Source organism: Fringilla coelebs, assembly GCF_963513975.1.
Source record: "Fringilla coelebs genome assembly, chromosome: 8".
Lineage (NCBI taxonomy): Eukaryota > Metazoa > Chordata > Aves > Passeriformes > Fringillidae > Fringilla > Fringilla coelebs.
The window spans coordinates 31,112,540-31,184,628 of NC_140066.1; the positions used below are offsets into that span (position 1 = coordinate 31,112,540).

The 72,089-nt window shown below is 38.9% G+C and overlaps 1 protein-coding gene across 2 annotated transcripts; it reads right to left on the reverse strand.

The window, feature by feature from the left end:
* Positions 1–28,436: 28,436 nt before the first annotated feature.
* On the reverse strand, positions 28,437–44,826 carry FAM204A (family with sequence similarity 204 member A). Of its 2 annotated transcripts, none has more exons than XM_084209931.1 (8): positions 44,423–44,826; positions 43,994–44,306; positions 42,999–43,089; positions 42,437–42,470; positions 41,760–41,859; positions 39,959–40,048; positions 29,129–29,235; positions 28,437–28,786 (listed from the first exon to the last, which is right to left on the reverse strand). In XM_084209931.1, exons 2-8 carry the CDS (start codon positions 44,225–44,227, stop codon positions 28,735–28,737), a joined length of 708 nt encoding a protein of 235 aa, XP_084066057.1. In that variant the 5' UTR covers positions 44,228–44,306; positions 44,423–44,826; the 3' UTR covers positions 28,437–28,734. The 2 variants fall into 2 exon arrangements, with proteins under 2 accessions (XP_084066057.1, XP_084066056.1); XM_084209930.1 differs by having other exon boundaries at positions 41,760–41,862.
* Between the last annotated feature and the right edge of the window lie 27,263 nt (positions 44,827–72,089).

Here is a 72,089-nt window from a genome sequence, read left to right on the forward strand (position 1 = left end):
GAAAAGGGAAATATTTCTGGTGTCACAGACTTGCAACTGCTGCCAGCACGTCTGTAAGAAATGAGGATATTTTTGCCATGTCAAGATTCAGGGGAAATATATCTCATACATAACATATTTCTGTAATACGTGTAACTTTTGTTATTGTTGCCTCTCATTGTGAAGCCCTAAGATCATCCTCCAAACATCTTCATTATGATTTTGAGGTCTCTTTTTTCCTTCTACAGATGAAAATGTGAAAAAATTTGGACAAACACCTGACTTTTGCTCCCACTACAGATGTAATATCTTCACTGAGGACCATATTGTCATACTGTGTTCCCAAAAATATCCACCCTGATAGCCAAGCCCACACAGCCTGGCACAACTCCACTGACTTCTGTGAGCTGACAACAATTTGCAAATGGCAAAAACAGAAATGAAAGCTTTTTTTGAAGAGTTCAGGCATGATTGCACCAAGGAGTCAGGCAACTAGCTACTGTTTAAAATCTGATCACTAAAAACACTCAATATCTTCTATTAGAAAACCTAACTTCAGATAAGACTCTAAATCACAGTTATTCCCATACTGGTAAAATTGTACATCATCCTTTATCCAACTGACAGCTATTGTTTTAAAATTATGAACAACACAGCTGCAGGGATCTTAGTCAGGGATCAGCTTGGATTCTGGACAAATGAGGGAGTGGAGATGACAAAGTGGCTTAACTTTTCAAAGGCTCTCACCAGTTCAGAGTTGAAGGAAAACTCAACAAGTGAAGGTGCACTCTTTAATGTGGACGACACTCATTCTTTTATATGACCCAGATAAAAATCACACTCAATTCTCACTGTATCTGCTTTCTTAATGCTCATAAACAGAGCTTTTATGGTGCTTTGAATTAGATCTGTGATTTGTGAGCGACATGTATAATAATTAGACTGTGAAGATGTACAGTTAATCCATTTAAAGGTGTGAAGAAGTCCATTTAATGAACATTATAGTCACATTAGACTTGGAAACATCTAACTCTTTTGTTGAATAAAAAGAAGTTCAATGAGATTAACTTCTCTTAGTTGGTTTTAAAGAATACTCAAACATGTCCTACTCTGATAGTGTACTATTCCTTGGTGCATGGTTTCTGCATACCAATGTCTTCAGTGCAGAAGAGTAAGAATAAGACTGGGAGACATTCTATTTCAGTTAAATAATTACAAATTAAAGAGGATCACTTCTACTTTCTATACTTACTGTAGTATGATAAGAAGCTGAACTCCTTGAACTTGTAATTATATAACAGAAATGTTAATCTCCTGGTTCGGTATTCAGTTCTACTGCATTAAATGTATTCTTACAATTATCAAGTTTACTACATAGCACATAGACATTTCTATTGGGAAACCTATTATTTGATCATATCAGATTTTGACCATAAATACCATAATGGAATTCTGTTTTCAAATCTCTCACTGCCACAAAATGACTAATGAGGGTTAATACACCTATGTAGCTTGAGAACCTGAAAAAACATCTCGGTAATTTCTGATTTTCAATTTGTAAGGCTAACTGAGTTCCCGATTATTTTCCACAGCTTTGTGCAATTAAAAAGAAAAAAAAAAAAGAGAGAGAACATATAAGTCCAAAATACGCTAAGTAACTTGTAATAAAGAAATTTAATTTTAAATATATGTACTTTAAGCAGCTGTTCTCCTCTTAGGAGAAACTCATTTAGGCTTAAGAGTTACTGGCCGAAGCTATCTTCTTTTCACAGCATAATTTAATGTGTGCCATTGGCTTTAATAGTTTGGAAGTACAATTTACATCCTCGTCCATTTAAATATATAAAACTATTTCAAGGGGTAGGGTAGCCAGTTAGAAAGCAGGATCACTCACTGACTTCCACATACATTTTTTAATGAAGAAAATTGTATCTTCCCAGCAAAATTCCTGTTCCCAAGGCTTTAATGAAGCTGCATCCCTGTTAAAAAATGAAGACAAGCTCTGTAGAGAGTCACTTCAGAGAGATTTTAGCTAGTGAAATTCCTGCTTCCAGTGGAGGTTCCTGGCTTGCTGCTTGCATCAGGCTACATTCCTTTGCAGTTTGCAGAGCAAAACCCGATAAGATCAAGAGACAACATAATCCTGGCTAATGAAGGGTGACTTTTATGTACTGTATGGATGCAGCTGAACATTAGAAAGACAATCCTTCCACCTGGGGAGGCTGGGGCCAGGGAAGTACCCTCTTGAGGGCTGACCCTGAACCTAAATTGATACACAGGTTTCACCTGCTGGGCATGTTGAGCCTAAAGAAGTGTTTTACCTGAACTAGGAGCTGTGCACTGGCACCTCACAGAAACCCCACAGCACCATTTGCCAGTCACTGTCACAAACACATCAAAACCCCCCAACATTTTACTTCCCAAATGTGCACCTCAGAGTTTTATCAGTGAGACACTTAGGCAGAGGCTTCTACCAGCAAAAAGGACAGGAAGAAACAAAATCAGGAAAGAAGAGCAGCCCATTCAAGATTTGCTGAGGTTCTCAGGAGCTTTTGACATTTTGTGGGTCTTGTGCAGTCCAGGGATTTTGCAGACACCTGGGATTGAGGTAACTGGGCTCTCACACCCAGCTCCTTTGGCGTAGCAAGGAGCAAGCCCCAGGGACAGGCTGTGCCTGGCAGCACAGGGCTGGTTCCTGCTCACCTTGGCACCAGCCCTGTGCACCTCAGATTCCTCAGCTGCCATCCCCAGGCACTCGATGCTCACTGGAGCAAACAACTGAGATAAGGGTGAAAGAGACTTTGATTGCACTGCGTAGAAAATACACTTCCCTTGAAATTTCCTGCCTGCCTCAGTTCCTGGGTTCACACACAAGAGTCTGGCTAAGGACTCAGTCATGCAAGCCGAGCTACCCTGGGTGACCCCCAGAGCCCCCACCCAGCCCAGCCTGCCCTCTCACAGCCTGGGGGTGTCAGTGGTGGAGCTAAAGGGGAAAATGATGCCTCAGGTTTTGGATTTTATATTTTTCACATTCTGTGCTGCTTTAGAGTGTACTTCTGAGTTTTATATTTGGTGATAGTGAGCTCTCTGCACAGAGCAGGGAGACAAAACAATTCCTGCTCCAGCTGGGCACCAAGGACAAATGACCCAAATCTCAGGCCAGGAGCACAAACCCCGTGGGCTGGAGAGAGAAAAACAAGCAGGGTGGGACTGCAGGGGCTGAAGCTGGGATGGGACAATGAACTGCAAGGTGCAAATGGAGCAGAGCTGATCCCAGGGAGAGACCCCGTGCCCGGCCGGGCATTTTGGGGCCATTTTGGGTCATCTTGGGTGCAGCCCTGGCTGGGCTCTGGTGCTGCCCAGGGTGGATCCACTGAGGCCTCCTAATAAATCCCTGCTTTATTCTTCAGCTCTGTCTAGTTCTAGGTCAGCCTTGACAAAGCATCACCTCTGTGTGTGCAGAGAGAATAGCCATCATTTAACACCACTAATTCTAAGCCACTGTGAGTTCAAAATTCTCTTATTTTTTGTCTTTCAATCCTAGCTAGGCAGCATTTAATTTTCCTTTTATTAGTAGTGTGTTTTGGCTACTCTCTAAAATAAACCTTCCATGTTTCAGCTGCAACATCCTTCTCATGTGTACTGTGGTCCTGGAGGATAACTTTCTCCCTAGGGAGATAGGCAGAAAGTTATTCTCTAGGACCTCTTTAGGTACTCCTTACACACATCTCTGCATTTCACACACACACTCACATCTGCCTTCTATCACAGAACCTCTCCCTTGTCTTCAACATTACTTCTTTACCCATTTTTTTTCTAGACTTCTGGGCAGACCTGTAGGATTATTTGGTATGTCCTACAGCCTCTATTTTTGAATAGTCAACCAACAGCTGTGGTTGGCATTTCCCCAAGGCACTTCTACTTCCTTTCAATGTGTGTGCTGAGAAGCACCAGATCTTTTGTGAAAGATGCTAATTAATTTTAGTTTTTGGTTAAGGTCAGCATCCAGTGCCATGAGTTGTAGGTGTCAGACTGTCTTCTCAGAAAATAAACTTTTATGATTTACTCCTATTTGTGGCATCTTCTAGCACCCTCCTTTGTTCTGAATACACCTGAAAAACTCATTGGCTTTTATTCTCAGATCCCTGCCTGTCTGAGTCACAGCATTGAGCCATCTTGGGAATCTTGTCCCTTTCCTGCTGGGTTTTCTTGTTTTGCAAGCAGCACACTTCATTCCTGGAGGCCAGGTGAATTCACAGGTCTGAGCAGAGCACAGGACAGGACATGCTGGGCTGGCTGAGACACCGTGGTGGCCATGAGTAAGAACGACAAGAGGGTGGAAGGGGATGATGCAGCACCGCTGTGAAAGGGCACAAGTTCACCCCAACCTTCCAAGGTGAAGCCAGAGCCTGTCCCCTGCTGGAGGGAGAGATGGCAGGGAGCAAATCCTGCCCTCCACCAGGACAAACCCCTCCCTGCTTGGTCAACAGGGACACATCTTCAGGAACAGAAAATGTCACCTCTCCAGTTTAGCAGAGTCACACCTGGCTACAGCCCTGTGAAATTGAGTTTCCTCAGCGACAGCACAGCCCCACACACTGAACAAAGAGCAGCCAGCAGGCAGCAGATATTTGTTTGTAAAGTACAGTCAGCAAATACTTGGAGGAAGTATTTCAGTCTCATTATCTTGCAATAAAATTCACATTTCCTCACACACAGTCTTACTGTAACATAAATATATCTAAATTAGGTTACAAAACTGTTGAGATAATTAAATAGTGCACATAAATGTGAGCTGGCACATTGGGAAATATACTGCACTGCTGTTTAAATATAGCAGATAAAGCCATGGGAATGAGACAAGAGAATAAACTCCTGTAAGATTATAGATATAAATGCAAGTCCTCTGCCGTGGTGCTGCTAGAATGTAGAGAGAAAGTTATTAGAAACAAAATGAATTCAGTAGCGCCTTGAACTCACTATCATAGTCTGGGGCAAGTTAATCACTTCATCCTCATCCACTAACACATTTATCCACCTACTAATTCTCCACCTAATTAGAGAGAAATTCAGAGCTCCACTGGTCAGGGAGGCAGGGATTAGGGTTAAGAAAACACTTGTATTTGAAACCCCCTACCTCTGCTGGTTAGTGTGAAAGATCCTATAAGAAACTCCCACCCTAGCTAATCCATGACCCTCAGCAGGGAGGAGTGTTAACAATTTGGTTTAAAACTCACACTCTCAGACAAATGCATCAAAAACGGCTTTTCTTCTTTGATTTATAGGTATTACTTGTTTTTCCAAGCTCCATTAAGGACTCTTCATCATGTACTGCAAGGGGCATTAAGCAGTGAAAGTTGTTCCCAGCTCTGTATTATTCAAAGGCAATTTACACTAATTATTGGAGTCCATGGTGTTACCCATACTCATAGAATGATCCATCTCAGCAGGCTAAAGTACTTTTGAAATGTTAATTTATTACTGAGGTATAAAAACGTCCTTACATTAAAGCTCAATTCTTTCTTAAATGCCAAAAGTTTTTCTAGTACTGATATATTACATACTTACTGTTTATCTTAGATACAAGCATAAAGATAGAATTTAATTTACTGTGTATTAGGGGCTATAAAAGCCACTATTAATACAAATTGTGCTGCATTTAAACTCAGTTACTACACAGATATTTTTCTTGTTTTTCTTGTTTAGTGATTTTTTTTCTATGCACATGCAAACACAGCTACTTCATGGAGACGAGCTTTCCAGGCAAACAGCTGCACAGCAAAATGAAAAAAGGTGTTTAACTGGAGAAATATTTCACCAATCCCAAAATAATCTCATTCATGTTAAAGCACAGATATTGCTATGATATCACTGCTCTGAGGAAAATGCATGATTTGCCATGAGAGTGCACCTGTGCATCAAATGCCAACAAAAACCTGCTACAAACACCCTGTGTTCAGTTAAACCCTGGCACAGAAGCTGCTGATTTTAGCAAGAATTGTTTTGCCAGTGCTGAGCCACCACTTGCAGGTTTTGTTTTTCTTGGTCGCAATGTGTGAAAATAGAGCCACGCCAACAAAAATTTATTTGACCTTGTGTTGACAAAAGCTCTTGAACAATCAAGGGGATTATTTCTTAGCTAGCTCAATCAACAACTTTTACTTCACTTGAGAAGCCACTGGATTGCAGTCAGTGGTTGGAAGAATCCCTGCCTTGGAAGTGTCAGCGCCTTGGGATGCACAAAGAGTTTGTTGCAAATTTAAAAAAAAAAGCTCCTTTTGCCTTCCTGAGTCCTCTCCAGATCCCAAAGATAACCCTCACCCATCAAATGTGCACTATTGTGAATTAGGGCCATCTGCTTTATATCTGAAAAATCTAAATAATGTCAGATAAACAAAGCTTCTCATGATAGGCTAAAATCTGTTTTTATCCAAAATTTTTTGGCAACTTAAAATTTGCTTGTGTAGCTGAAATACAAAGCACAGCTTTGGAATAGCAATTCTCTTGTTCCCAAAATTCTGTCAAGATTTCATACAACCTTGCCCCAAATTTCATTTACTTCTCCAGGTCTCTCTGTGTGACCATGGAAAATACTCCTTCCTCGTGCACAGCAGTTCCTGAAATGAAAGGAATTATGAAATAAAGTTTTATGCCAGCCTAAATCTTGATTGCCACTAGCACAATCTGTTTACCCAAATAAATCTAAATTCCAGAGCGATGACTTGGCTCTGTGAGCTGGTCCATGCACTGTAGGTGCTCAGGAGTGAGAGGATTTGCAAAGCAGGAGCAATTCCATGTGGGAAGCATTGTGCTCCTTTGCATGCCTAAATTCCACACACAGGGCTAGAATTTGCATGCACAACAGTTTGCATACATTAAGGATTTTTTTCTTTTTTGCATAAAAGGCCCGGTAGATGCCAAAGCAATGACTTGTGTACAAAACCACAGTAATCCTACCTGCAAGTCAGAACTCTAGATAAACAAGCTTTACTTATTTAAAGCAGCTCTTAAACTATGAAAATCTGCTTTAAATGAACACATGTTCTCACAAAGCATGTAACTGGTCATGAAAAGGATTCCCATCAGAAAAGGCAACATTCCAAAAATTTCTCCTATGAAATTTGTGTCATGAATTAGAAGTGAGGCATATTATTATTCTGCAGCATAAGCAGGGGGAAAAATCTATACTTTTCAGTCATATTTAATTTTCATTTAGTCACAGAGTATGCATTACCTGTGGTATATCTTTTATTTTGGGAATAGGTGGGCACAGCTAATCCCAGGCTGCTGAGGCATGGATCACCACAAATGTTTTGGAAAGAAATCATCCTGATATAAACACCCATTTTACAGAATAATCTCATTTTTCCATAACATACTGACTTTTTGCTATGCAGATAAGCCTGTAGGTTATTCAAATTTCTATTTTATTCCTCACTGAAAGTTTGCCAGCCCTTGACAATTAGAACCACAAGTTGTCTCCATATAGAAGTCACTCCCAAATGTGAAAACTGTTTTGTTTCTGCACTCTAGTCCAAGCAATTTGTAGAAACCCCATGTCACAGAAATCAAATCAATTCTCTTCAACAGAGGAACAGTTTGGGAGATAAATACAGCTCAGGTGTCCTTTTAGGCAATGAAGGGAATTTCATGCTGCTCCAGATTCACTTTTATCCAGATAAAAGTCTAGCAAAAGAAGTTTTGTGAATTTTCAGTTGTCACTGGCATTGGCTCAGCAGCACACAAGGGCAATTTAAGCAATTTGTGATGAGTTAGACAAATTTAGGACCTATGGAAAACATTCTGCTGATCTCTCTGAGGGAAATAATTTCTGCTTTTGAATTAGTGGAAATTCCCTCAGAAAATGACAAAAACAGCACGGGAACAATGTCTAACCAAATCCTCATCTTTTCTTCTAAAAGTCGAATTTTAAAGACAATGTACCTTGTTTACTGGGAATACATCCAGGATGTGACACACATCTTGGGCTGGCTAAACATTCAGCAAATTGTGACCTCTGGGACTTAGGGAATTTTAAGCAGCAAACTGGAAATCAATGCCCTGTTTCCCCTTATAATTATTGTCCATGGTTCAATCCCCATTTCCCTCCCTGGCCATGCTTTTTGTTTAATATCAGCAACGGCTTAAATTCTTCTTAGAAACACCTTAAAGAAAACAAGATTTGGACTAAACAAAATGGAAAATTCCCCTTACTCCTCAAGAAAAACAAGGAGCTTCTCCCAGACCTCAGGTTTATGCACTCACTGCAAACAGTGGCCCACCAGTTTTCAATGGCCTTGGCTTTGTACAAAGTAAAGAGTTCATTGCAGGGCCACATGGAACATTTCAGAAGAGAAGAGGCACAGATGGCAATTTAACCTAGATTTCGGTCAGTCAAATGGCTCTCAGATCAGGTACCTAAGGAATATGTTTCATCTTATCAGACAGAACAAATCTTTTATAAATGCAGTCAGTCGAAAAAAAACCCCAACCCTGTTAGCAATCTTACCTGTATTCATTTAATTTTCAGCCACAGTAGCACATTTCATTAAAAGAGTACATTTGCCTCAGACTGTATCAACAGGTTTGCCAACAGCATCAAGTCAGATATTGAGTATTTTGTAAATTCATCAGAATTTTGCCATGATGCCTCATAGCACCTATGCATTATATATGCAAGGCTGGTGGCACCAGGCAGCTCTTTTTCCAATTAATACATGTCAGAGCAAATTGTTTGGAGGAGGGAAATAAACCAAAAATGAAAGAAAAGGAGATTTCTGCACAATTGCCCACTGCAACATGAAAACTCACCTCATCTGCATAATATTAATGATATGAAATATGCAAACAGATGTTTCTCTCATTAAATGCTGTATGCAAATAACACTAGGAGGAGTGCTAATGTTGTTTCAGGGTTGAGAGATCATGGGGGGTAATTAAAGGTTAATCCAGTTTTCAGTTCACAGACTGTAAGACTTGAGTGGTTGTAAAGAAAAATTGTCACTTAACCTTCATTATCCAGAGCATATGGATTTTTCCTCTAGAATAGAAAAAACATATATGTATTTATCTATACTCTAGTGCCAAGTATGCTGCATATCATTAGAGAAGAAGAGAAATTATTTGTTGAAATGAATGTCATTAAGGAGGTGCCGGAATGGATTAATTAGGGAAAGCAGAATTCGGTCAGAAGTTCTCAGATAGCAATCTAAACCCTGCAATCTCACTAACTATATTTCAATTGCTGAGATCTTGTCAAATGTTAATAGAAAAGCATCTGAGGTACTTGTGGAACAAGTCCCCTCAAATAATTAAAAGCCTGATGTCTGAGATCCAGCACGGTTTCCCCGTAAGCCCTGTCAGGTGGATGGCTCCTTCAGCAGCAGGCTCACAAGCCTCTCTTTCTCTCAGAGCATCCTGCTGGGCAGAACTGGAAGCAGTAAACATTTTAGCACTTAGATCTGAGTTCAACACACCAGATGAGACATCCCCACTCGGTGCTCCTAGGAGAAAATAAAGTGATAAGTGCCCGCGCCGCAGTGGAGCCCGGCTCTTCAGAGCGAGGATTTGTGCCGAGGGAAAGGCAGGGCCAGTGTCAACCACAGCAGCCACAGGTGGGAAGAAGTAGGAGGAAGAAAAGAAATATCTTGATTTGTGCAGCCCTCTCAATATAATATTTGGGTGAAAATCGATGTGGGCTTGGGATGGTGAGAGTGAGAAATCAAAGAGGAGGTGAGAGTTGGTTCTGTCCAGCCTTGGGTCCAGGGACTGCAGCATTCTCTGTTTCCAAGACTATAAGGCATGCTTGGATATTTTGGTGTTTTACTTAAAAAAGTAGTCTTTGCAGTCTCTGAGTCTTGCAAATGATTTCCTTTAAGTATGGGACAGGAGCAAGGGTTTCTGTCTCTCTCTTCAGTGAGTCTTTCACCACCTGGCTGTCCCCACTGTCTCTGACACTCCTCTCCCAGTAACACCAGTAGACCTTCCATCTGTGCCTCACTGGTTCTTCGGGCTCTAAAACCATTTTCCCTCCCTCCTGACCTTGCAATTTCCTTTTAGTGCACCACACAACATCAAAGAACCACAACCACACCAACCCAGCCTCAATATTTACCTTGGTTTCCTAGGCTGAATAGCTCACATTTGGCCCAAAAATTTCAAACAGCACTGAGTAGAATAAAGCCTTAATTTGAACTGGCATGACTCTTCTAGCTCAAGAATTTCACAACAGAATTCAGTTTTAGAACTCCTCATTAAGTGAGGGTACGAAAAAAACCAGCCATTAAATTGTATTATATGAGATAAGAATCAACAAACTTATACATCCGTGTCTGCATTCATGTGACATCCTGTGAAATAAACTGTGCTTTGTCCTTCTCAATGATTTTTCACAGCTATTTAGAGCCTGCTCCCATTTGAAAAAAGTCAAGAAGGAAAGGCCTGTGAAAATATCATTTTTTTCTGAAGTTGAGCACTGCAGAAAGATTTTATTTTATGTTATTTTGCCATAAATGGCTGCAGTGAAACATATGCGTTATCTTCCTCCCTTTGAGTGTGGAAGGGCCACACTTTCCCTTTTAAGAAAACTTTGTAAGGATATTAGATTTAACCAATTTAAGGGCAACACAGGGCTCATCAACAGCACCACAGAAAAGACTTTCAACCAGCAAAAGGAAACAAGGCACGGGGGGAAAATCCACCATCCACCCTTGTGGTGTTCACATGCCCTCTGAACAGAGAGAAGCTGTGAGACAAGCAGAGAAGAAGGAAAACACAGTTCTTTTCTCGCTTGCTGTGCCTGTTTTGTGCTAAAGCAGAATGCAATGTGGAGATGGTTTACCCACAGTGAGGATGTTTTGTTCACTACCAGGGCCAAGAAGTGTGAGTGTGAGTGGGACTGTCACGGGGCAGTCAGAGGGAACCAGAGGTGAGTGCAGCTCTGTGCAGCTGTGAGCAAGAGTGAGCGCAGGGCAGATACAGTGCAGATGAAATGCACATAGTGGAGTATAATAAAGTAATTCATCAGCCTTCTGATGGTGGAGTCAGAGGCATCATTCTCTCTCCCCTTCCTCAGAGTCGCCTTTGATTCACAACCCACCCTCCCTCAGCGTGAGCCACCTCCAGCTGCACATCCGTGGCCACCAGCGGCAGCTGCTGCCCCTTTGCAGCCTCCTGAATAAACACCATGCATGGAGGATTACCCTGTGCTGGGGGCACCCTCTGGCACCGTGGGCTCTGTCACCCCGGGGTGTCGGGCAGGACGTGGCACAAAGGAGCAGGGCCAGCAGGTGCAGGAGCCCCGCGGGTCTGCTGCAGGCTGATAGCATTGAATGAGCCCCTGCCCTGAGCCCTCCAGCACAAAGGTGCTCCCAGCCTTCCCCACCACCCTGGAGAAACAATTCCAGCTGGAAATGTCCCGGTCCCTTATCTCCAGCCCCCATCAGCACAAGGAGCTGTCAGTCTCATCTCCGGCTTATCACGCCCAAGGGCTGTCCCAGCTCCCTGACTCTGGGAGATTTAAAAGTTGCACCCGTGAAGTCTGAGCGAGTTCTGGTAAACCTGATCCTTATTAAAGCAGATTACAAGTATCCCCTTGAAATGTCACTGTGCATTTACAGAGACAGCCGTACAAAAACACCCGGCCATCAAATTCCTCCCTGCAAAATGCGCGTTCGGGGAAAGTGAGTGCAGGTAAATGTGTGAGCAAACGGGGCCTGGAAAACATGGAGGAGCAAATTTAGGATTTGGTCCAATGCTCACAAGAGCCTAAGGGAAAGCCTAACGAAATTTGCATTTAAATGGCTCCATGGATCCCTGACAGCAGTGTCTTACACACTGTGTGCACACAGGTCCTGACAAATGGAAACACACTCCAACATCTCCAGTTACCTGCAAGGACCTGTGGCTGAAGGATGCAAGGCCCAGGATTTGGGCCTACAATAAAAGAATAAATAGTTATTAAAATCTGAGCAGAGTTATGGACATCTAATTGCTGCAGTTTGTTGGAGGAACAAAAAGATCTTCCCTGACTTCAGCCATATCCAAGGGGATTAATTTGTCACTCTTCAAAAACAACTCATTGGAGGAATGCCCTCTTTGATTCTTTATTCTCACATTAATTAGGAGCAATAAGTACTCTAGATACACTCTGTACTTAAAAACATTCGTAGAAATAAATCTGCCACACATCTCAAGAGGGCAACAAAGATCTGGCTGTTTGGGGTGGGAGCCTCCAAAGCAAATCCTATTATTGGGATAACCCTTCCAGCTCCCATCCCCTCCAGCACAGCCAGTGCTGCCCCATCCCACCTGTGGTGGCCACAAGCTGGACATGACTGTCCAGAAGGGCCCATGGTGGAGGCAGCAAGGCCATGAGTGGGGCCCAGTTGGTCTCTTTACCACTTTTGAGGAACGTGCTTTTTTCTGCACAGAACCCACAAAGCACCACGTGCTCCCTGCCAAAGTTCCCAGCCCGTGTCTCGTGCCCAGGTCCTTTGTGGTGGCTTTGCTTCTGTCAGTGAGTTCCTGTGTCCAGCAAGACAGGGAAAAAAGAAAGAAGAATATTTTGTGCTGAAATATAAAATTAAAGTCAATTTGATCCTTACTCAAGGAAGGAAAAAAAACTCATGAAAAATGAGGCGACTGAAAATTTCTACAGAGAATTATTCTGAGAGGATTGAACCAAACTCTACCTTCTCCACAACGGATTTCCAAGATGCTTTGTCACTTCTCCCTCTCAAGGACCATCAAGTGGGATTGCTCACCTGAACAAAGCCATCCACTGTTTCTGGGGACCCTGTCCTGCCGCATCCCAGGCAGGACTCCTGCCCGATGGAGAAGGCTGGAGAAGCACAGGGATGCCAGATTTCCAGCCAGCTGCTGTGGGCTGGGAGTGCTGACATTTCCTCCTACCCTTGGAGCGCTGGGCTGGAGAGGCAGCTGCCTTTATGTCCTCCTTGTTTAAGGTAATTACTGCTTGTATTTCCTCCCTGCTGGTTCTGCTGGAGCGGAAAAGGCTTTGGCCTTCACTTGGCCATACAAAATAAAGAATAAAAATCTGGTTTATAAACAGCACTTTTTCTATACTTTCAAAGGCAGGTTGTAGGGTGAGAGGCAGGAGAATGGTCCCTATTTGGGAAGCAGGCTAATAATAATGATGAAGTTGCTGCAGGGAAATCTCTTGTCGAGCCTCCCTGAGCACTCTTTGTTCCCTTGGTAGTAAACAATTATCTTTTAAAGATGCTCTGCTGTCTCCACCACTCACCCTGCTATTAGATATTAAACAACACCAAAAAGCAGCCCAATTGTGTGCAAAGAGTGGATTTCCTTTCAGAAAGGGTGGGAATTTGTAACTCTTAAAGACACTTAGTGTTAATTAAAACCTATGCAGCCCAAAGAGAAATATAGCACCGTTTTTCAAGGAGGGATGAAGTCAGTCTGATTAGCAAGTGTTTTGTTACTATGCTAAAATATGCTTTTTGATTCTTAAAATCCACTACTGATGGAAAACAATTGTTTGTGCTCCATGGCAATGAAAGTTCAAGTGACTTAAAAATACCCCACAATACACTAAAAAAATAAAAATGCACCGTCGTGTTTTACAAGGGAATCTTAAAAATAAGACTTCTTTTAAAGTACACTTTGGAGAAAAACATATCAGCAATAAGGAATATGGAAATTGTTCATTTAAAATCTACCTCACAGTCAGCTCTGTGTTGATTTGAAATGCTTTGCCTTTCTAACTGTTCCCCTCCTCCTAATAAGCGCTGCATCCAATTTGTATGTTGTTCTGATGAAATGGTTTAAGCGAGAGAAAATGAGTAGTTTGAAAAATAAAGGAAAGTTCTACAGAAGAAATGAAGTGCTATCATTGAAATCTTTATTTATGTGAAAAGAAAGGGCTAAAACATTACCTCAGAATTCAAGATTACAACATCAGTAGGATATAAAGTAAATCCATTCTCGTAGTGAAACATCAGAAACCATAATCCTTTTTCAAAGACCTTTTGTTATTTTAATGTCTGACAAATTATGCTTTTTTAAAAGAAGAAAAACACTTAGATTTAAGAGGTTTCTTTTACTCCAGTAAAAGTAGTTTCACTATTTAAAAGTTTTAATTTTCTGTAACCAATAGCATTTACTATGCTGGCTAAGTATTAACACAAGAGTAAGGTTATTTTAGCCACAGTAGGACTAAATACTAAGTTGCCACCAAAGATTTTTGCATCAAGTTGTTATGGCAACTTAGTGCTCTAAAAAGTATTAAGTTTGAGCAAAAGGTTTTGTTTTTTTTTTAATTTGGTTCCTTTTCCTTCAGGTTTTGAACTTGTTAAGTGTTATGAAAACGTTACATCATTATCATTCAAATGATGGGAGCTCTCAGAACATATTTGAAACCTGTTTATGTCACAGGAGATTCTGGGATGATGTCCAAGGACCCCCAGCCCTGCCTTTGGAGGGAAACCCTTGACCTCAGTATGAGCAAGGAGTCATTCCACAGCAATCCTGGCACCAAAAAACGAGGGTAAGAAAAAATAACTGCATTATTTGCCTCCAGTGTGCTAAAGGAGAGACAGGATGGAAGAAGGCACCCTTCCCTTGTGCATCCAGCACCTCTCTTTCACATGTTCACGTTCAAAAGCATAAACAATAAAGTTCCTTGTGGTATTCTGGCCTCTTGACACCACGTGAGGAACTGGGAGAGTGAAATGAGCTCCGAGAGCTCTGCAAGCAGAGAGCAGGTTCTGACTGGCACAGACGTGGCAGGAAACTGCTGTGAGAAGCCTGGTTCAGATCCTGTGCTACAGGTGGGGAAGAGAGGCAGAATTTTGGGCTCAAAACCCCATAACAACCAAGGGTCAGAGGTTTCCTGTCACAGCCATTCCTCTTGGAACGCTCCCAGTGCTGCCAGCCCCAGCTCAGAGCCTCAGCTCCCAAAATCTCACCCCACCCCAGGCGTGCAGCACGAGCTCTCACACACCCAGCTCTGAGCCCAGTTTGGGCTCCTGACCCCAGCACTGGTCCCAGTTTGGGCAGGGGAGCACTGGGGCTCTCCCAGAGGAGCAGGAGCAGTCATGGCAAGGTGCAGTGGCCTGGGCTGATGAGCCTGGGCAGCCTCAAGGGTGTCTGCCCAAAAGGTTCTGCTGGCTTCCTCTCATACTGGGCTCAGATGCTTTCCTGGATGTGGGAAAAGAAGGGGAAATAAGAGAGAAAATTAATTCTGCCCCTCACGAAATTAATGGGTTTTTTCACATTCACCCATTTTCTGAGTTTTTTAAATGGAGCTGGAAACTAGCTGGGGAGGTTGTGTTGTTCTAATTAGGATTTTGATTTATTGTCTTTCCTCACCAGGCCTCTCAACTCTTTCCTAGCTTTCCTACTCATCTCTTTTTAAAGGGAAAGGTGGGTGGAAATAAACTGGAGAAATTGGAAAGAAAACCAAAATTTTCAAAAATAAAAACCTGACATTCATGTGAACATAACAGATTTAGAGGACCACAAGATTAATTTATTTATTAAATCTGAAATTATTTTGACACTTAAAACATTCATGTGAACATAACAGATTTAGAGGACAACAAAATTAATTTATTTCCTAAATCTGAAATTGCTTTGACACTTAAAACCCTGTTTTCCTCCTTTTGCAGGAGGAGATCAATCAGCTAAATACCTACCTGGCAAAAAAGCCAAGAAGCTTTCCCTGCCAAATTCTGCCAGATCTTGCATGAACTTGGGCAAATTATTTAATATGCCATTTTCTCAGTGCACTCTTTGTGCAGTGAGAACAATACCAACTCCTTTTTCTCATCCCTTTGTCTTGTTTATTGAGATAGTCCCTACTCCAGGGAGTACACAATCTCTAATTATGAGCAACCAGCACAATAGTACCCTGATCTCCAGGACCTACCACAACACAAAGGACTCATAATCATCACAAGTCTTCTGTTCTGATGCATGGTCTGCAAGAGTTATGAATGCTAACATATGCTGGAAAGTTCTGTTTAATTTTATGTCTTTGAAAGAAAATAAAAGCCTATTTTTCCCGTTGGTGCCATTTAGACAGGCTTCTACTTTCCAGGAAGCTTCTGCCATTCCATGTCTTCCTTCTCCCTTTCAAAACAGAAATAAAAGTCTCACTAAAATAAAATAAAGATTATGAATGGCCAGTCTTTTCCTTCCTACCAGTTATTGTCACCCAGGAACATGCAGCAAAGGATGTCTAGGTTCTCATTCAGTTTCACTGGGATCTGCCAGCTGCTGGCCATATGCTAAATCCTAAAAGGAATTATCCATGTTCTGTGCTGTCTGTACATGTCTGATTCCCTGTTTATGTATTTTACTTGATTATGGCATATTATAAATCCAGCTAACTTAACTTTTATGGTTAGAATCCAAATCCTCCTGTTGTTGAAGGTGATTTTTTTATTCAAATGAAATTCCACTGCCACTGTGGAAAGTTTATGCGGCAGTAAATGGGATGAAAACAGTCAGATTTCATACAAATGCATCAAACACAACCCAAAAAGTCTGTGGGATTTCATTTACAATGACGACCCTTCTTTAGAGTTTGCTTTTTAACAATGTGATAGCATTTCACAGCAGACAGAATTTCCCACCATCCATGGCCCTGCCCAGAACGTCTGTCAGTGACTCTTACATTTTCCACCATGGAGATCCCTGGCCATCCCAGCCCCTGCAAGGTTGGGGATATATTCCTTCACCCCCCTCACCATCCTTGATGAGAGGGGACTGTGGAGCAGGGCAGGATGAAGGGAATTGCTCAGTCAGAGGAAATAGCTGACCTGGGAATTGAGCTCCAGTTGCTCAGCCCTCAAGCAGGAGCCAAACCACAGGCTATTGTTTGCTGTTGAAGCCTGTGGACATCTCCAGATATTTGAAGTCAGATTTTGTGAGTGATCTCTCACACTCATCTTAAAATGATACAGCACTGCACAGCACTGAGGCAGGCTTATATATGCCCAGGCCATGGTAAATCTTTACTACAAAAGCATTCTGAACTGCTCTTTGCACTGGAGTTCATTTGTCAGAATGCAGGAACATATCCCTTGGGGATGCAGATTGTTTCCTCAGGACTCAAACATTCCCACGTGGTAAAATGAAGTAGGAGGATCCAGTGAAAGGAGCTCACTCTTCTCATTTAATTTACTACCTAATACTCAGCAGCCCAAGATTTATAAGACACTACAGAACTGTCTACATGTTTCCCCTTGTGGCAGATAGCAGATAATTGTTAATAGACTTGCTCAGAAAGTTTATTTAAAGGAAGAACTTAACTATTCTTTTTCATGGAGGTGTGAACATTGCTTAAGGAGCTTAAGTCTCCATGTATAAGTATTATCAGATAGGTTCATGAGGATGCTAATGTGCATTAATATGAAACTCCAAAACCAGCTTTCACTGGTGTACATAGATAGGGCCATTTTGTAAATAGTGCCGAGTTCTGGGATTGCTGAATGCATTATTATTTCCAAATATAATAATATTAACCATCCTGCACACCTTCTCTATCCTCCTTCTGCAGCTCCTGTTAAACCAACAACAAAGCCATTCATGCAGAATCCAGGCTCCTCTGCAGCTGCACCTGGCATCTGCCTGGATAAGATTTTGCCTGCCCTTCTACACAGGACCGTGCAGATGTTGTAGGAAAGCCAAGGTGCTGGAGGGGCTCCACATCACTTCTCATTTTCACTTGTCAGATGTACCCACGTATTTTGCAATCCTGCCCTGCTCCTAATTTAAATCCTTCTCCACAACAGTCGGTAGCTCGCCGGGTGGGGCTGGGCTCTGGTTTCCAAACCTGTGACAGAGATGCCTGACCCCTTCCCATGCCACTGAGCACCTTAGAGCCTTTGGCCTTCAGCGAGAGGGGAAGGCACACTCAGAACACTGCTCAGCCCTTTCCAGGATTTAACCCACTCTGCACATGCTGTGTGGTGATGAAAATGTGATTAAGGGAGAGTATATTACATTATGACCAGCTTTAGAGAAATATTTTAATGGACTAAAGAAAGGGCCATACATTTTCTTCTTTTTTTTTTGGTTTAGATGTAAGGTTCACCTCGTGGTATTTACAACCTAAAGCTCTCCAATATTGGGTTAGCTAATAGGATCCAGACAATGAAGCTGACTACAGGGAAAAGCAAGAGACTGTTTTAGTTTCACCAGCCAAGGAGAAGAAAAGACCCAGCTTGATAAATGGTGAGAAGTATATTAGATGTTAAAAAATATTTCATTTTTAATAATCCTAGGTGTTACTGACAACCCAGGTAAAAAGCAAAGTTCATTTCTTCAAAATATATTTAATCTGACAGTATCCCTTTAATTAAGTAGCAATTTAGATTTTCTTCTCCTCCACATACAAAGCTTTAATGAAACATGAAAGCCACAAAAGAAATTTGTGTGTGTTTCATGGCGAGGCATGAGAAATGATTTTCAGTTTAAATTCACAGACAGTAGCTCTACAAATAACATTTAATATTTGTCGGAAGTATTATCTGCCTTTTTCCCTCCCAGCATTACATTACTAAGGTAATAAGTACATGAGAATACATGATTTCCTGGCTACTGTATTGAATATGCACCTTTAAACAAAGTTAGACTTGGGAATTTACCCCTATCTTCAAATGCTAATCTAACACTAATTAAAAGGCCAGTGACTGCGCTTTGATGGATTCCAGTTCCTGGGATATGGCAAATGAATTCCGATGGCATGCACGACTGCAGCAGAATGACAATGGCAGAGCTGCAGCCACCAGGGAAGGCAGGACAGCACATTCCTGCACTGCACAGGGGCAGGGAGGAGGAGGAGGCACTGCTGGAGCTTGCCATGGTTTGTGTGGGTGCTGCCGTCCTCCCAAGGTGTGGCCAGCCACAGCCTTTGTTTCTCCTTTCACAGCTGCTTCCAGGCTATGCTGAAGCAAAAATTTGGCTGCTTCTGCACCCCACCCATCCTCTCTCTAGTATGTGCACCTCCCTGCATATTCCCCTGCAAAAACCAGGACCAAAAATAAACATGGTGACTCTGAAAAGGCATATATTGTTTTATGAAAGCAAGTGATTAAACAATTAATGTTTGAAGTTAATATGCAACAGAATTGTAAAATGTAAAAGTGGACTGATGTATAAAATTATTTAAGAGCATAAAAACAAACTCAGTCATTCTTTACCAAACAGTCACAATAACAATAAAAATTAATTTCATAGTTCCTTACTTTGGGAGTGGCTGCACTTGTCCAGGAAAGGATTGTAACTACTATTTCCACTACCATGTAATGAATCCCTTCCCCTCCATTATTCCCAGAAACAACAAGCTGCAGCAATGGACCCAGCCAGTTCCCTGTGCAGTGCTGGGCTCTTCAGGGAGGACAACAGCCACTAAAATAGCTCCTTCCATGGGCTTCTTCAACCATAAGCTCCACTGTTAAAGAAGCATAAGGAGATCAGATAAATATTTCTAAATGAGAGTCTATGTCCAATATCTCCTGCAAATTACTGCCTTGTTGATCTTCCTGCCTTAGAATTAGAAGAAAATGAAAACCCTGGTTGTAGTACAGTTTGGAAATACAGCCTATGAACTCCCAAGTGCATGCCTCTTTTGAACTGAGTGCAGCCCTCTTCAGAGGTGTTTGTTGCATGATGATACCCAAAAATTGCCTTTACGTTCCTTCTTCCCAAACATGTAAAGCCAAAATTTAATTCATGCTAATTAAAAAGTTTGGTTACAAAAATATAAAAGGCCATATTTTTTGAAGCAGATATTTTTTAAGAAGATATTTCTTTTCCCAGATTGTTCTTTTTTTCCTTTGTGAGGGAGGATCTTATTATGAGCACAGCTGAATTTCTAGATGAGGTAAATTCTCCCTGTTACAAGTTTTGCTTGATCTCACTATCACAAACTGTATACACACCTCTAACATGTTCCTTGACTGCCACTTCTGTGTTCCCCTGCTCTTCAATCAGAGATAAATAAATGAAAGGCAGCATGATGCCTCTTATCTAAAAAGATTCAGGTAGAGCAAGTATCATAGCACAATCAGGGTGCTTGAAAATTGTATTTTCCTGGAAAGGACTTTTACTTGCCTTCTTGGATCATACACAGAGGAAGTCCAAGGTCTAGAGGGAGAAAATAACTCTTAGTAACCAAATGTTTGAACATTCATACAGGATTAATTACTTGCTTTATTTTTTTCTTTAATTTTAAATGACTGTACTGCTAGCAAAAGTGAGAAGTAAAGACTCTGATCTATGCCAAGCATTTAGTGCATGCAAATACTCTGCAAGTTTTTCCTATCTTGAAGAATTTCAGCATAAACTACAAAGGCAAAGTGGACTGAACCGATCCCTGGAGAAAACATGTGCAACTCCACTTACATAAAAAGACTGCTTTGCTTCAATAGATCTGTGCCCATTTATCCTCAGGACCAATTCACACATTTTTTTTTCTATTATTAGATGGACATCCTATTTCTAATGGACTCTATGTGATCTAAGCACTTCTACTTAATTTTTTCTAGAAGTAAGATTCTGTGCTCAGAGGATGAATTGCATTGCTGAGCAGCACTGGAAGGATCAATTGAGGTGCATTAACATTTGCAGTGCCATTATGCTCCATCTGAAATACTGGGCTCTGTAAGAAATTCCAAACAAAGCATCTGCTCAGTCTTGGTAAAGCACATCTTTTGTCTGTGGCATATCCCACAAGCAAATTAGTGCAACAAGGATTAAACAGCTCTTGAAATGTCATCAGAATGGATGAATTTCACAACAAATAACAAAAGAATTGTGCATGTCTATTAATTATTCCCCAAAACATATTTCAATGAAAATTTGCATCCTCTCTGTCATGATGGCTCATAAAGTTCTGGTTAACATTTACTTAGGACACTAATGAAGTCAATTGAAACACTCAGTACAAGACCTAGGCAGAAAATGTAAGAGGCTTATGAGCAGTGGAAAATAGGTGCTCATTGCAGGGCAGGTGTGAGTCACAAGAGCTGCAGCCAGGTTTTCACTGTGTAAAAGTCAAATGTCAGGGTGCCTGTGCTTGGTTACAATTATGTGAGATCAACTCTCTCTATCCTGTGAGTCACACTCTCCACAGCCTTGGCCAACTTTCCTAACCTGTCTGTGCCTTTATTTGGGAAGAATAAAAGGAGTTTTCACCCCAATACTTGGGCCCTTGTGAGTGAATTGTCCTGACTGAGCTGTGGGCATGGCCAGTGGGACAGGAATGAGCAGCATTGACTACGGGCAATCCAAGTCCAGGAGAATTTAATTTACATCTGTGCAAGCAGCACATGTTCTGTCTACACCAGAGGGAGCCCAGGCACGAGGTTGTGCTCCAGCTTTATTTTCCATACTGCATCACCACAGGGAGACATTTACAGAAATGTTCTCACTAGATTACACTGATGACCTGAAAATTTTGTATAATCCATTAACTTCCTCCTTCTAAATTAAGGGGCTCAGCTGATGAAGGTGCATGTGCTCCATGGTGACACCAAAAATGTGTCCTACGAGATCTATCTGGGAGTTTTTCCAGCTCTTACCAGCCTCTCTGCAGTGGTGGCAGTGGTGGCTGGTAAGGTTCTGGTGGCAGTCATCTGGCTATCTTATGTGACAGTAACAAAAAGGATGTGTCAGCTGTGATAAGCTCTCATTGAACAACAAAAAAGCATTTCTGGGAAGGTCATTTTTTTGTTATGGCAGCAGCAGTTGTGTTGAATTTCACAGAGATCACATGCTGAAGTATAAAGAATATCCAGGCAGCCTTGAGGAAGGTGTTTAGTACTGCTCTGTACCTAAATAATACAAGTTATGCACCTTCAACTTGTAGAAACCAAATTGTTTTTTTTTTAACAAACTCTCACCATTGACATCACTGGAGCTGGAAGAGTTTCCACAAGACATTTGCCTTTATCTCTGGTCCTCCAGCCTTTTCTGATCTCAGTTACTCCCCACTCCCCCCCCTGCTTCAATGCACTGTTTTCCTTGCATCAAAGAAGGAGGATCTGAAGCCTGGACACCTCACAAGAGTCCCTTCTCCAGAACCCATTCCACTTCAGCTTCCTCAAGACTGTGAGAAAGCAAATATTCAAGAAACTTCAGAGCTGAGGCACAGATTTTTGATGGAGCCCCTAAATCCACTGGGAATCTCATTTTGAGGATCTGTAAACACCTGCTAGAACTCTGACAATATGCAGTGCTGGGACCACTAAAAATTAATGCAGAAGAAGAGCTCAGGCACCTGCAGGCAGTTAAAATGTAGGAGAGTTCTTTCTACACAGGCTGCATCAGCATTTAAGTGCTAGATGGTTTAGCAGCACCAAGTATCGCACTGCCTGCCTAATTTTCTCCACCTAACTGTTGCCTTTAAAGATTTATACACCCTTCTGCAGTCAGCATTGAATTATCCACACCCCATAGCAAATGCAGGTTCATGCTCCCTCGAGTCCTTTGTTTTCATACAAATTTTGTCACCCTTATTTGTTCCAGTTTGACAAATTTTGGAGTAAAGGCTCTCCTTGATTGAGGGCAGCAGAATATGATCCCCAGAGATTGTGGATCTGTGGTTAAATTGTGCCACTTCCATCATGAAAGAATCTGGGAGTATATTCCTAGAGCTAAGGCTTTTTGATTGAATCAGAAAATTAATTACATCAGATAATTCTATGCTTCAAATCTGTAATTATATTTAACAACAACAAAGTCCAGCATTATCATCAGCTATCCAAAACAATGAAGGTGACTCCAGTGGGAATGCTGTGAGACTAAAACTGAGCACAGGGCCCTCAGAGTACAGTATGACCTGAGGTAATGCCAGTATAAGACATTTTTTCCCTCCCTCTTTCCTCTTCTACAGGAATCTCATCCTTTTGCTCTCACCCCTCAACCCATTCTCTACCACTCCCCCAATAAGCTCAGTGCAATTATTTGTGGATGCACATTCTAAAGCACATCACTGAAAAAGGACTGCTTTTAAAAAAGGCACTTTTCCTTGAGGAAGGAGAGATGGGAAAGGAAGCAGCAACTGCTCAAACACACCTGATATCTAACCTTGAGGCCTGACCCCAGGGCAGGCAGTGTGAGATGTGACACTGATCTTTAAAAAGCCTGCTAAAAGTATGGCATGGAACAGCAGCCCCAGAGCTGGGAAAAACGTGCTGTTGCTTAACAAAGTGCACCCAAATCCCTTCCCTGAGCTGATCTTTAAAAATTAAAGTGACCTAAAGCTAAGCATATTTTAAAGTTTGTTAAACAAACAAACAACACAGCCAGAGAAGCAAAAGCAGTAATTCTTAACGAAGAGCATTGTGTGATGTCTGTATTTGTGTGAGAAAGGCCCTTGGCATTGCTGTGCTGAGAGAAGAGCACATTTTATATTTCCAAAAAGAGGAAGTGTTCAAATTGGAAATGCCCATTTGGCTGACCATCCCCCTTTGCAGCTCGTGTACTCCTCCAGCAGATAACAGAGAGGACAGCTCTTGCTAGCAAGCTGCTCTCAACATTCTCTTCATTAACTTGCAAAAACTAAAAGCTCCATCCTCCATTGTTTGATGGAAATTAGAAGCTGAATCACACGATACATCAACTTGGTGATGTTCTTTGCATGTTTACACTTTATACCAGCACATTGCACCTAGTTTTACTCAGGGCTTTCTCACAATCCTGTGCTCTTACCGAGGGTAGTTTGAGGAGCTGGTGACATACTTCAAATATAATTGTGGAAAATGTATTTTTATAAGTTTCACAGAAGAGGAATCAATGTTAAAACAATCACAGTGATCCTCGGTTATGCTGGGAATCTTTTCAATTCACAAAATAATGGGATGATTTTTCATCACAGGTGTAGATGACTGGACAGCATCAGAGTAATCAGAGAAGATGCAGATTCTTTTTTTTCTCTTTGAGCAGTACTGGTAAATTCAGGGCACTACTAGTTTGAAATTAATACTGGTCTGTACCAGTAGAGGCCAACTGGCATTTCAGGATTAAAGATCTGACAAGGTCAGCAACCACTTCTCCACAGAGAAATCTTTAAAATACCATGAACACTATCCAGTTAAGAGAGTCCACATCACACTTTGCTTGATATCTGAACTTGCTGTTTGGGCTACCTGAATATATTGTTCATTTCAGAGAGGCTGTGAAAAAAGGATGAAGAAAATTCCCTCTCTGGCTATCAGAAAGAAGCCAGTTGTCATTTGTATCCTTATTTCTGCATCTATCTTTTCTCTTGTATCTATTTTCCAGTTACAGCAAAAGCTGCCAAAGGCTGACTCATTAGGACATGGAAATACAAATGCTCATTTCAATCTGTGGTCACCTCATACCAGCCTGAAGTCACTTCCATCTGTGAGTCAGGCAGCCAGCACACCTGGGAAACTCCATACTATTTAAGTCAGGATGATGATTCAATATCAGAGAATGAGCATGGCAAGCACAATCACATGTAAAATAGGTAGAACTCCTTTTATAAAGCTGGCTGTTTTCATTTCTTAGTGTCTGTTTAGCTCCTATGCTTTTTTTAGGGCAAAATGTTTTACTCCAAGTCCAATTACAAGTAGAAAAATAGAAACCTCTCGACTCTGTTACAATCCCACAGAAACTGGGAAGACAAGATTTGATGGTAAAATAAACACAGCTGGAGACAGATCAAAGCAATTGCAGGCATTTTTCAACATGAAAAATGACAACTTTTCTCAAATGAAATTCGGGCTTTTACTCACTCTTGTGATTCTCAGAACATCTGCATTCAATATCGCAGTTCTTTTACTCTCTCGGTGGGAGAGATGGTAATGAGGTGCCCAATTCCCAATGACTTTCAAAGAGGATTAGGCACCTGCCACAAAATTGTTCAAGACTGATTTCTCTCTGTTATTCTCAGCTTTGACAAAACAGCAAATCAGAAGATTCCTTCACTTGCCACTTTGCTGCCAGCCAGGAGTTTGCCCTCACATAAATTGCTCAACCTTTGTACTCCTCTTTTTAGCCACCCCATTTGTGAAGTCTAAATCCCACCCTATTATTAATAAATTTGAGACTTTTTAAGATGCTTTGAGCTTGCACTAAAGGTACACTACAGACACATCTGTACCTAAATTACCAACGCTCAAAAAAACCAGGAAAAATACTTGTTGGTGGATTAGCTACATATGATCAATGCCAAAATAAAAATCTACTCTGGTTTTGCTAAGGTCATTTAGTGCTGTGCAATTCTCATGAGGTAAATATTTTTGAAAGTGGGGAATGCTTTGAGATTAAGCAATACATTACAGTTTTTGATCAAATGCCAGAAGCCATAGGTGAATAGGAAACAGACATCAGTAATTACAGTTCGTACTTCAGCTATTTCAAAACCCCTTGCTTCAATGAGCAAGTATTAACTGGACAGACACTCCTTCACAAATTAGAGGCTGCAAAGACTTATTACACACCACATTTATCTTTGAAACTTGTCCAACAGAATTAAACTAAAAAAATAATGATACAGATTATGGTTGCAGGCAAAAAACTATTAAAACTCTAACAACTATATATATGTTTTTATCTGTCAAACTGTCCCTGCAGCCACTCTTTGGTTAAGGAGCTCAGGAATGCAGTATTAAGAAATACAAGTAATTGTATTAGTATGCTGTTGTCAAACTTCAAACTGGATTTTTTTTATCACAGGAGCTGATAAAAGTATTTCTCATGTAGGCCTTAAAACACAATAGAATTGCCAGAACATGAGATGGGAGCAGAAAGGAAGACATGGCAGCCGAGTGAGAAGTGTTCAAGGAGCATCAACAGTGCTCAGTGAGACAGTGCAGAGCCACCCAACCTGGCGTGGTTAGGGCTGCTGAACACCCCAAAGGGAAGCCCTCACCCTGGCACAGCATCCAAGTGACAAGCCCAGATCAGAGGCCAGACTGACAAAGCCTGGCCCAACAGAGCAGGCCAGGATGCTCCAGAGACAGCCTTGCTCAAACAACAATTTCTCACACAGAAATTGTGAGAGCACGTTCTCCTACCAGATAGTTTCTTGGTTTACTCTAGAGAGCCACACTTGGGAAGCTACACAATTTTTCCTCAAAAGACTTAAGGCTGCTCAGGATATCCAAGACAGTACCATGACTGATGTTGGATGAAATTGGTGCAGAAAAAAACTGGGATAAAACCAGTGCACGTATTTATGTTTTTCAGGACTTCTGAGAGGGAGGAAGCACTTTGGCAAGGCTGCTTTTGAACTGTTGCCCAACTCAAGATAGCATCAAATGAACTTCTAATAAATATTTGGCGTCACAACAGATTTGTGATATTTATAATTTAAGTACATTCCTCTAGATCAGTAATGTCAGCCAAACAAGGAGATATTGCAAACTTTTCATCTACTAAAAGAATTATTATTACATCTCAAATTTAGATCAGTGTAAGAGCTTGTATATTTAAGCTGATTAAAAAGCTTTCAGTTAACTAAAACAAGCAATTGGATTGGTTTAACACTGTTAAACAGGAAACATTAAGTCTCAGAATGCACTTTTACTTGCTTGGCCAAAATTTACATCACAGTCCAAAAAAAATTTTAAAAAAAGGTGTCAGCACAATGCAAGATATTTAAAAAAACAGATCAGCAATTTAGGAAGATGATTATTAAAGGTACAAGTCTGCATTCATTTATTTCTTATGTGTTTATATGAACTCTATAAAGCTGTATTAGGCTTTTGTATTTTCCCTGTTAAGAGATTTTTGAACATGGTATAATTCTGGAAATCCACGAGTATTTTAAGCAAACCCTTTAAGTGGATAAAGAGGTTTGAAATGTGGTCATTTTTAAATTCATCGCACAAGTGACACAAAGCAAATATTCTGCATACTTCCTAAACAGCTCCATAATTAATGGCCTAACATAAAATTAATTGATTTAGGCTAAAATAGTACAGATAGCTGAGCAAGAGCTGTTTTTTGAGGGCTTGGGTTTCTGTAAAAGCACATTTTCAAAACAAAGAACACTGATCCTTGCAATTAGATCAAGATCTTCATTTGACAAATACCATTACTCTTAAGAGCAATTACTGCAAAAAAGAAAATAGCTTATTTAATAAATGATAATTTTAAAAGTTTAATGGAATGCTGCTGGTGTGTTTGGCATTAATTATCAGCATCAGTCTCCTTTTCAGTATATAACAAAGGTCAACTGTATCCAACACCTTTAGATACAGTTCTTCCAGATGCTTAAAAAAAACCCAAACCCTAGAAATTATGGACAGATTGCCAGTAACTTCTGGACAGGAACATTTGGAACTGAGAGAGATCCTGATGCAGGGTCATGGTGTAACCTGTGTGTATACACATACAAACATGCAATTTGCCTTTACAATCACTTCACTAGAGATAGCACTTGCTTCCTTCCACACAAAAGTTTGCAAAGCAATGTAGTTTGTATACCATAGTGTGAGATTTATGATGTTATACTGCAGAAACCTGTTTAGCCCCCAATTTACAATCCTGGCAATTGTATTCAACTCTGTCATCATAACTAATTACAGCTAACTGCAGATTACCATATTGCAAACTCTCATCTGTGTGAAAGAAATATGATGCTAAAAAAAAAGAATCAAATATCCCGAGGGCTAATGAACAAAAATGCACTATTCCATCTTGGACTGCAAACCTGAACTCTTCGAATTGCTGCTGTAAAACTTCAAATTGCTATTTGTTGGCAAGTTGTTCTAGCCTCAAGTACTTCCACAGTAAATCACCATTACACTAATACCATACCTTTGGCCTGAAACATATTAATCTTGGTTAACAATAACTGACATTTACATTACCAATTCAATTCAGGCATTGTGGTGACTAAACATATATGCAAGAGCTTCAGGGAGAAAAGTTATTAGTTCTGAATGTGTACTTACTTTTCACTGGGAACAATTTTGAAGAAACATTATCATCAATTCTTGTTATAATCTTATAACATAAACATTTGAATCCTAATTGATCTGTAAAACATTTGACTTAAGAGTAAAATCTGCATTTGTATCTTGGGTGCAGTTAATTGTACAACATAACAGTTCACATATTTTTCCAAGATATGTATTTATATATTTTTAGCTGGGACTTTTAAAACCTGTGTTCTTAGGAAGTAAAGAAAACTGGGAATCTGAAATATTATGAAGAATGTGGTACCAGATCCTTCCAGGAGAGGGAGGATGGATTTATGGACTTTTTCCAGGCCATTTTTTTGGGGGGGGGGGGGTTTATATTTACTAAGGCCCTTGGTTTAAAAAAGATAGGTTGGGTTTGCTCTTCTTTATTTAGTGTCTTCCTCCAACTTAAAAGCAGAAAATAAGTACTTACTGTATTAATTCTGTGTAGCCCCACAAGCAAACATAGCCCTCTCCTCATACCCACACATTATAATTGCAGTACAGCACAAAACACATTTGGACCAAGGATTTTATTTCAACTTCAGAGAATTCTCTACCACACTCCAAATTCATCCTGAAATGTATTATCTTTAGGTTTCATATCTAGGAGGAAAATTTAACACAGTATTGATGTTTAGATAGTATTTTTGTTATATTATTTATAAGAGTGAATAAAACAAGACAGTGCAGTTTAAAAACATTCAGATAAATACTAGGCATTTGATGTGTTGTGCTTTGGGGGCTTTTCTGTTTAGATTTAATAAGTTGCCCACAAAAATTCTTCAAGTAACAACAGGTCTTCGACTCCCAAGGAAAACAGGATGGACTACATGTATCCCATGTTGCTTTTTGTTTCCCATCTTTTCTTGGCTTCAAATCTGAAACAGAGCACAAAACCTACATTAGGAATGATGAGGGTATGCGTTTTAGGTATTTAACCATGTTATTCTTAACAACAAAAAAACCTTATTTTTTAATACTGTAATAAAGACATGAAGACAAATATAGCCATACAACCACCACTTTATTTCTGATAAAGCCTCTGTACTTAAGTCTGATACTCCTAAAAAGGCCCACCAAAACCCAACGAGGTTAAACTAAACAAATAAGATTAGCACAAGCCTATTTCAACTAAAAAAAAACATTTAACTGAGATTTTATTGTACACACTTAGTGCCAATGAAGCCACAAATGTTTAATTCCATACTCAAATGACTTACCCCCAAGCAAGCTTCTTTTTCTTTTGAGCTTCTTGGGCAGCCTCTGCTTCTTGCTTGGCTTTTACAAAGTTGCGGCAAGCGGCAGCTTTGGCAATTTTCACACCAAGCTAAGACATGAAAAGGAACAAAGGAAAACTGATTAGATGCAAATGGCTCATATGAAATTTAAGCCTCACAAATTACTTGGTCTGATATTGTTTCTCAAAAGTCAATAGATACTAAAATATATTTCAAATATTAGGCTGATGATGCACTACAAAACTGGACAAAAAAGAAGGTCTCTTGAAGGAAACACAAAGCTGTAGGATCCTGGGGCAAGTAATCCTTTTCACCAAATCCTTCATTTTCAAAACCAAAAGCAAAAGCAAAGGGCAACAGCTCACTGGATCCTTTTGCTTGTTTGCTTTATACAGACAGACACATTCAAATACACAGTCTACATAATCAGGACCAGTCTGTGACCTCAGCTATGCCAACACAATAGAATCACGTCTTACAAGTGTCAAAAACACCCAAAAAGACATTTTTATACAGGAAGAGCTGATACCATTACACATTTTTCACTAGAACCACCAGCCATGTTTTAATCAGTCTGTCCAAAAACACATAACACAGCGTCCTTAGTGTCTATCTCCACATTACAAGCTTTCAGACTGCAAGGGTGTGATATCCCAGCTTTCCATGGAGATGAAAAACGTCCATAAACTGATGCAGACTGTGAGAATTAAATTCACTTTAGTGAATGTCAAGCACAGGAGGGAAAGGCAGGGAAAAGTAAAAAAGATAGGAGAAGATACAGTGAACTATGACCAGTTTATTTCTCTTAATCAGCATTCATAACTTGTAGTTATATTTTGCGGTTGCTGCCTTGACTTGACATGATGAGTTATGAAAGAATTCATTCTTAGAAGTTACTGCTATTCTCCAAGACAAGCATGCAATTCATTTACCCCAAATTGCTACAAACTGATGTTGGCAAAAAGGTTTTCCTTCAATCCACACCCAAACCTCTTGAAATTAACAAACAGTTATATCCAGCAAACTGGATATTCTCAATGTCCCCCAAAATGTCACGGGAGCATCAAAGAATGGGAGACCCAAGGGGAAGAATACTCTCTCACACCTCGGCTGAAGTTCCTCTATTAATGGTAATATACTTGAATAATCTGCAGCATCTGTGCAGACAAATATTTACTCTGAGGAACGCTTTACCCAGGTAAGATGAGAGAGAACTCTAGAACACATCTGCAGGTGTAGATGCACTCAGACATCTTCCACAACTATCCATCAAACACACAATAGGTAGGCAATAATTTTGTTAACAAAGCAAAAAAAAAAACCCAAATCAGTATCACTACAAGCTTTTCTACCTTATGGTCCTCTCAGGGTTCAAGAATGAAGAAAGGAGCCTTTAAGGAAAGGCAGCAAGCACAACTCAGCTAGTGCTTTGTTTGGGGCTCTAAATGCTGCCAACACAAGCACGTAGGAGCTGAGCATAACCGCTTGAAAGGAAAATATATATTTTCATAAACATAATATTTGAAAAGGAAAAACTGAACAAATGTCTCATCCACTATTTGCATGTGTTATAAGGTCCTAAATATGTACCTTTGGAATTATCTTCATGCATCAAATACTGTGGCCAGCTACTTCAAAACTTTTATATTATCTATGTGATTTTCCCCTGAGCATTAACGTTTTTTATTAACAGTAATTCAATGCCAACATCTGAACTGCTACATTTCAGGTCAAAGACTAAAACATAACATTCTTTTATTTGCACTGTCACTTAATATTTAAGGGCAGCTATTAACCTTAATATAATTGCAGTATAAAAATGCTTAAGAAAACTCACCTAAAATATTCAAAAAATGTTTACTTTTAAATTGAAACAGAATTATTAGTTTAAACAATAGAGCAATCTGATGGCTGAAGTCAGTCAGCAGAACCATGCCTTTATTAGAGGTATTTTACCTCCTAACACACTTGAAAATTAACTTTTACTGTGTGATGAAGAACAGCATCTCCTTAAAATATATTCTAGTGGCCTATTGAGCACTTACACTCATACAAATATACACAAGGGAGCTCTAAGCAAGTGCTGCAGAAAAATCTTTTTATCTGCATTTTTCTGGAAGACAGAATGAGTTCTTCCATCTTTCAAAAGTACAGAAAAAATGGGATAATAAGAGCCTCTGCAGTGTATGTGGAAGTAAATGCAGAAATATTTTGCAGCATTGTTATAATTTCTAGGCTACACAGAATCAAATTTTCAAGATATGAAAACAAATGTTGCATACACACACACACAAACATTTTAGTCAGATTAAATGTCTTCTGCTCCCACCCAAACCCAGACACACATCTTCACTCCCTGCTCCCCCCCCATAAGAAATCCATAAAAGCTTGGTCAATGGATTTTATATTTAAAAAAAAAAAACCCATACTAACATTTCAGGTCATCAGATAACTCAATAAAATACAATCTTAAAAGAAGTAAGAAAGCATGAATAAAAATATATACAACAATTTCTTGTGTAGTCAAAGTATCAGCATTTTCCATATAGAACATCCAATATTTTGCTGCATTTTAATTAAGGTGTCTAAACATTATCACAAAGAACTGCAAATTGGTCAGAGCACGCAGTAAGGAAAATTAAGCTCTAAAGGCTTTTTATCACCATATTTCAGGAACCAAGGGTGTAAAATGTTCTAATTTGGGATATATTAAAAGCCATAAAAGGTCTTTCAAAAAGATTAATGGTACTTTGCTTGGATTTAAGATAAGGGCTTTAGCTGGTTGGAAAAGCAGGGCCCTGGCTAGACCCTTGAGGCATTCATCTTTACAGCCACTTGGAAGATTTGTAAAAGCGTCTGCATAACCTCAAGCAAACGCACTGCGACATTTTTTTTTTAAATTCCTTTCAATTTTACAGGTTTAAAGTGTGTAAATCATACTGGGTAGTAAAGCTGATATAATGGTTCATCCTTGTAACACTATATATATTTGTATTTTGAGACAAACTTAAAAAACAACTTAGTTTCGACAGGGCAAAGCCCTTTCCATTTTGAAGCTGACCAATAATCATGTCAAATATCTTACTCTAGATGTTTAATGCAGCATAAATGAAAATTTCCTACTCATCTGAAACTGTTACCTTGTAACAAATATCTGAAGCTTTGCTTCTTTTTGAACACTTTCAAGGCATTTATTTAAAAATACCAATTATCATACTTTAACTTTTTATGGAATAACAGGTCTCTATGAAAAATATTTATGCCATTCTCTTTTGTTCTTTAATTAAATGAAAACAGATGTTTTCTGAAGTAAAGCGGAACCATTACTGGAGTACTTAAAGTGTTAAGGTCTTTAATTTTTATATCAGTTTGGTCTACAATTCCTGATTGTCTTTACTCAAGCTCAACATTAATGTCAAGCAAGTTACCTAGGAGACGAAAGAGATCAAAGAGACAAAAAACCCTCAAATGTCTGATTAATCAAGCCTGCAAACAGCTTATTTCTTTTAGCCTGCATGCAAGTATGAAAATGAGATTCTGGGAGCCGTACATTGTGCAGATTTGTTCATTCTTATCAGAACAAAGCCAGCGGCAGCTTATTTCATGGATCATTGGCACTGTCATCAGTGCTACACAGAACGGGTGACAGCTCCTCATTTTGAGGCTTGAACAAAATTAGCAAAAAGTCGGCACAAATTAGCCTCTCATCTTTTTAGTAATATGACATTATTCATTTACTTTTTATCCAATTTTTAATTTTTTCCTTGTCAGCTATCCCTTTCTAGTGTTTCTTGCACAGCATCATAAAACACTTTTAAAACAAGCAAAGAAATGGCTGAAGTTGAAATAGAATGTAAAGTTCAGGCAGAAGAGTAAACATTTTTATTAAGTTGCAACAGAATCTACTGTAACTTCCAGAAAACTTCCTTGCAAATCAGGACATTTAACATTAAATATCACAAAGCAAAGACTTGCCTTTAAGATAGGACTGTAAAATGTAAACGCTGAGCGATACAAGTACGAGACAACGGAATCAAGAACTGCTCCAGAAATACGGAGGTATGAAATACAAAATATTAAACCTACAAAAGCTCCAACAAAACATCTATATTCAAACAGGTCCTGAAATATCCTGTGATCATAGCAGAGAAGCCAAACAGCCTTTTAATATAGTGTTACAGTTTCTCATCAAATATGAATCTAGTTATTTCAGGCTTGCCTCTAGCAATGATTTTCTCCTTTTATGTTATGGAATGTTATCCATTGCTGACGTATATAAAATATATAAAGCAAACAAGAATACCGAGTGGATTTTGCAGTGAAAATTGTCCCCTTTCAATGATGTGCTCAACTTCCCCTTTAAAATACTTTGTAATACCTTTGTTGTATTTTTATGCTGTGTATCACACCATCACATTATATTTGGATGACACAGTAATGGAGCAAGGACAGAAAATTGTTCTAATATTAAGCTCTTTGCTAGACTTAAACATTTAAATGCAAGTAACTTCCTCCATTCACGAGAAAACACAGCATTAAAAAATTAACCATAAGCTGTTAGATGCTTTACAGAGCCCCCTTATAACAAAGGCAGTTTTAAAAAAAGAACTGTAGTACTGTTTTCAGCAATTTCTTTATCTCTGTTCTTCTAAGTAAGAAAGCTTATTAACAAGCTTTGAACTTAAAATCACATTTACAATAATGTGCCATCAACAGTTTTATAAGCTAATTAGAAAAAAAGATTAATTAATGACTGGCTGCTAATAAAATGGCAATCATGAAGAAAGAAACCAAGGGTGCTAAGCTTCAACTACCACCAATTAAGAGCTAATTACAAACAAATTATATATGTGTTTTGCTGTGGGCTTTAATTTACTAAAATGGTTTTAATTAAAAGAGAAAACATGCTGATTAATTGAACTGCAGAAAAAATCTACAGTATAAACTGTGCTTTGTCTGTCTCTTTAATTAGACTTGTAACATCTGAAATCTTTTTTTAAGGTTTGTTAAGGAAAAGATATACATAATTAAGGGAGCATAAGAATGTAATTCTAGGTGATAACCCTGCCATGTTCCAAAGGTTAAAAGAAAACCACCTCAATGAAGAGCAGTACTTGGAAGCGCCTTCACTAAGGTAAGAAAGGAAATCCTTCACACATAAAAAAACCTCTCTTTTTTTTTTGGTGGGGGGACAGTTCTTCCACAGCAAGAGTTCCAAGTTAATTTGTGCTTTGTTACACTCCACATAAAACTGCACCACTTCAGGTACCTAAAAACACTGTAAGAAATTGTGAATGTTGCACAGAACTTAGAAATGTTATTTTACCAACAGAATGGCATCAAGTACTAACTCCTATCCATCTCTGACAGTAATGTCATCACAACCAACCATTTCCTACCCAGATTCTCACATGGAAACCAGTTTCCAGAATGATTCTCAGCAGTTATAACCACCAAACTGCCTTGTGTACTTCCCTTTCTAATTTATATGACTAGAGGTTACTTGCAGACAGGAGATACTAATTTGATCATGAGAAAATGGTCAAAACTGATGCATCAAATTTTAAAGACAACAGCAGGGCTGATCTTGCTGTAACATGAGGATGATATTCTAGTGAATAGCCAATTAATTTCATCAATTACAATGTAGATCTTTCATTTAAGTTGGATTAAATACCAGTGTCCCCATAAATTGCAGCTTTTTAAGTCTTTCCCCAAAATGCCAGAAGACACTAAGCCAGGCACTCAGGAAGTGCTGTCAAAAAGTCTGGGGTATTTAGAGACTGACAAGTGCTACAGCAATTTAGCACACTAAATTACAAAATATTTGAGAAGTTACTTTTGACAGGTAAGTCTAATATGGTCAAGATTATACAATTGTGTTCAAGTTACAGTCCTCAGGCTAATGTGTTCTTAGACAATGTGGCACCTGCCTACCAGGCAGCTCACACAAAAAAACCCCACCAATAAGTGCAAAGTTTGGACTTTAGTCAGATTAGTTCTCACAGTATTAGAGCCATAAGAAATCTGTATTCTGCATTTTGTAGAATACAAACATGATTTGAGCACAAAAACACTATGAAAAAAACCTCTTTCTCTAGGAGAAAAAAAATATATGTAAGGAGTGGTGGTGGGGAATCTTTTAAGATTTTTTGGTTAACCTATGAAAATAATTTTTACAAGTATCACTCCAGATTGAAACTGATTTACAGCAGAGTGAAATTAGCAGATATCTGCACATACCAGCCTTACTCAAAGGGATAAACACATCCAGCTATGCACACTCAAAGTGCTCTAATTTATCAACATTTATTCTTTAAAGAAATCTAGGTGGATTCCCACTAACACAGTAGGAACAATTTAATTACATCTCAAGATAGAATTCCAGAAAAATTTTTATAAAGCATTAAGAAGTTGACATAATTCCAAGTGTCTGTTACCAGCTCCATATCCCAAGTATCTGTTACTATTACATCTCAGCTATCCTACCCTAAGGCATCACCAAAAAAATCTTGTCATTTCAGCTCAGATAAGTGTTCACATGAACTTTATTCTCTTAATAATTTTCATTCTAAAAGGCTCAGATTTTTTTGAGTAACCCCTACATTAACATTTCTATTGGCATCACTCAAGTTAAATAAGTCATCCTTAAATGAAATGTTCCAACAACAGCTTTAGGTATGCCAGGCTGCATCTGAAAAGCACAACTATAAAACATGAAGGACTCTGCCCATGCTGGAAGCTCTGGAATGTGATAACAAAGACAGCAACTGGATTACAATAATAAACACTAACTGTGCATATTGTACCATGCACACTGCAATGAACTGCTCATTTTTTTAATACTAATAGTACTGTATTGCAGGTATTAAAGAAATAATTCACTAGTCTAACTGTGCTTGAAGCTCTACGGTGAATTAAGGAGTATGACCCTCCTGCATTATTTTGCTGCTCAACACATTTATTAAAGCAGTGTTGATCTTGTAATTGCATCACAGCACTGAGGTGCTCCAGCCAGAAGCTGGAGGAGCAGAGTTACTGAAGGCCTAAATTTTTCTCTACCACATAATGCAGAGATGCCCATATTTTTTTCAGGAAAAAAAATCTTCACTTGTGTAGAAAATAATGAAATCAAGAACTTCAGGATCACCAGACCTCTCAGGGAAGCAGAACACCCCACAAGAGAATGTGCTGTGGGGGTGGCCAAAGATGCCACAGGTAGAAATCTGCTACCCTGATGACTGACAGCAGTAAGACAAGGGGTAACACTCGTCCAGAGATTCGACAAAAAATTCAGCAGCGTTACACATACAGTTCATTTTTATAATAGAAATGCAACTGCCAACAAACAAGGGGGAACACACCAGCCAGTCCCAAAAGCTACATATGAATCCACCCATGCAGCCACCAGTAAATACAGCCTCATGCAGGAGGTGTTCAAGTTCTGATTCTCACCCCAAGAATGCTCCTGGATTGAGAAGCTTTGTTTTAAAATCAGCATTTGTGTGTATTTGTCAAAACAAAGAAAACAACAAATAATATATTGCCCAAAGGCTCATTTAATGCAGTGCATTTTCCTTAAAGAACCTGCAACAAGTACCACCTGGAAACCTGAAGACCCAAAACCTTAAAGCAGTATCATTTAGGTGTTCAGAATACAAAATTCCACGATGCACTGACAGCTGCTAGATTATGCATATTGCCTAAGTCATCACTGATTTTAAATGAATCTGATTTTAAAAAACCTTTTCTCACTGTGTCACAATGACAGGATATTGACAGCATCATTTTGACATTCCTTTGCTTTTTAGGACATGTTTCTACCGTCTATACTCATCATCTGTTTATTTTTGGCTTCATTTTTCTAAATACTGAAGCTGCCCTATCAGTTTCACAGGCTTATAAATGTTATACATCAAAAATTAGTTTCACTTATTAAGGCAGGAAACGGCTGTAAGAACTCTGGGATCTGTGCCTCAAAGCAAAAGCTTTATCAGCAGGTTCCAGTCACTGCTTCTTGCAAAAGAAAATGGTGCCGATTAAAACCCCATACACCTGATTTCAAAAAGAACACCTACCCACTGAACATTTCTCACATGGCTGCAAGGGGGGCTGCACCCCAAACACCACACAGCTGTTTCTCATACACTGTCTGTCCCCAGCCCTGTGACACCGCTCAAGAAAAATGAAAACTATACATAAAGAGATGCAGTTGAGATAAAAGAACAATAATTCATCCACTTATTACTCCAGACTTCAGAAGTGGTGTGCTTCAATACAGCCACAGTGCAGTTCCATGCCTGACTTGCTCACAGAGCTGGGCTGCATTTGGAAGTTAGAGGGATACAAATAGCCACATAATTTAAAATTAACTCACTTCTTAGAGGCATTGTATATTAAAATCGACATTTCTGTAAACTGCTAAGAGAAGAAAAGTAGCAATTGAATGAATACAACATAAAAGCAATATTTTATTAAGTGTACTTGTGTACAAAACAATGACTGTTCAATCAGCCTCTTCCATAATCAAATCCTCTTTTTATAGCTCTTCACTGAAACAGTCACTGTTAGAAGAATTTCCTTAGGAAAAAACCAGTATTTTAAAAGATCCCTTAAAAAAAAGCTTCTGAAAATCACAAAGAAAAATGAACCTTGCAGTGAGCAATGGAGCACATCTCTACAAGAGCAGAGAACCCCAGTGAATTCACATGGATTCTGCCTCGACAGAACTCCTCATGAGAGATCAAGCCAGTCATTTGAGTTTTCCTTCTTTCAACATATTATTTGTTCAGATAAACCCACTTAACCAAAACCAAGTCAAGGCTGTGAATACTAATAATGTTTCAAGCATTTTGTTTTCAGAATTACAACATGCTAATATTTGAAAGTCAACAATTTGGAGCTAATGTTCCACAAATAATAATACACTGCTGGAGCACCTGGGATATGCTAGATGTTGTATAATCCCATGGCTACCAAAATCAGATAACAGTTTATCATAAATATTACAAAACCTTAAAACTTCTTACATTAATTTGTTTTTATAGTCAAACAATTTGCACTAGAACCTCAGTATGTTTTATTGATTATAATACTCCAACCACTTTAGAGGAGATGGGATAATGACATTTGTGAAGGAGAACAGCAAGTGTTTTTCATGTTGTACACATGAAAGGTAATAAAACAGTCAAAAGCTGGTCAGACTTAAAGGGAACATCAGGGCGCATTCCTACCACTGTCAATAGCTGTTATCTTTGCAGACTGAAGTTTTGTGATCACTGGTGACAAGGCAGATAAGAGCCTAGTCATTAGAAACTGCCCTGAGTGACTAAATGGAGGAGTTTAATGATTTTGTAAGAACACTCACTGAGGAACAGTTACTTTTGCCTATCCTCAGAGAACCTTAAGAACTGCGTTTCCCACTTCAAAAGCTGTTTTTAAAGGCATCACAATATTGTAATACATTGCATTAAACAGATTTAAATCTGCAATTTTACATTAAAGCTTAGTTTAAAACACTGTATTTAAGAAACATTTAAAATATTTGTATGAGAATGAGAAGCAGCTAAAATTTGTCTTTGCTTTCATAATCCTTTTCTAATACCTTTGAATTTTGCAAGCATATACAGCAGACAGAAAATTGACATTACCTCTGTAATTGCCATTACCTCTGAAGATAGAAGAATATTCAAGATAAAGGAATGAAAACATTATATAATTATTTTTTAGTATAAATCTAGAAGATTTATAGTTTAAATCATACTACTCAAATGACTTTAAAAAGATCACTTTTCCACTCACTGAAATAGTTGTTGTTTTTTTTTTTTTCTTACCTGGCTTCAAAACTGTTAAACTATTTTATTAACCTAATTTTTTACTCTGCATTTTCTTCCCTATGCACAACTAGCAGTGGGGAAAACAGCTGCTGTGGACTTCAGCTATTTTGACTTCAGCTGCTACCACCTACTTTATGAGCAAAAATTGAACAATTTCTTAGATGAAGTTACCAGAGCTATCTGATAGTTTCCTCACCAGTTTTAAGTATTCACTAAGACCTGTACATACAGGTTTTTTTTCTCCCACTTTTGTGGCAAAGAGAGGACAGCTTTCATGAAATTTCTCAGCTACACCAACTATCAAGACAACATCTTGAAAAAACTGTTACTTTGCAATTGACTTTGGTATGTATTTATACACTGAACAATTATGACAAGGAGAAAAAAATATCCAACACAATTCTAAGGCTACAGCAGTGGTACAGAGAGACAACCATCTACTCCCATTCTTCTTCAAAATTCTTCCAGTCATCAACTCCTGACCACATAAATACACAGAAAAACCAGTACTGGCACACAGCTTGGGGTTCATATGTCCTTATTTGGTCTAGGCTTGCTAAATCTCTACCTGTCTTCAGGCTTCCTAAGCTTATGGGAGAGGTAATGCAAAAAAAGTTATGAGGCACAGGGAACTGAGATGAAGGGGAACATCCTACTCCTGTCCTCCTAGCTTGCAACATAGAGAAAAAACAAAAGTTCAACACAGACGACCAGATACCAGCTCCTCCGAGTTGTGGAGTGAGCAGCAAGGCTCTAAAGCAAGTACTTGGGACAGTTCATGGATGTATTTTCAATTCTTAAACACAGCTACAGCTGTCCAAGCATTGCCAGATCAGCAGCAAAGTCCTTCAATCACTGACTGAATCTGCTCAGGAAACAGGAAAGATGCTGCAAACAACCTTCAATGCTATTCTACTCGTGACACTTTCAGTCCTGATGTGCAAAACTAAATAGTTTTTGTTAAGAGCCCACTTACCTCACGAATGGCTAATCTGTCACTCAGCTCCTCAGCCTTGGCAATGTCACCTTCAGCCACACACTTCTCTATGCTCAGTTCAAGGCCAGACTAGGGAAAAAAAAAAAGGAAATGCCTTTAGAACAAAAAGAATATATTTAAAGGGAGTACCTCCTTTCTAAAAATATTTCTTTCATAAAATTCTTTAAGACACTGCATAAACCTGTAATTTCTGTATTCCACAAATCACTCTGTCTGTGTATTGTAATGGACAGTATAATTAAGAATTCACTGAGAGGCCACCTGAGCACAAATCATTGCATTAGTTCCACCTTATGTGCAGGATAATACTATAGGTTAAAAAAATTACACGGGCTAGTTTATGCCTGTCACAATAAAATTTCATCTGAAGATCTGGCTTATCTCTTCCATCCCTGGAGCTTTCTAAACAAAATGTGAAATATATGTGTCAGGTAACATGAAGAATGGCAATTACCACTGTATCGTTACAGTTCTAAGATCTTATCTTTACCCAAAAACCAGAGTTCTGGCACAAAGCCACTCCACTGTGCTAATAAATTAAAAATTCTAGCAGCCCTATGGAAAACAATGAAAAAGCTTCAGGATTTAAAGGTTGTTTTCTTATTTTCAAAGGTAAACATAACTTGTTTCATGGCAACACTTATGAATAACATAACAATAAAAAGTAACTATTTCCTGGAAATTATAGTTGTAAATTTCTGATGGAGTACTGAGTACTGAAAGACAGGTAGCACTGACTTCAGAATGTCACAAAAAACCTCACTCATAACAAAAGATAATTTACAGCCTCACTGATTTTAAATATTAGTGAACTAAAGAAAACACATATGACAATTCCATAACATACACTTTTTAAGAGATAAAAAGGAAAAAGCTAATGGAATTCTTGAGAAACAGTGATCTGCAAACACTGCACTTGAGTTATTTCCGGTGGTAGATGAAAAAAAAAAAAAAGCAGAATTGGAAGTTGCAGTGATGGCAAATTCTGTTAAGATGCCTTTTCAGAAAATAGCGAGACATACCTTCCACTAGTGATAATATCCCTGAAATTACAATGAAACATCTGCATTTTAACACTTCAGGCCTCATTCCAGATCTATCCTGACCACCTCAATAACAACTAAATAGCCACCAAAGTAACAAGCAAACAAATCTTCATGACCTGCATGTAGAAGCTTACTTTAAGAAAATGAAAAATACAAAAATTATCATAAAATAAGCTAGCTGAACATTTCATGCACTAGAACTTACAGAGACCTTTATAAGAAATATTATAGAGCCAACAGCACTACCAAAAACTCCCAATGTAGTGAGATTCTTAACTTATCCATTGTGTGTGCCAACTACTTTAGATATGACTAGTTACACAGTAATATTTATGAACAGAAAGTATTGTGAATCCAGTCAGAATGCATGCAGGTTTGCACCTTTAATTCTTGTAGCCCCTGGTGTCAATTGAAGAATTTATACGACACATTTTAAAATTAAAATACAATGAAGCAAAGCAAAAGAAGAAGTCAAACAATGCACATGAAATATTTTGTCTCTCACAACAGGAAAACAGGAAAAACAAAACCAGACAGGAAACAAGCCTGGATACCGTTTTAAAAGAAAGCACAGCAACCATTCAAGGACATTTATTTTAAAAGCTCACAAAACCATCTTTCCTCAGAGTGACTGCATCCTTTACTCTCAAATAGCCTCAGTTTCCTATCTCAGTTAAGGACAAGCTCTTTTACTGCCAAACACAAGCTGACACTGCCCTTGTAATAACAGTCACCTTTTGTGGAGCCCTGCTATCCACAGGTGATTCAAATCTATCATTGATTCCAAAGTATTGTGTAAGTTCTTTCCATTTCTCTTCATTTTCCAACTGCTGACTACTAAAAACAAACAAACAAACAAGTCATTACAATAACCACTTCCCTTTCCACAACTTCTAATATCCTTTTCAAAGCTAAAATAAACTCTTCCACTTGGCAGACACGGTATTTTTACCCATTTAGTTTTTTAAAAAAGTGAAATTAATTATTGCTCCCCCTTTGTGTAAGTGTAATTTCACAATCTTGAAAGCAAGCTGATAGAATCATAGAACCATTTAGGCTGAAAAAGTTTTTTAAGATCGAGTCTAACCATAAATCTAACACTGCCAAGGAGCAAAAAGAAGGGAAGGAGCAGGCAGAACAGGAGACTGTATGAAGGAAGTAGGAAGAACATTAAGTCTATTAAAAGTTACATTAAATGATACATTTGTGTTGATTTTTAAAATCAAGCAATAACACCCCATCAAGCAATCACCAGTACAAGTTCAGCCTCCCCAACAGAGACACTGAGCAAATTTAAAAGATATTTTACACAATGCTCAAAGCTAGGCTTTGGCTATGAATGTGGTCAGGCTCATATTAAGTTTTGCCTGCTACTAACAGACCTCAGGTAATCCCATTGACCTGGTTATACCTCTTAGCCACTTCATCGGTCTTTCTCTCTTTTGCTAAGGGAAAAAAAAAAGAAAAAAAATCCAGCATTACACAGTGATACCCCACAGCATCCAATGAAGCTAACAGAGCTCTAATTGGTCACATTTCCTTTGAAAGATCAACACACAAGGATTTTTACTCAATGATCATGTGGATTTAAACCACTTAGCTGTTAGAAACTCCTGCCATATATCTGAAGTTTTAACCAGAATGTGCAAAAGTAAGTTTTATAGAACTGCTGAAATACACTTAACCATTACAAATGAGTATTAACTGAGTAAGTTCTGCCTCCTTTTAAAGAAGAGGACAAATATATTACTTGCATTCTATGTAGCAATCTATCTACAACCTTGCTACAACCTTGAAAGTGATGCATACAAGCAGAAAAATAAAATCCTAGGTAACAGCTAGAATACAATTCTTCATTAAAAAAAAAAACACAAGAAAGAAAACCTCAAAACCCCAAAATACCCACAAAACAGCATGTATTGATACTAATTTGATTGGAAATAAATAAATTCTGTCAATTATTAAAAAAACACCTTTTCGGCGGCGCTTTCTTTTTCGGCATCTGTTTTCCTCTTTCACCTGCATTTTCATTTCCCGGTGTTTCTTCTGAAGCTCCACAAATTTCTACAAGATTATGAAAAACCAAGTCAGTATTTTAAATTTCCCCCCCATTTTTAAGAAATGTAGAGAAATGTATAATTACCCACAGTGCCTTGTGTTATGTACTACCTCCCAACCTATAAACCCAGACCATGGGACTCTGATGGTGTTAAACTGGAATTGGTGTTGATCTTTCATCACCTCTCTCTGACTTTGTGCCCTCCCTACATCCCAGGGCTGTTCAGATCTGACAGTTCTCCCATGGGATGTGACACAGAACACACTTTTGCTTGTTGTGCACTCCTGAGCCATACCATGTATTTTTATTGCCTAGCTGGTAATTTGTAATCCACAAATTAGTGACAGCATGGTCCTTGCACAGCAGGCTACCTACAAGGATTGAGGGGTGAAAGAAAACAACTATTTTTTGCCAGTTCTTATTTTGAATCCAAAGCCTAAAACACATTGTTTTATTACGTTTTGTGGTTTTTTCCCCAGTATTTACATGCAACTGCAGAATCAGGAGGTTATAAGGAACTCTTGAGTCTGAATGCTTGCAATCAACCCCTACAGCAAGCAGCAAGGTACACCTCCCCTCCCCAGGTACAAAACACTGAGCTGTAAATCCTTACCAATGCAGAAAACACCTACCAAGCAGCTCAGAGCCCATAAACCACTGAGAACACAAGTTTTATGCACCTGTATAGTTATGACAACTACTTGCTGTACTTTCAATCACCACCAAACGACCACCTAATCACTTCCTTCCTAAATTCCTGTTCACCTTGCTTTAAGCAATCTATGGTTTGTATACTCAGACCATATTTAACCCAGTTTCAGATTTGTATATTGACTATTCAACAGTGAATTATTTTAATCTAAAAATCTGCCATATGAGTACAATTTGGAGACCTGTAAGGATACATACATTCCAGATATTTACAGAAACTCCAGGAGGGCACGTTTGAGATTCACCTTCTTCATCTGTCACTGGTACCAGAGGTTCACTGCTGGCATTACTTTCCTGTCCAGTCCCTTGAACTCTTTCAAGATCTTCTTTTGCATCTTGCTTTGAACAGGAATCAGGTGATTCGTCTCCATCGTCAGAACTTAGCTCAACATCGCTTTCATTCAGTCCTGGAGGTAACAGCCCACTCCACATCTTCCAGTTTATATAAAGTCCAAACTTATTTCAAGTCACTGCAAAGACACCAGGTTACCCATCCCAACACAAAAAAAACCTGCAGAAGAGAGAAACAGAAACAGCAAAACACATTATCAGACATAGTTTTGCTTTTCCTACATAAATATCACTACATGTTTTAGACAAGCACATTATAAAGGTCCTAATACTTACTATTTCAGAAAGAAGAAGATAACTTGATTACAGAGGCTGAGACTACTCTTCTTTTCCTCCACTCCTTGTCCATTAAAGTTGTGCCCCTATGCCCCTATGTTTCCTTACAGCTCCTTTCAGTTTAAGGGCGACACTGCAGCAAACGCCTCCCGTGCCTCCACAGGGGCAACTTCCCGGGACAGCACAGCCACCTCCCCTCCCCGGGCCCCGGCAAGGAAGAGCCGGTGCGGGGAGGCGGCAGGCCGGGAAAGCGAGGGGAGCCAGCTGCGGAGGCAGCGAGGCGAAGAGAAAGGCGGCTCAACGCCGGCCTGGGGGAAGGCAGCAGGCGCTCGCCGTGCCCCGGAGCCCCGCAGAGCCCCCTCAGCGCCGCCGCCCGCGGCCGTGTTTACCTGGCCGCCATCTTGGCACCGCCGGAACACCTCGCGCGCGGATTGGGCGGGGCGGCGCAGCCAATCAGCGGGCGCGCCGGTCGCCATGGCAGCGGGGCTGGGCGGGGCCCGGTTGTCGCGGGGCGGGGCGGCCATGGCGGGCGGTGCTGTGAGGGCAGCGCGGCGGGGCTGGCGGGGCGGCGTGTGCTGCCGAGGGGCTGTCAGAGTCTCACAACCATTTCGGTTGGAAAAGGCCTCCCACATCACCGAGTCTTGTAAGAGTCTCACAACCATTTAGGTTGGAAAAGGTCTCCCAGATCACCGAGTCCAACTTACGGCCCAGCGCCACTGTGTCCACCAGACCATGACACCGGGTGCTCCATGCAGTCTTTCCACCTCCATGGCCGGTGCTCCATCACCTCCCTGGGCAGCCCATTCCAATGTTGTCACCCTTTCAGTGAAAAAGTTACTCCTAATGTCCAACTTAAATCTCAACTGATGCAACTGAAGGCCGTTTCCTCTCACCATGTCTTTTTCCCGGCGAGCAGAGCCCGATGCCAGTGTGGCTCCAGCCTCCTGTCAGGGAGTCTCCGAGAGTGATAATGTCCCCCTTGAGCCCCTTTTTCTCCAGACTAAACACCCCCAACTCCCTCAGCTGCTCCTCATCAGACTTGAGCTTCTTTCAGAAGAAGGACAAGCATCGAGTTGTACAGCAATCCTTGCTGCTATAAAAAAATATGGCATCTCTTCCAACAGTAAACCTTGTGGGTAAGCCACACCAAAATGTTTATGCTGGGGCAGAATGATGAGGGACATGCTCTTCAAGAATTGAAAAACCCTTCCAAAATTCCCGGTAGTGCCTTGGTAAAGAGAAAACCACAAAAAATGCAGTCTGTGCAGAGCAAAGGAATTGTTTATCTCTAAGATTCGTTCCACTTTGTCCTTTCAGCTTTCCTAGGTGAGGCAGACAACGCAGGTATTGAGGAGCAGCCTGAATGTGATTCAGCAAGAACATCTTGCATAGAAAGAGCAACAGGAAGGGAGGCACAAGGAAAAGATGAAGGGACAAGGCTGACATCACCAGCACTGGAATGCATCTGAAAGACAGGAGGTTTCTCATCTTCCAAACAATCTGTGAGAAGATGTACCTTTGAGTGACAGTTTGACTGGTTGAAAACTCTATCTCAATATGATAATGAGACTTTTGAGAAAGGAATTGCTGACGCCAAACCACAACATGACCCAGTTGTGGACAAACAAGAGGGGAATGAGAAAAGGGCAAGGGTTATGAAGGTGGATAATTGGGAATATGGCTGTGAGTAGGGATTTCTTGGTTGATCCCAACTTCTGGGATTGGCTGTGCATGGAAGGGAAAACTAAATGCCTTTCTCATGGACATAAATCAGATCTTCAGATTGTTTTCCTTTTATGCCATAATTTTACATCCTCAGATTCATTTCTAAAATCAATTAATTCCGTAAGTAATCACTTTTTCATGAACTACATGTAAATTTCACACTCAGCTTGCTAACTAGATTTTCCTCTCATCTGGGAAATCAATTTTTAAGAGAGTTATTTTATTTACATTGAATAATTGGTTGTATTTGGTACACAGATAACTGGTAATTAATAACTGTATTGATACTGGATATTCATTGCCATTTGTTCTAGCGAGTTGCTAGACCATTAGGCTGCATGGTATTTTCTTAATGTGACCCAATTTGAACACATTCAAAAAATTAAGAGGTGTGTGACATCTTTATGACCTGTAAATTTATATGTTTGGTAGGGATACATTTTCAGAAGGCAAATTTAATTTCACAACACAATTTGTATCCAAACATCATGCTCCTTTTTTAGCAATTTGTAGCAAGAATGGTGCTGGTGGTGCATACAAATGAAGTACTCAAATATCCACATTAACTAAATTTTATAATTGCAAATTAAATGTTCTTGTCATTTTAAAAGCCACATTTTGAGGGTAATCTCCAGTCCTTCCACAAAAAAATTCTGACTTCTCACAGGTTCTTCCATAGGAAAAATGGTGGTAAGAGCTCCTGCTGGACTTTCATCAGTCCAGAAGTGTTTGTATTCACAAAGTAAGTGCTTGATCAAACTACAAAAGAGTTTGCTGGCTACTTATCAGAATTTGCAACTTACTGCTGGGTTTTTGTGTTGAAATAATGTGTGAAGTCCTTTTATCTGCAGAAGAAAATAGAAGGCAGCCCAACCTTGTGACCAGCCCTGATGTCCCTACATCAAATTTGTGAGGGCTGCTATTGTGGCCAACACTTGACTCGGTGTCGACTTTTTCTGATGGCAATTTTCTGTTCCCCATTGAGCAAATATTCAAATAATCTGATTTATTTCCTTTTGGTCAACTGATCTAATTTCCTTTCTCACTTGAATTCCTGTCCTGGAGACTTGCCAAGCAATGACTCTCATGAATGAAACGAGTCATGCCTTTGAGATTCCTGTGGAACATCAAACTGGCACACCACAGTAATTACAGCTTAGATATTTCTGATGCTGTTATTAAAAATTACTTGAACTTTAGAAGGAAGGACTGCTGCAATTAAATGTAACAACAAGTTTAATTTGAATCTTCCAGGAGCTCTATGATTTTCAGGTTCTAGGCAATTTTCCCTTTATCCATCTTTATCTCTTCCTTTACCTGCTGTGGGGTGTTTACAGACACTGCCATGAGTCCCAGTTCTGATAGTGTACTTTGTCAGATGTATTTTGGGTTCTTTTTGAAACTCTCTTCATGAGTACCAGTCACAGAAGTGGTGAGAGCTGTCAGATCCTAGAAAAGCTGATGGCTGTGTGTGTGCCAGGTCCCCATGGAAGGTTCTCACAGTGCAATCCATTTTCAGGCCAGCTATAGAACACACTGAAGGCCTAAACTAGTTCCTTGGATGTAGGTTTGAAAACATGTTTAGCTAATCACAAATACTCCTGTACATACTTATTTCCACAAAATATACACAATTTCCTAGTGCAGAAATGAAATCTACTCCAACATAATTTTTCATTATTATCTGTTTTTTTAGCAGTAGATGAAGACATAAGAAACTTATTCTTAAGCAGTGAAATATTCCATATTTCCATTCTATCCTTTTGAAGCAGTGTTTTCAAACTGTAAAAATGATCAAGAACTGGATTCTTCTTTAAACATAATAGGAAGGCCTTATTGTATTAGCAGATTACAGTCATTGTGTTAGTATACTATCTACCTTGTATTCATTTTTGCTAACATAATGAGAAATTTTTCTAGCATGCTTATATTTTAATACAGTAAAATAGTGTTGGAAAGGAAAATTAGTATGATTTGAAAGAGAGATGTAAAGACAATAAAATAGCCTCTGAATTTTCTTTCCTAAACTTTTAATTTGATGCTAACTTAAAATATACTTTTTATCAATCCTTTGAAATAGTTATAGTCAAATGAACATTTAAAGTCAGTTAAAAGGTTCACAGATGGCTTTTTTTCTCACATACTGTGCTATATAAGATCTAAGCAAGTCTGCCCAGATGTTTCTAAATTTTCTTATTATGGAGAAGTACATAACTGATTAATGTAGCATCAAGCCCTCAGCTTTAATGAGAATATTTTCATGGCACCATTTACAATGTCCTTGCTCCTCTGAGGTTTGCATTTTGATGAAAATTCTGACCATAGAATCAGAAAGAAATGTCTGTGGTTTTAAGCATCAGCAGCCCATGAACAAGTTGCTTTGTCTACTCTTTAAAAAAGGAATTTCTACATCACTAACACACGGTGGGTATTCAAGGAGGAAGTAAGACCTGTTCAAAATTCCAGACTGAAGCTTGGACGATTAGTACTCAGGTTTCATTCTTGCCACAGGAGCCCTGTGAAGAATGGACAAGGTATTTTCAACTTTTATACCTCACAGGTGGAAGAGTTCTCATCACCCTTGTCTGTTGTCAGCATAAACTGTGAAGGTTTTGAGCCCATTTGGACTCCAGAGCATCAACAGAGTCTCGCCAGGGCTGCACTGGATTTCAGAGGGTCAAGCCAAGGAACAAATAACAATTGCTCAAATTAATCTTACAGTGTAGGTCTGACAAAAAAGTGTAAGCACTTCAAGGTGCTGATGATCTGGGTTCTCTGGAATAATTTTTTTGCAGAAGGCAAAAGCATCAGTGAGCAGTTGGAGACGTATGCATACCAAACTCAGCCTGACTCGACTGGGTCCCATCCAGGGCAGGCAGTGAGGGTGTGAAGTTCGCTTCTGTTGTGCCACGGCATTTTTTCATCCCTTTGGGGTTCCCTTGGGGCATTGGGACTGCTGTGTTTTCTGACCTGACCCCTCTGCTGCTGCATTTATTATTTTTAGTGGAGGATATGTTTTATGGAACCTGAAGTTCACGACAATGTGAGGGTTTTCACCTAGCACTGGATAAATTTCATTGATCCAAATATATAAATCCCAATTTTGTTGTAATGAATACAAAATCTTTATGCTGGGTTGGGATCTTGGATGCCTTTCTCTGTAATAGAAGAGAAATACCCTTCTGCCATATCACCAAATGGAGTAGCACCTGACTCTTTTTACACAAAAGGAGTCAGAAAGCAGTTTTCTTAACCTCTCAAAGAATTTTGCTTTGTGTATTAATGGATGTTTAGAAGTACAATAGGGAGTGTTACAGCTCATGTGGCACTCAGATATAGAGCTGGGGCATGGTACTTAACCTCTCCTTGGTCTAGTTTGTGAAACAAACAACACTATTTTAACTACTTTTCAAGGATATTAGATAAAATTAATTAGTTTTGTATTTGTACTGCAATAAAGGTCTATATAATTGGAAAGTCTTATAAGAATCTCAATCGTTTTATTTTTGTGTTGATTTAACTTTGAAGGGCTAGTTTTGTTACTTTGTACTGTATTTGAAGTGTGCTATTGTTTCATTTTTATAAATAACAGCTGATTTTCCAAGCTCCTGTAAGGAACCTATTTAGTCTCTGTGTATGCCAATGCCCTCTACTGGTTTGAAACACAATTGCTCAACAGAGGGTATTCCTGTTCTCCTTTTTGAGAAAACTGTAATATTTACATTATTTTCCTTTTGAGAGCAGTAGAATTTTGGTTGTGTAGCCAGGCTTTCTGTGAATTGCAAGAAGCTGCACCATGGGCAAGCTGACACTTGGGTGACTCTTGTGCTACATGGTGACTGTGCCAGTTTTTCTTGCCTTCTGTGTTTTTGTTTCACTGGATTTGCTGTTCTTGCTGTGAAGGCTCATAGGTAGCAAACCTGAGAGGGAAGAAGACACACACCTGAGATTTGCTCAGTGCAGAGACGCTGTGTAGATGTTCCCTCAACACAATGGCCACCACTTTGAGGAGCCTCTCTGCTCTTCAGCCCGGTCCAGGGCCTTCCAAAAGTGCGGGGTGGTTGTGTTGACAGGCTGTGATATAAACAACCCTCGAGGCACAGGAGCTGCAGAGGTAATGAAGTGCCTTGAGGAAAAAGTCTTAACTATCAAGGGATGGATCCACTCCCCCCTGCCACAAACCAGGGGTCACGTGGCTGGGAATGTGTATCCACAGATAGTGCTACCTTCAGAGAACTCTACTTACAGGTAAGTAACTCTTCTTTAAAGGAGGTATCTTTGTGTGGCAGACTGTTTATGGGAGCAATTTGAATTGAACTTTAAATGAAAAAGGCATATCTCTGTAAGTGGTAATAATTTTAGTCATCTCGCTGTGGCTAGGGGTTGTGGAATTCATTAGCACAGATTAACATATAAAGTGGGTGAGATATCTAATAGCAAACGTAGAGGTTTAGGGACCTTAATTCATCACTGAATGAACAGCGTGTACAGTATTAGGGACTATGAAATTTTTAATTTACACAAAGTGTCCAAGAATATAGGGAATAAATTTAAACCCAAAACAGATAATGGAGCTGTGCCCTGCCTAGCTGGCAAGTTGAATTGTTTTTACACTGAGTGAAGAAAGCTAATTATCCCAAGCACAAGGAGACTGCTAAAAATAATAAGATTATAAAGAATAATTTGCTGATATAATTACAACAAAATTGGGTACACACAATCGTCAGATACATGTATTGCTTGACCTGGGCGAGAAAGTGAAATAAATCCTTCCTCTATAGCCTTCGTAAATTTGTTTTTATCATCTCCAAGTGGTGTTTGCACAGGCAGCACAATTTGCATGTGTAATGTGGCTGTACAAATTGACAACAAGTAAATTATTCAAGGAAATAGGCTGGTCGTGGGTCTGAACTATCTCGCAAAGCCTATTCATTTTGAAGAATCACTGAGACGTGAAGCTCATACATCAACCATTTTCTGACAATCCTCAGACTTATTGTCTCCTAAAATGTCATTATGGCTATTATTTATGAAGCTAATTCATTTATTAATATATATTTAACTCTGACTTGTCATGCACCTTAGCAGGCATTCTGTGCACTGCATATTTTTGAATAGATGAAAGAGTTTTGCATGCTTTAATGATTACTGTAAGCTGCTATAGATTTATAGAATGCAGCTTTATTATCTACTTGCATTAATACCTTTTTGTAACTTTTTTTTCCCTTAAGGCCATCAAATATAAATGGCAAATGACATATCCAAAAGATTGTATAAAAAAAGAGATTTTCTCAGAGTTTGTTGAATTTTAGAATAAAATGAGGTAGCTAACTGTTAAGGCCTAACTCGTTTCTAAGAATCTATCATAATTATGTTTATTTTTTTGTGTATGTTGCTGAAAAACATGGAATAAATTATATAAATTTAGATGTTTACTGTATTTTTATCTTTGAGGACAAGTGGCCATCTTTTGATTGTACCAACAGAGGGAGTAGAGTTTGAAGGGGGGAAAATGTAGCAGATGGAAAATAGATCTGCTCTGCTATAGTATACATATAATATAGATAATTTCCCTCATATAGAACTCTCCTTAGGAAATGAACAGCACAGAGAGTATGGACTTTGAGGTTGCCTATGGTTCTTGGATTTTTTCATCTTGATTCACTTATCTCTAGGGCATATTAAAATACCTAGGGATCGCAGTAACCCTTTCCTGACATCTACACAATGTCAAGAAACTAAAAATTGCAACCTGCTAAGAGGAACATATTTGAGGCAGTTCTAAATTTTATTACACACATGGAATTCAGATTAAACTTGCAATTATAGCAAAATGGCTAATTTAAATGCATAGTTATTATGACTCTATGGTCCATTTGACTATTTTCAAGGAGCCTATGATCACAGTTGGAGGTTACTGGCCTGATTTGGAACCTCCTGCTTGTGAGGCTGAAATCACCCACAGGTTTGATAGGTCACTTGGTCCTGCTCCCTCAATGTTTGTTCCCATGTGTAAATTGAGAATCAGAAGCTTGTCTTGTTTCCTGATGGCACAAAGGAGTAACATGTAGGGGTAAAAGTACTCTCTGGGTAGAGTTGTTCTTTAGTATTGAAATTAGGAATTGTTATATTTTTCACCTGCTCCCAGGATATGCCAGGTAGTAAAAGCCATGGGATGATGTTACACCATGGGATGAGCAGTCTATGACCAAGGAGGAATTTCATACTCTATCATTACCTTTCCATCTTACAGAGCAGGGCTCTTCATGGCCAGAGGTATTTCACCTAAAAAGAAGAGCAGATGAAACTTTTCAATGTCAAGACAAGGAGTCTTTGCATAACAAAGAATTACTAAGCCTGTAGGTAGCATGAAGGTCTTTAAAAGCTAATTTTGTAGTGGTAAATACTATAGATCTTCATACTGGAAAACTTATTACTTTGAATTCTTCAACTTCTTTAGAATGTGAATAAGAACACAAAAAGTTATATAGGAGCAAACTTAAGTGACCGAAATAAGGGTACCATGAAAATCCAACTCAATCCAGACAAGGGCAAAGAAAGTCATGTGGTTCTGAGTATGTGTGGTGAATAAATAAGGCTTTTTCATGTCTGGATGTCAGTAAGAATAATAACTTTCAGTGCTTTGGAAATAGAAGCTTATGTTTTCTGAAATATTCTGGTACTTGCAATTTCAGGTGCCTGCCTTGAGACGTCTTAGAAAGTAAAGCCAGACTTGTAGAATACTGTTTTTAACTGGAGCCTTGTCAGGTGATCTAAATTTGCCCTATGGTAACTCAAAATTGTTTAAAATTTAAAAAAACCCTCGCTATTGGACCTCTGGAGCTTAGATATATTTTGCCACTTCAAAAACTCCCAGTATAAATATTGGTTGGTCTTCCAGTCAGACATCAATCATTCAGTAATCAATGCCTTTATAGTTTTTGATCTTGGTGGCCAGTTTCACTAAGAGAAGAGATTCACAAGCTCTCTGAAGGCTTGTTGATTGCAGACAGTTAGAGACTGAAATTAATGCTACCACTGAATCAGTGTGGAGGGCTGATTTCTAGGATATTTTCTGTTTATATTTAATAATAATATTTAAATAATCTCAGAATGGCATATTAAAGAAGAAAATTCATTGAGCGTTTCCTTGTTATATCATCTTAGAGCCTTCCCACTTACATTTTTTAAAAATTAAATAAATAAAGAAGAGATTGACTGAATTGTTTAAAAAGAGCTTTTATTTTTTTTATCTGACAAGAGATTAACAGACTTCTGCAAAGACCTGGTGTGGCACATCCAACTCTAGTTCATGCCATTGCTGTTTATGGTAGTGGAGCTATTTTTTTCTTTTCAGGAGATCAAAATTCCACCTGCTACATAAGATATTCATTCATCTTTATTCAGTAACCTGTAAAATTCAGAGTGTAGAGAAGGTGCAAATCTGCTTGATAGTTCTGGACAAAATTTTTTCAGCTGTGATTTTCTGAGTGGCTCAGCTGTAGAGCCTCAGAATGATGTGCAAAGGAATGCCCCATCAGACTGCCTGTGCAGCTCTTGCTGCTGCTCCTGATGACACTAATCCATATTCCACTTCTAAGTTGGCTGCTTCTCAGGGAAACGCTGCTGCTTCAACATCTTTTACTGCTGATCCTGTTTTACATTTTTGGAACAACCGAGGAATTTCCGGATCCTCTTTTATAACCAGGGGAAATAAACACCATTTATTGTTTCATAAAACACAATTTGTGAAGCACACAATCGTTGGGTATTCCAGCTGCAATGCCTTGTGCTGTGTTTCAGTGTATCCTGTGATAGTCCTTGTTGGCTGTATGGACAGCCTGAGTGACCAGTTTGAGATTCTTCTAAAATGTCAGGTCTCTGTGGCTGCAATAATCAACTTTTCTGTCGGCAGTGTGTCAGGGACATGCCAGCTGATAGCCAGGGGACTGCCTGGAGCTGCCTGCTGCTAATCCCTTCAAAGGGGGCACGTCCAGAAAGGACGTGCAGTGAGCAGCTTCCAGATGCTACAGTTGCAACTACCCTACCTATCCCTAACCCAAAACTGCTTTCCTTTTAATTATACCAATAGGTATCTTAGGGAAAAAAAAAGTTTGAACTCTTACATTAAAAAGAAAACAATAAAGGAAAACATAAACCAGGTTTTTTCATTGTCTATTATCCTTCCTTCTGATGTAGTCACCCAATCAAATATCATTATTCATTGTGCAGCTAAAGGATGCTAACCATCAAGATACCTTGGGAATGCAATAAAAAGAGCAGGGTTGTAAACCCCAGGGCTTAATCCTATCAAATTCCAAGTTCAATGATTATATTTGCCCCCTAGACTGATAACCAATTCTTCATTTTAGTTTTAAACATTTACACAGTATTGCCAAGTGCTGACAGCTTCAGAAATAGCAGTTGCATATCAACAGTGGAGGTTGATGCCATATTGTTAATTATATTTGCAAAGAACATTGGGATTCTTTGGGATAGAAGAGTCACTGCAAACGGTAAGGTAATTGGTACGTATATTTGGGGGATGAAAGGGTCCTGAACACACATTAAAGGAGTGCTGTTTAATTTTTTAAAATATCTTAAATGGTCTTTGATTAGAAATAAACATGTCAGGAAGAATTATTTGTTTACATAAGGAAAGGAATTAATGGTTGTAAATCAACACACATTTTGGAAAATGTTTCTTCTTAATTCTACATAAAACAGATCATCATAATTTAGAACATTTAACCATAGGTTTATTGCGTCTATCATTTTTCAAGAGTAGTTTTCCAAAGCTTTAGGGTTGGAATGTTGTCAAAAATTGAATGTGATGCTTACAATAAATGGAATCCTATTCTTAAGCATTGTCTTGCCTACTTGCAGTTTACACAGAGCTGGATTCCAAGAGAAAGATGTAGTTTAGGTGATGGAGACATCATCTACAGCATCTCTTATCTTTTAACAGCCCATCATTTATGTTGTAAGAAACCAGGATATTTCCTTCATTCTTTTTTTTCTTCAAAACTGCATGGTATTGCTCTGCTTCTTCCTTTTTTTTTTCTCCCAGGAAAATACATGTTTTGATAAGGGCTCACTTAAGTCAGTGTTGAGTATTTTAAGTTCTAAATTTGGTGTTCCTGCCCTAAATTCTTCATATATTAAATTTCATCTATTTCAAAGTGTCAGAAAGCCCCAGCACATATTTTTTATATATTGAACTGTGTGTAAACAGCAGAAGTCTATCTGATGTGGATTTCTGAGTGGTTTGGGGTTTTTTTGAAGGTTTGCTCCTTCCTTACTGCCACTGCTTTATCATGGCTAGACACCAGTAAGACTGACTCCTCTATCCTGTCTTTTGGTGCAGGAATCAAACCCAGGCTGGTTTGTATCAGGCCCTTGATGAAACTCAGAAACCCTAAATCAGGCTGGCCTGACCATTTAGGTTCCCAAATTGAATCCAATGCTTTTAATCAAGAGTCCCAAAGAATGGATGTCTCTTTTGAGGTGCAGGCACCACTTGGCAAATAAAATATTGTTTCTTAAGAGTGCTTTGAATTTCTTAGTGAAGTGACTGCTGCATTTTGCAGGTGGTTGGATCAGCAGTGAGATCTGTGCAGCTGTGTGTGGTTGGCAGACAGGTGTGTAATTTTTGGATTTGTGAGTTAACCATCAGCAAGGAAGAGATTTTAGCAGCAATGGGAAAGGGAGGAGTTGAATGCAAGGTTAACCTTGCTGTTCACACTTCTACACAGTCAGTGTCAAATTCTGGCTTGTATTGGAAAGCTCAGTTTCCACCCCTGTGGTGCTTTCATACATTCAAATTGCCAACTTCCTAAGAGTAAAGAATCCTTAAAATATTTCGTGTTTATGAGAATGCAGAGTAATACAGTGTGTCTTGGAAGTTACTGAAACATGCAGTACATGAGTCAGGAAGTGGAAAGGGACAGTGAGCTCCTGTAAAACTTGTTTACATTGTGTTGGGTAGTGACAGGTTTATGTATAATCATGGAACAATCTTTCTTCAAAACATAAATGGGTTTTTACCAAAGAAAATTGCTTTTTTTAAAATTACCTTTAGATTCTTTATATTTTTCCAGTTTGGCACTCTGATTAGGGAAACACCTCAAAAGCCCAAATTGCCTGAAGTTTTCCCATTTCTTGTATAGCAACAAGGTAAGTGCCAAAGAAGTACTATGCAGCAGGCATTTCAAATATTCTCTTCAAATTTATTAAAAACATAAACAAAAAGGGATGCTAGAGGAAAGACCAATTACTTGTGCAAAAGTCCATGCATTGTAATGAACAAAATTATCCACAGCAGTCACTTTTGGAAGCCATCTGTACTATATTCTATCTTCCTGAAAGTTAGGAATTTACTTGAGATTAAATGTTAAAAAACATGCTAAAATAAAGATGGATAAGGGAACAATGATACTTTTATTAGTCACCTTTAGTGAATAATCCACTTCCCTTTCCCATATACTTGGTTTCCACTGATTCAACATAGAAAATGTTCAGAGTTGGTTCTCAATCTGCCCCACACATTATTACTGCAGGACTGTGCTATTTGGTGTACTAATCTCAATAATATGTATGTATGTATTTTCTTAAACTTCCAGAGTCATGTTTCTAAGCATTTGAAGCATAGATCCTATAGGATTACCTAAATCTGACATTTATCTGGGTAAAAGCTAACATATAAAGTGTCATAGCTAATCACATGTTTTTTATACTTTCCTTTGGAAAAGAAAGAGTTCTAGAAGTGACACACTAACAAATAATACATAATCTACACACGTGAAGTAATCTTTACTGCTTTGTTACTTCTTAAAAATGCTACATGCACCTCTCACAAATGCAGCTTGTTATCTCTGTAGTTGAGAATCATGATATTTATTGTAAGTAGCACAATAAGTAAATCATCACTGAAAATTTGGATTGGGAGAAATTAGCTGATTGGGATTCCAAGGCATGCTGATAATTTTTTTTTTGTCACATAACTTTCAAGTACAAATTAGTAGCAAAACTCTGCTCTTAGTTATACCCATATGGAAAGAAAATATGCAATCATGAGATTACATGAGAGATCAAAACACCAGAAGTCTTATTTTGCACACTTTCATAAAATCTGAGGTCTGGAAAGAACTTTTTAAGTTCATCCAGTCTATTTTACACAATCCAAAGCAATTTTGACTATGTCATTTTTATCTTACTCTACTTCATTGGTCTTAATAGTCAAAAGCTTTCCCTAAATACCTAACTGATGTCATTTGGACTGACAGTTGAACCTGTTCTCCCCTCTCCCCTGACCCATTCTTTAACTTTCCTGTTCACAAGACAAAATCAAAACACAAATGTATTAAGAAATATGTTTGCTTCTTGTACTTACTCTAAGATATCATGAAATGCCCCATGCAAATTTTGACTGAAAAAAATAAAACCAGAAACAGAGATGATAAAAAGCAAGGTCTATTACTTCCCTTATTTCTGTGCAAGGTGCATGAGACTATAGAATAATAAATGGACCATTGTGTCAGACACAATCCAGTATGTATTCCAGTCAGATATTGTTCAAGTGTAGCTAGACAATCTACCTTCCTTAAAGAGTGTTAAAATTAACACTCTACCTTGCTTGTGCCCAGAGAAGCCCAACTATATGTGCTATTAGTGTATAGCTATCATAAAAATAAATTAGCCAGTCTGCATTTTCAGGTTAATCTTCAATTTCATAATTGAATCAGTAATTACTATAAGTTAATATAATTAGGTGCTAACATTTAATTGAGAATTATTTATTCAGGAATCTTCACTATTGTAACATTTTTTTATAGCTCTAAATGATTCTGAGTAATGGACTGCATCAAATAAGCTTCAGCAGAAACTGAATGGACATTACTTGGAATCTTGCATTCAGCTTTTCTGAACTACTTTTTATCACTAAGATTTTTGTGGAAACAAAAGTAGAAACAGGGGTTTTGGCAGTCCTTCTAATTCTACCCATGGCTGAAGTGCCACCTGAGCATTTTCAAAGGATTGAGCCAAAATCTGTTGGAGACAGCCCAGCTGCGTCCAGGAGTTGTAGATGAATATCCCCAGAGGACACTTTACCTCTCAGAATAAGTGATTTACAAACCCTGACCAGTATCTGGTGATTGCACGTGTGCTTCTGCCTTTAGCCTCATATCCAAACACGGATCCGTAATGTTTGTTTCACAAAAAAGAGTCTTTATATCATAGTATGTAGGTGCTATGGCTAAGAAACCTCAATAAACAGCGATGCAGTGTAAAGGTTGTCTCCAAGATCAGTGAGATTTTCTCTGTTTTTCTTTTATTTGGATTAAATTAATCCATGCCAGTAATTTAGTGAAGATACACCAGTTAAACTCTGTGGCTTCATCTTTGTTGTCTGTGCTTGAGTCAAGGTTTACTTTTTCTCTACCATATGATTTGAACAAGTTGCAAATTGTACTTCAATTTGTTTGAGTTTGTCTCATCCTTCTCTGCCTGCTGCACCTGATGACTCATTCTGGTGTTGGCCAAAACATAAATCAGTGTGTATCACTTGTGAGGTCTGTCAGGGGAGTTTGGGCTGGAGTGTGAGCATGAGTCTGGAGCTAACATGACAACAGATGAAGAGAATATGTCTAACTCTGGTATATAATACTCAATATGCAAAATTAAAGCAATATGGAAAAATCAGCTTTTTACCTGAGTCCTACTATAAGTCAGGTCAATTGCATAGAAGGAAATATGAAAATGCAGAAGACGACTTGTGTGTTACATCCAAATCTTGCATTGCTGATTCAGTGTATTCCAAGATTTGTCTTGGTGAGCAGTTCACAGTGGTTTCATTTGCTGGTTCAGCAGGAAAAAAATGCATTTTTCAAAATGGTGTGAAAGTGTTAAGCTGACTCCCAGGGAAGTCAGTCTTAGTTGTGCTCTCAGATGTCTGTTTCCCACTTTATAAAGTAACAATGAAGGGCAGTAGGTTCAACAGAACTTCAGAATTACTTTGATAAATTTGTCAGAGGGAAGAAATATTAAAATCTGTGTACTGTCTGTTTGCCTTTTTTCTTGAAATATAAATTAATTATGACTATATAAAAACCTTTTACCATAGCTAATTAATCAGAATCTCCTAATAAACTATGTGTCGACAGCACTGTATGTCTAATTAACTTTTTCACTTCAGAATTGTGCAGTTGAATAATGAAGAAAACATTACCTGATGAATTCTTTTATTTTATGATGATATCTCTAGAGACAGAAAAGACAGAGCAGCTTAAATGCCATCTTAAATTACATCTTGGCCTTGGCAAGCTTTCAGCTGGTTTTGATTTGCATGGAAACCATTTTTGTAAGACTCTTATTCTCTGAAAAACAGAACTTAAAGCTATAACTAGAATAAATTATCTATAGCTATTTAGGGCTCTATTAAATCTAGATGCTAGGCACCCTTTTCACATGCAGAATGCAATGGAACAGCTTTTAATACCCTGTCAACCTGTTCTGTGAAAAGTCGATTGGGCAGGGAAGGTTTGATTTGGCTGCTTTTATTAAAATATCTTTCCTCTCCTTACACCATCCTGAACCACTCAGCCTAATTTAAACCAGGCAAATTCACCAATCTGTCTTGCATGTCTGTAGAAACAGCTTTTATTTTTTAAAGTGATGACATCTACCCATAACTGTTGGCATGCAAGCTCAAGACACAGTTATTCATACGCTGCTGATAGGGAATTGTTCTTTCTATGATATACCAATATAGAGAGCACGTTCGTGGATTAACTGCATCCATGCCTCCCTCTTTTGATTGCATCATCCTCTCTGCAGCCAGTTGACTTATCCCCAGGACACAGGGGAAGGGTCAAATCAAATCCCCTTAGACTCTTGTTAGTCAACCTTTTAAGTTTGTTATGCTTTCATAATTTAGAATGTGTCCACCTGCAGTATCACTGTGGAATGTGAGCCTCGTCACACCACACAGGGGTTCATAAGAAGACCTCTTAGTACAGTAAAATTATGATCCCATTGTCTTAATAATTATTTACATTAGAGTTTAATTTTATCTGTCTGAATTCAGTGCTCATTTACTGTGGTGCAGGCCAGCTAAACCAAGCTTTGGGTGTGTACTCGTGAGAAAAAAGTGATAAATATCTTAAAAGCAAATGCTCATAATATTTGCAATAAATACTTCAAAAACTTAAAAAGAGAGTTTTTCCTTTTTTCATCTGCTGTGCTTCCTGGAAATATTGATCTAGATCATGTTGTCAAATGTGCTTTAAAAGTAGGAATGTCTTGTCTAAGCTTTGAATTTCCATCTGCCGACTCTTTTCTCTGCGGTTCCTTACAAAGTTATTGGGGAAAGTTGCAATAATACAAAGTGGGTTTTTTCTTGTGGTGCACAGAGGAAAAATAACCCTGAGACATGACTAATTCTAGCTCTGAAATACTGACACTCAAGGATATGTACAGATGTGAAAAACTATTGCAACTTAGTAGAGATAATCATATACTTTTTACACATCCTAATATAAGCAATCTGAAAATGTGTACCTAAGTTCAGATTTAGAGCATGTTAGAGAGTCAGCCAGTCTGACCTCCATGGTTAATGAATTCCATGAGGAGCGAGCAAACACTAAAAATGCCCTGTAGCTCAATGTCTTCAGCCAAAAAGAACTAATCCAATTGACTGAGACCAAAGAAAACGACTGGGGATGTATGGTTCCAGAATGTCTCTGAGGTATTCAAACCCAAGTCAATTTAAGGACTTGTAAGTTAATAACTAGGACTTTACACATAATCCTGTACTTTACAGGTAGCCAGAGAAGGTTTTTTACAACCAGGGTAATGTGATTTTCATGCATGGTGTCAGTCAAAATTTCAGAGCTGATTTCCAGACTAACTGAAGTTTCTTCATCAGTGCAATAGCGGGGCCGAAATGCTGACATGGAATTGCATTATCGAGTTCTAGAGTGGGCACAGCCCTGCAAACCTGCATCAGCAAGGGCAGCTACCATGGGGGTTTCTCTGGGTTTTAAAACAGAAGGAAATAAACCTGTCAGTAACTAACTCAATATGAATACTAGAATATACCACAGCTCCAATTGTTGCCTGCTATTATGTCATTAAGTCTCACTAATCAAATATGTTAAATCAGTGCCTTTTGAACCTTGAGTCTATAAAACTTGGGAGTCTATATTAGAACAAACTAGTCACATTTTTAGTACATATGTGTTAGCTGTAGCAGACATGTAGTGAGGGAGAGGATGGGAAATGGTTTTCTGACAGAAAAAATGTCTGCTATAAAGGGTTGATTTTTCCTTTTCATGTTCAAAAAAGTTGAACTGTTCTTTCCAGACACTTGATTCCTGCTTTGGGATTGACTGAGTGAAGGATATCGTTTTCATCTTCAGTGCTTGTTGTTGTAATGATGAGCTGTTTGTACCTTAACAGATGATAAATAGATACACAGACATTTAAGCATAGAGCCACCTGAGTTCATCTTTAAACTTGCCTCAGCAGATGAAACTTGCTTTTCAATAGCTCTCCTCAGATATATTGCTGAGAGTTAAGATACGAGAATCAATCATTAGGGATGAAAGCGCTGGGTATTTATCGGAGAAGGGGTTATTAAAAGAAGATCAGCAATGGTTTTACCAAGAATAAATCCTGTCAGACAGAATATGACCGAGTTCTTTGAAGGAATGACAAAAGAAATAAATGATGGGAACGTGGTGGACATAATTTATGTAGACTTCAGTCAGGGGTGTAGCCAGCAATTTGAAGTTTGTACACATCCTGGCTGATCCCTTGCCCCCTGCCTGCAGTATCCCCATAATCTCGCACAGCAGACAGGCCATTGCGTATGATCACTAATGCAGCAGGCACACAGAGATGTAGATTTGTATCAAAGCTGTGCTTTCAGAGCCCAGGAGAGAGAAAAAAAAAAAAAAGCTGGCCCCAGGAAAAAACAGATTGTATTTTGCACGTGCTACTTAAAATGACAGTTTTAGAAAATGTCTTTAGTAAGACAAAATCAGAAACACAGGTATCAGCATTGTAAAGGCTGAGTGGCCTAGGTCAATTAGGAATGTATTTTGGACATGTAATAACATTTATTCTGATGTTTTTCCTCTCTTTTTTGCAGACTGAAAATCAAATCTTGATTTGGAGAATTTATAATTTTTTTGTTGTTTTGTGAGTTTAGTACCTCTGCCCTCTAGTTCCTGCTTCCAACACCAGGTCGCTGTTTCCAAAGGTCTGCTCCACTATGATTGCATCATCTTATGTAAAATGCAGATGTTTTCACCGTGTTTTGCAAGTATTGTTGATCTAATGAGTCAGAAAATCTTCTGACAATTTTTGTTCTGCCTTCCCTGAGTGGGAATTATACAGCATTTCAGCCATCATCCTTGTGCTATAGTCTAAATCAGTTTCCATATCCCATCCATAGGTGGGAATCTATATGGTGGTTACTTTCTTGTAGCCTTTTCTGGATGAATTGAAAATATTCTACTCTTCTTCCACCTATATAATCTGTGATGTATTTCTGGATGTTATTACCTTCAATAGTGTCATGCTCCTAGCTCATTTCTATTCTCCTGCATGTAATTAACTAGACATCATTCTTCCATATTTACCTACATCTTAAATTTACACTTTGTCTTACATTTTCTTGCAATTCCTCTGGCTAACTTAGTCTTTTAATTACTATTTCTTCATAATAAGAATGTTTCAGCTAAGCTTGGAATAAATCTATGGCTCTGAAGAGCTACATGTGTACAATTTGAATTAGGTTTCAGATCTGAACTTTACAGGTGAACCACACTGTGTTGCTGAGTCCTGAAAATTTGCATCTGTGTTTCAATTTATAGCTCACCTCAATTTCTGAATAATGTATATGTTAGGCACTTGCTGTTTCTTTACACTATTATCTGGAACTGAAGCAAAGGAGGATGTGTTTGTTTGAAGCTGGATATAGATCTTGAAAATTTAAACCAAGTAATGCTTCCTAATCTTGGGCTACAAAGATTCTGCCACGCAGAATAACATTGCATGTAATACAGAGTACACTGGGTGGTTTTGGTAACACACAGTTTGCAGAAGGTCCAGTAATTCTGCCCTCAGGGTGCCCAAGCCTGTGGATTTTTGACCACGAAGGACCTGTATTCTTGGGCTTTTTGGAACCTGATTTGAACCTATCATGAGAAGTACTTTACTTGCAAGATGTTGTCTCAGCCTCCAACACTCGCTTTGCTTTTAGCTTTTTTCTAGATCTTCAATCTGTGCAAAAAATTTTCACCCCTCAGTATTTTGATATAGGAAAGATTGCAATGACATAAGGAGAGTCTGCCACAAAAACCATTGCTTTTTCCTTTTGTTAGCATCACATCTGTTTGTTTCCTCCCGTTGCTACTAATGCTCGCCACTAGACAGCCAGGGAGATTTGTTCAAGTAAGCATGTAATCACGTCCTCTAAGAAGTGGTGAACCAGATTACCACAAGGCGTGCAAATGTTTGACAGATTATTACTAGCTGTGTGCTTGCTCACAGGAGTCAGGCCAAGCTCTTCCCTCCCCTGTGCTGGGGGTTTTAAATACTGGCTGAATTTGGGTCTGCTCGTACAGGCTCCCCACAATGGCAGTGCAGGGATACGTGGTGGTCTCTCCACCTGAATTCAAGCATCCAATGGCCTGAATATCTGCCTGGAATGGCAGCAGCTGGGATTTTGTTGTGTGCTCATCCTTCCACCAGTGCTATCCTTCAGGGTGTCATTGTCAAAGTAGAGCATACTTCTCAACCTCAAACAGTGTGAGTCTTGTGGGGAAAAAAAAAAAAAATCAAGCAGCGTGATATGTGAAATTCTCATTGAATTACTGGGCTTCTTTGATTTTTTGCCCAAGAGAATACAAAAATCAAAAAAATTTTAAGCCAAAAAAATCTGGTGTCTCCTGGGTAAAATGTGAGAGTTGAGAAGTATGACATAAGCATTAGTAGCCTTTGTGCCTCTTGATAGCTCTGCTGAATCTCCCAAGACTCTAAAAGTTGATTTGTCAGCTTAACATTAGCTTCAGCCTTAGCTGCAGCAGTAGCTGTTGTTTCACCTTTATCAGCAGAAATGGTACAGCTACTGGAGGGACTGATGTGGTAAATCTTTTTGTGACACCATTTTGTTTTTGCCACTATCTCTAATTGGTTTGCTCGTGCACTCTGCATCCCTAGCTAGATAGGCTGAAAGCTTCATCACACTTTAATTAGAAAAGAGCTATTTTAAAGTTACAGAGTTGACTAATTTTATTCATCAAGTCTCTAAGGGTCACATTTTCAAACTGGACCACTAAAAATGCCATTGGTGATATTTTGCAGAGGCTGAATCCACAATCCTGTGTTATAAGCATCATAATTCACAAAAATTAACGTAGGTCTGCAGCTGCAAGCAAAAAACAGTGGGTTTTGTGTATAAAAAAATTAACTGACAGCTACCATCAATTTGACCAAGTCTGGATGCCCAATATTGAGTGGTTGGATATAAAGTCACTTTGGCATGATTCCCTCTTTCCTCTTTTTTCTTCTATTTCCTAGTCACATTAACTGAAATTAATATATCAGTTTGCAAAATAAGGCAAAAAAACCATACTAGAAGTACATGTGGCCTCAGGAGGATCCAGAGGATTTCTAGGAGAGCCTTAGAATGGCTGATGGAAAGTTCAGAGATGATGGCACTGAACTATCTGAATGTCCACACCCTCATTTCTGAGCCAGGGTGTGGGAGGGAGAGAGAGGCAAAGATCAGGGTGATCACCTGAGGTGAACCACACACTCTGTGCAGGGGAATCTTGTGGCACTGCAGAACAGTCACTGCAATCTCTCACCTGCAAATCCCTCCCTGGCTTCACTCTAGTCAGAAACATTTCTTACTACAGCAGCTGTTCATTGTTCTGAAGATACTATACCTTCAGACAGTCTCCAGGACAGCCTTTATGAGAAGGGATTTTCAGTTTGGTCAAGCCTATTGGGATTTTCATTGTTCTGGGTCTCTGATGCAGCCTGTTCCTTCTGTGTTTAGCTTATTTTTTTCTGTCAAATAAAATCCATTTCTGTTATACAATCCAGTACCATTGTATTTCAGGAGGGATCTCTGGTAGGTGGTAGGTCACAAACAGCCCCATCACAAATGAAAAACACACCTTGCTTATGCAGGTATGCTGCATGTTTTCTTCCTGGTGCATTTTTCTTCTATCAGGTAGATAATATAGTAGATATTATCAGATAGATATATTTAAAATCAAGCTAAACTGCATGGCCTATAATCCAGTTTTGAAGACAAAACCAGTCAGCCCAAGGCTGGTGGAAGGTGGTGGCAGGAGGAAGCCACTGCTGACATGCTGGAAACAGTGAGAGTTCTGTGACCTACCTGCAACAAGGGGAGGCTGCTCTTTATTGGTTCTTTTGTGTTTGTGTAGAACTGCTACATCAAATTGCCCTTTGATTTCTAAAGCCTTCAATTTGTTTGTTGCTCTGGTACAAAGAGATTTCTTAAGCAACAGTTAACATAATCTCTTTTCCTTATTATGGTTTTAGATGTTATCTCAGGATCTTTCTTCATGTACAACGATAGAGAGAGTGGAGCAAGAAATCTATCCTCACTTGATAATCATCAGAGAGGGATTCACCTTGATTAAATGCAGTTATGCTACATCACATTTCCCATCTCTCACTGTAAGGCTTTGTGTTAACAGAATATGGAGCTTCATGATGTATTCAAGCAATCTGGATGGCACTTACTGCTCTTTGTTTAGTTGTTGTGAGGGTCTGTCTGCTTTTTCTCTAAAAGCCCGAATTCCTGCCTGTATTTTTTCCTCCATTATTTCCCTGTCCCTAATTTTCCCAAATATGAAGCCCAGGACAAAGTATTTTGCAAAGTACAGCTGAAGGTGCATTTTTGCTGTGTCCTGTTATGCTAAAGTGTTTATTATGTGCACAGAAAAAGATCTGCAGTTAATAGTAGGGTAGAGTTTGTGTACACTTCAAAGGTGATTCTGATGCTACCTGATGAAACACTGAAATTTTGTGACAAAATTTCATCTTTTACTCTCATTTTAAATGTGCAGTGCAGGTGGATATGTGCTTTTGCATCTAGTTTCCTTCCTTTCATACTGTTCTATCTATTTATGGTGGGCAGCAAAATGAAAATTGGATGGTCATTGCAGGGTCATTGGAAACACTGCCATGCTGACATGGCTTTGCTCCTTCTTGCCATCCTTCTACCTGCAAATCAGTTTGATTTCTAGATCTAAGTTTGTGCATGTCAGTGGAGGAACTGGCTGAAAACAGTAATATCTGCTGTGCTTAAGTTTTGATGTATCTTGGTTCATTATATAACACAGATTTTTTCAGTTTAATATAAATAATAGAAATAATCTAAAAATTTCATTTTAGTTTATTGGACCAAACAGGTGTTTTCTATGGTGTAGTTTGAACTGTTTTTCTTCACAATACACTGCAGGAACTCATGGGAATCATAATTCAGATGTTTTCAATTAATCAGTTTCAGTTTCATTTTAAAACAAAAGCAAACCCCAAACCCCCTCCCATTATTCAAAGGGAGTTCCTGCCTGACAGATATATTCAGATTTTATGAGAAAATCATAACATTTTGATTCTTATGACAAAAGCATTGTTTTTCCTGGAAGCAGAATTTTGTAAAAAATTCTCACCCAGCTGTAGTGAGATACTTTCATGATTACAGCCTTGCAGAGAAAGTGAAACACGAATGGCAGTTGTTTCTCCTAGAATCTTTTCCAGCATCCTCTAGATCTGAATCCTGCTGTGTTAGGTTCTCATTTTCTTCTGAGTTTAAGGCTCTTCCTTTGTGTCCTTGCTCTTTCAGGAAGTTTTATGCAATGAGAAGGTTGGGCTGCCAGGAAAGTCAGACTGGAGAGCACTAATATGTCCTGCAGACAGCTCCTTTAATAAACATGTGGTTATTGCATATCTGAAAGGTGAGGAAAATGCTTCTGTTTGGGACCTGCTTGGAAGAGACAAACAAGTCTGTGACAGGACACTTCTGTCTGCCAAAAAGCCAGCTGTAGAGAAGGCTTGGATGATGCTCAAAGGAAAATCAAAACCAAAACAGGATTACACAGACCTTCCCAGCCTCTGAAATGGGTTTGATCCATACATCACAAAATGCAGGTTTCTCCATTTCTTCTGTGAAGACCTCTATGCGACAACTTCCTCACTGATTTTGGAACCTAGTGTTGGGCCATGGCAATGTACTGCTTAAAGCTCAATTATTTTGAAAAAATTCTGAATTAATCAATAAACAGAAGGCCTCAGGTGAACCTCTTATTGATTCTGTGCATGTAGGACTTTTATTTCACTCACTGAGATCTCCTTATGGCAGGTAATTAAAGTGTTTTAATTGGTTAGAAGAAAGTTGTGTTCAGTTTGGTGGGGTTGAGGGCTGACTAGATTGGCTTGAAGCTCACATTGTTTACATTTTTGTGACAGTAAAGACAGACCACAAATTGGCTTGCTTTGTTTTACCAGCCTCTTAGAACCAAGGTATTGATGTAGAGGAACAGGCACCCAGATTTTCATTATAGCTGATATCAAAGTATGTCTTTCAGTAGTCAGTCCTGTGAATTTCATGTTGAATGTCTTGGGTTCTACCTCCAGCACGTTCCAATGCCCTCAAATTAAATGCCAAAGTAATCAAAGGTAGTAAAGCAGTTTAGAAACCTAAACATCTTAGAAAATCTAGGCCCTGGACTTTTAGATGAGAATGCTCTATAAATGTAGCTGCCAAATATTATCCTAAGAGTAAGGGAAGTTTGCATTCTGAGATTCATGTGCTTGCAGGAATAAGTGTCACCACAGCCACTACAGCACCAGCACCTGGGGCTGCTCTCTGCTCCCATTTCCAGCACAGCAATGGTTCAGGGCTCCTGGCTTCCATCAGGCAGGTGTATGGCAACACACAGGGCACTGCTGAGGTGCTCTTCTCAAGGTACATTTACAGGTTTCCAGTATTACTGACAGAAGGATGAATATTTTTGAATATTTTATTATGGTTTGTGGTTTTTTGGTCATGTCTACTTGGTACACTATTAAACTTGCAGGTGTGTATGTGTGTATATATATGCACATATGCATAGATGCATATTTACCTTGTATTAAGTACCTGAGACATGCCTGACATGGAAATTGTGGCAATGTGTATCAAAAAACCGCTGAAATTTCTGAAGATTAAATTGAGTAAATGATAACAAAAGTCTTTGAAAAATAGCAATGTCTTGCATTTCTTTCATACACCTTTGCTGTCCTGGGATATACTCACAGAGTGGGATTTGAAGCCTCCACACTTGTATTGCTAAACAATACTTTCTGTTTTCCCATTCAACTCCAGTCCTCCTTACACACCCTGGAGAAATAGTATATATGAAACAAATTAAGAACGGGGGGGAAAAGCTATCTTAAATGGTTTTTTTGCTGATTAAATTTAGTCTTTTGTATCAGAGTCAGACCCAGAGACTTTTGAATATCAACAACACATCTGGAACTGCTTCTAATTTCCACTGAAATTATCATCTGGAGCTGTAGAAACACTTTGACTGAATCTGGCCAAGTGTTGTTGCTGTGGTTTCCTATACTGGAACATTCCCTCCTTGCCCTCCCCTCTGCATGCAGGGTAGCACCTTCTATTCCAATGGCAGCAACATGATCAGAAAGCAATCCATATTGTGGGTGACATGTGAAACACAGCTCTACATAATGTATTTGGATAACCATTGATTTCTGAGTTTTGCAGATAATTCTTCACTAAAATTCTGTAACTGGAAAAAAAATTCTTCTTCTGCATGACAGAAAAAAGACAAGCATTTTTTTAGCAGACGAAGAATTTTTATTAGGATCTGATTTTTGTATTTGGTAAATACAACTGCATCTGCTTAAGAAAGAAATATTAGCAATTTTTATCCATAATCAAAATGCTAAAAAAATATTTTTTCTCATCCTGTCTTTTAGCTTTCTTTGAAGTCACAATATTAAACCTCCTTAAAAATATTTATGTGTATTTAGTTAACAAAAGCTCCTGTAAGTTGAATCCATGCTGGCAAAAGGTTCAGGTAAGCTCTCTATATAAGCTTACAGACAATTGTGTAAATCTTCAGCCATTAAAGAGAAAGGAGAAAAAAGCCATCCTCATTACACTGCTGTCATTTACTCTTCATCTCCTGTCCTCTTTAGCAGCATTAAGATGGGATGTAAATTTGCCAGTTAATGCTGTTAGAAAATGGATGGTTCAAGAAGGGCAGGAATTAGAGATCAGTATTAGGTGCAGATAAGCTCCTTTTCCTCCGCAGTGGCGGCTGTTTAACATTCATGGGAAAATCATCATCAAACAGCGTTATCACAGCTCTGTTGATGGCTGAGGAACTTCATCACTATGATAATTTTTTTTTTTATAGCTGTGAGCCAAAAAGCTCCCTTTTATTTCTGCTGTCTATAACTGCGATAGAAGCTTGTTTGTATGGGTAGGGTATTGCAAACTCTTAGCTCTTCAGCCAGGTTTGATTTCTTTCCACCATCGCTCCCCCACTCAACCCCTTGTGTATGTTGCACTAAACAGCAATGCTGATAAAATTTAAAAAAAAAAAAAAAAGAGTGCTCAAACAATCCTTCAAAGAATAACTGATATTTTTATGATCAGTAATTCAAAGTTCGACAAGTGATGCCATTCTGTAATGAAACTGTCATCCATTTTGTGGTGAGTTAAAGGTAGAGGCTGTGGAGCAAACATCCAGGGATGAGGTGGATAGCTGATGCCATGTGAACCACACGGTGCTTCAAGGATCACAACATGGCTAAGACCTACTTTGTTTTGCTTTTTTCATCCTCAGGTGAAAAGGTTCATAGCCTGTTACATCTTTTTATCCCCTCCAACCCAAGAAAGGGACTGTACTTATTTGCATTTTCTTGAATTCTTTTAACTTAAAGTTACAAGAGTTCATCTGTAGGTATTTTGTCACAACACGCAGTGTCCAATTTTAAACTCATTGAATTTCTGTAAGGACTCACCTCTGAATGGTGATTTCTACCCCATGCTCAGCCATCTTTGAATGTATCTGAGATGGAGATCATGGTTCTTTGCCTCATACTTGTGAGGAGTGAAGATACACAGGTCCAGACTGTATGAATTCTTCTAGGGGAGATAAGGTGCTATCCAAGAAAATTTTTTAATTTATTAAGGTTCTCAGCTAGTGCTTCTTTGCAGCTTTGACCTCATTTTTTGTAGTTTATCTGCTCTAAATGATATTCCTCATTTTGACTATAGCTGGAAAACATTGTGCTAAACAGCAGTTTTGTAGCCTCCACAGCACCACCTGATAATTTTGATATTTCCACTTTGAATTCAGCATTGATTTTACTTAGGTAATTTACTTTTGACACAAGCTCATTCCTTGTCTTTTCCTGAGCAGGGAATCCCAATCATGACATGTTGTGCTGAATTATGTTTGGAGTTTAGAGATAAAGACTTTTGTCTACTTGAGACTCTGCTCAGGCCACCAAACTCATTTCCCATAGGAAGAGGGCTTGAATCCAGTCAGGAACCTAAAGGTGAAAGGCCAATGCTTTATAATTTAAATATTACCATATAAACATAAGTTTCAAGTACTTGTTGTGTGGTTGGGGGAATAGTAGAGTTATTTTGAGTGAAATTTTCAGGAACTGTTGCCTAAAGAAGGGGACCAAGAGACTCCCAAGGCTGCTGCTGACTTCCAAGGGTCCCAGTTGCCTCCAGAATGACCCCTTGGCTCTGGAAAAGGCTGCCAGGCTCCTCCTGAGCTTGACTGGCATCACTGGGAATGGTGCCAGGAGAGCCTCCCTGCCCTGCTCCCCACAGTGTGGTCACCAAGGAGAGCAAAGTGAACTTTCATTTGCTGAGCTTCAGGTCAAGGGAGCTCAGCCATGGCCAGGATGGGCTCCCAGCTATTATTCTAATCCTGCATGAAATCATTGTCAGCAGTGATTCAATCATTCTTCGTGGCAAAACCAGGATGTACTCAAATCAAAAGGCATTCTAGTCCTGATGGCTGCTGGGTGAGAAGCTGAGGCAGCTGTACCTTTGCTGTGTAACAGCCTCAGAGACTGAAGATGGGTTCATTTTTCTTCAGACAGAAAGTTTGCTTCTTCTGAGTTCCTGAAAGAAATAGTCACAGTATAACCGAGATTTTTTTCAGGAACTATCAAAGGCTTTTTGAAAAAGTGGAGGGCTTGTGATGTTTGGATGTGAGGGGTTAGTTTGTTTCAGAAGGGTAGTAATAAACATTATAATAATTAGTAATAATTACTATAGAAAAAAATCTATATGCTTCTCCTCCTTAGTTCTTGCTTTTCTAAGCAGATAAGCCCATCTAGTTTCATCAGCAAGTACTGTAGAAGAAATTATTTTTTTAATTCTTGGACTCCTAAACCAGATGAGATTTTGTATTGCAGTAGCTGTACAATTTCTTCTCTGTGTTCAAAGGGGAGGAAGTTTGTGTTTCCATAACATTGACCTTAAGATGCTGTAGTACTGTTACAATGATATTTGAATGTTTTCTTGCCTTTTCCCAACTGCATGAAGCCTCTGAAATATGCAAACATATTGGGGTGTTCCTGTATTGCTCCAGGTTGGCTTCATGACCCATTTAAATATCCTGGGCTATATTCACTTTTTCCTAGGACAGCATAGTTTCTGGTATGGTTCATTTTAAAATAACTTGACTAAAAAAAAAAGAGAAAAAAAAGGAAAAAAAAAAAAGAATGCCTTGGGTTCACAAGAACAAAAGGCAATGATTGTAATTTGCCTCTGCCCTTTAGCAAAGCAATCAGCAATTTTCTAGTATTTTACAGTCATCCATCTAGCTATCTGTTCATCTTGTAATACCCT

Excerpts from the sequence above, each read along its gene's own strand:
- FAM204A (XM_084209930.1), bottom strand. The coding sequence starts at position 44,227 with ATGTGGAGTGGGCTGTTACCTCCAGGACTGAATGAAAGCGATGTTGAG. Across the intron at positions 43,090-43,993 it reads TTTCTGTAAATATCTGGAAT|AAATTTGTGGAGCTTCAGAA; the intron begins GTATGTATCCTT and ends ATAATCTTGTAG. Across the intron at positions 42,471-42,998 it reads AAGAAAGCGCCGCCGAAAAG|CAAAAGAGAGAAAGACCGAT; the intron begins GTGTTTTTTTAA and ends TTTTTCCCTTAG.